A 72,089-nucleotide genomic window follows, 5' to 3' on the forward strand; every position below is an offset into this window, starting at 1 on the left:
ATTTTTCTAAGATTTAGCATAGCAGTGCACAACCCGAAATTCGAATTTTAGATCGACCGACTTTTAACCGACACAACCTAAATGAGAATCAAAGATATCATTAATAGGAGCTCAACGATAAAAAGACAGATAAAAACGGACGTCGGATGACAAAGTTATGAATTTTTAACAGACTTTACCTGTCCAAGCCTGTTAAAAATATAACTTTAAAAATAAAGTCAAAATTAGCCAATAGAGTGTAAACAAAAGTTGTAGAGTATGATCCCGCCTACTCGAGGATATAAAGAACGTCAACAACGGAGCTCGTATGCAAAATTTACAGATTCTAGAAGATAATTAGTTTTTAGAGTAACTAGCGAGTGACACATTGCACAATCTGAGTCGCACCTACTTCACGACGGATTTGCATGAGATCGCGACAAGTGGCACATTATGCCTAGCGTAATTCTGAGTATTCTTAGTGTAACCCTTAAAAACTCTTTACGCTCAGCGTAATTCTTTAGTACGCTCAGCAAACTCGGCGCTGGCAACCTATAAATAGAGGTTTTTTTCCTCATTTTTCTTCACACTTTTTCTTAACTTCTCTCCCAAATACCCCCAAAGCCTCAAGTATTTTCTCTAGCCTTTCTTAGGAGTTAGTAGCAAGTCCCAGAGTGCCACAAGGCCCCTGGAAGAAGAGCTTTCGACTTAGAAGTTCTGCCCGCACAGAGTCCGGTTCTTCGATCAACTCCAATATAAGTGAGTTATGCTTACCCTACTTTAAGTATAACTTATGTTTAAGTTCATTATCATTATTATGAACTTATAAACAAGATTTATTAGTGATTCCAAGTCATTATACTGATTGATCTACTTACGGGGATGATGTCTAGGTTGTGATTTAGTAAGGTGTTTAAAGTGGGATTTCCAAAAAGTGTACTTCGTATACCAAACGGACCGTACATCTGATATGATCCTACCTAGGTGTTCCTTAATTGATAGATTATGAAGTAGACTCTGAGTTAATGATGAATCTAGACTAATAATTAGTTGCAATAAATATTAGATTAAAATTTAGCGATAATAATGATAGGTTTCGTCGAAGGAAAATAGAATTGTTAGAAGCGAAGCGTTGCCCGAGTTTGGAATCATCACTTTAACAAGTGAGTGCAGTGTCCCTTCCATGAACATAATTTTAATATAAGTGTTGATTGAAGTATAATATATATATATATATATATATATATATATATATATATATATATATATATATACGTTTATGTGTAAAATATTTGATGGTGCCTGAAATACGTGTTAAAGAGCATACTTGATAATAAATGATGATTTAGGATAAAGAGTAAACCTAAATTAATTATGAGGAATATTGGGTAGTATCGTCTTATAAGTAAGGGTGAGATATACATGGAGAATAGAAATTTAACTTATGTTAATGATCTGAGAGCATGAATTAGACATACCGATTAGTCCTTAGTCCAAGAGTATGGATTGAGCAAAGTAAAATCTTCCTATTCTCGTCATTACACACCGAATCTCTGATTTGGTGTATAGATCGAAATGGCAAGAACCCAAAGAGGAAACGCCAATCGGAATGTTAATCAATGACCTGTAACTAAGCATGCACCAAAAGTAGCAACTGCACCTGAGCCAATCACTATGGCATGAGTGCAAGCGATGAATCAAATGATGTTGGATCGTCAGATGGATGAAACGAGGCATTTACTTCAACAGAATAGGGAAGCACCTACTATGCCTGTTGAACAACTCGAGCTGAACATGAGCAATTTGGTGAAGCGAACTATAGTCAGACTGTGAGCTAAATTGAACCCCAAATGGTTAGGAGGAATGACCCAGACAGAAGGATTGACAGGGATGGGTCATGTATAATAAATTCTTGCGTGCCAAGCCACCAAGTATTTCTGGAAGCCCGAAACCTGTAGAGATCATGGACTGGATCTCCGAGATGGAAATGCTATTTGAAAGCTGAAACTGCAACGATAAGAAAAAGACCGTCTTTGCAGTCAGAAAACTTATGACTAAAGTTTTAAGTTGGTGGAAGTTGTTGGCAGATACAATGCCACTGGGAGAAGCCTTGAGGATGTCTTGGGAAGCATTCATGGAGCAGTTGAAAATGAAATACTGCTCAAAAATAGATCTGATAGACCTAAACATCGAGTTTCAAAACCTGAATAATGGGAAGATGAGTGTTGATGAGTATGTCACCGTATTCACTAAGAAGATGAAGCTATTTCCCTACTTGGTGCCGACTTAACTCTCCAAGATAGATAATTTTGCTAACGGATTGCCAAAAGACTTTGGTACAACAGTGAAAATGGCAACTACCTTGAAGACAGTCGTTAGAACAGCCTACAATGTAGAGATCCAACTTAGGGAAAAAGGTTTGGAAAGAGATGAGGTAGGTGAGAAGAGTAAGTTTGAGGGATCCTCAAGATCTGAAAAGACAAATAGGTTCGTGAAGTCTGACCCCAACAACAAGAGGTATGGGTATAGTAATGAAGAAAGGTGGTCTGACAAATGCAGAAGGAAACACTTTGGGAGATGTCCTAAAGAGGTGACCTGCTTCAAATATGGGAGGAATGGTCACTATTCCCATGAATGCACAACCCAGAGAGAAGTCTGCTTTAAGTGTGGTGGAGAAGGACACTTCAAGCAAGACTACCCGAATAGCGAAGGGGCAATGAAGCCAAATATGCCGCAAACGCTAAAGCCAAGGGCATTCCAAATGATCCTCGATGAAGCAGGTGACGTTGCGAGGAATCAAGGATGAGGACTTCATATCCGAAGATCAAGATATGAAGTAGCCATAGTAACATGTGGTGTACCCTGTCAGAGGCATAGTATAGGTTAAACTTGAACGTGTATGTAATCGTTTCGAGAAATAATATAAAGCTTTGTGATGTTATCCGATGTGTAAAATGATTATGTGAAATTCTTGTACGGTGACTTGGAGGACTGCGCGACAAAACTAGGGACTAGTATGAGTAGGTGTGAATGGTAGTATAGGCATATACTACTGGAAGCACATGACTCACACTTGGATTAGAGAAAGTCACAAGGTTACCAAGGCGCCAGTAATTGATTCCGTTTTGTTCATGTATGTCGTTTCCATTGTTTCGGTAATGACTAAGAAGATGATTATTATTCCAACCCCTAGTGGTCATATCATATTGAGTTTGACTAAGGTCAGTATGTTACATGGTTCAGAGAACGAAGATCGACGTAGCATCTGACTTAAGACAAAAGATTGATGTGAAAGATAATCGAAGCGATCAATAGAAGTATCACGGATAGTCATTAAAGTAAGAAGCTTGTAGTTAAAAGTTCTACATGCTAGAATGTGATTATATCACATTAGCATATGAAGGAATGTATATTTCGTTATGGAATTTGACTCTAAAAGACCTAATTCTAAGGGTTGCATCATACGATGAGAGATCATTAGAACATGACCCATTGATCCATTGTGGTAATCAAAGAACTTATCTTAAGTTTTTTAAGAAGAAGAAGTAGACTCCAATAGGGATCACGATTGTGAATTGAAGGTCATCATTGAAAGTATAACATGAGGTAGAGACCAGGTTCGAGATCGAGCACTGCCTGCAGTTAAAGAATTCCAAGAGTTAGATATTAATTTGAAGGAACATAGAAGTTATGGTTATCACCAAGGATGAAGATATAATGTGTGTAGTCATTATACAAGCCTTATTTCATTGATGATTCCGGGACGTAATCATCGTAAGTGGGAGATAATTGTAACGCCCGTAGATTCGGGCTAGTTAATTTAGAGACAGTAAGCATCTAAAATAAAATTTTAATAGAATAGTATTTAGAATAAATAATCTTAACCAAGTTATAGTATATGTCACAAGGGTTCCGTACATATAAAGAATGCCGAAATCTGAGTTATAACGAAAAAGTTATGACCTATCGAAGTTTTACGGCAAAACCAACATGACACTAGGAATCGTAAAAAGTGGTTTTTTGATAAACTACTTTTTAGCCTTAGGAATCTAAACATAAGTAGTAATATATGTTAAACTGAGAATGTACATAAAATGAACGTCAAAATCTGACTTCATATGAGGAAGTTATGATTTTTCTAAGATTTAGCATAGGAGTACACAACCTAGAATTCGAATTTTAGATCGATCGATTTTTAGCCGAAACAAACTAAACGAGAATCGAAGATCCCGTTAATACGATCTCAACGATAAAAAGACAGACAAAAACGGACGTCAGATGACAAATTTATGAATTTTTAACAGACTTTACCTGTCCACGCCTATTAAAAAAATAAGTTTAAAAATAAAATCAAAACTAGCCAACCAAGTCTAAATGAAAGTTGTAGATTACGATCCCGGCTAGGCGTGGATATATAGAACGTAAAAAACGGAGCTCTTATGCAAAAGTTACGGATTCTAGAAGATAATTAGTTTTTAGAGTAAGCAGCGAGTGACACGTTGCGCAATCTGATCCGTGTCTTTTTATCCACGGCTTTGCATGAGATCGCGACACGTGGAACATTATGACTAGCATAATTTTAAGTACGCTTAGCGTAACCCTTAAAAACGCATTACACGCAGCGTAATTCTGGAGTATTCTTAGTTTACTCGGTGCTGGCAACCTATAAATAGAGGAATTTTTCCTCATTTTTCTTTACACATTTTCTCAACTTCTCTCCCAAATACCCCCAAAGCCTTAAAGCTTTTCTCTAGCCTTTCTTAAGAGTTAGTAGCGATTCCTAGAGCGCCACAAGGACCCTAGAAGAAGAGCTTTAGACTTAGAAGTTCTGCTCGCGCAGAGCCCGGTTCTTCGCTAAACTCCAATATAAGTGAGTTTTGCTAACCCTACTTTAAGTATAACTTATGTTTAGGTTCATTATCATTATTATGAAATTATAAACAAGATTTATTAGTTACTCCAAATCATTATACTAATTGATCTACTTACGGGGATGATGTCTAGGTTGTGATTTAGTGAGGTGTTTAAAGTGGGATATCCAAAAAGTATACTTCGTATACCAAACAGACCCTACCTCCGATATGATCCTACCTAATTGTTCCTTACTTAATAGATCATGAAGTAGACTCTGAGTTAATGATGAATCTAGACTAATAATTTGTCACAACAAATAATAGATTAAAATTTAGCTATAATAATGCTAGGTTTCGTTGAAGGAAAAATAAAATCGTTAGAAGCGAAGCGCTACCCGAGTTTGGAATCATCACTTTGACAAGTGAGTGCATAGTTACTTTCATCTTACACATAGATATGAAGTATTTTACATAAATTACGTGCTAAGTGTGCATATTATTTGTTTAGTTGAGATCTATGTTGGATGAACAATTTTATACATGTTTTAAGTAATTTAAATTGTATATGTATTTTATATATACGAATATGTTGGGTAAAACATGGGTAGATGAATGAGGAGGGAGGAAAGATGATATAAGTAAACATTGGTGACTATGGACTTAGTGGCAATTGTATAAACCATGACGACTATGGACTTAGTGCCTAAACCCTGGCGACTATGGACTTAGTGCCTATTGTATAAACCCTGGCGACTATGGACTTAGTTCCTGTTGTATAAACCTTGGTGACGATAGACTTCGTGCTTATTCCTTAGGAAAATCCTTAGGAATGAATGAATTAAGAATAGCTTATTCGTAGGGTAGATCATTATGAATAAAGAAGATAATGGGGATGGGTAATTGGATTGACTTTCTGATGTATAAACATAATAACTATATTATTGTGGGTTGAAAGCCCTATGTACTCACCAGGTTTCCCATATCGATATAAAGCTACTCTACACCGAGAAATTAAAGAGGTGTAGATCACTAGTGTAAAAGAATGTAAGGTCTGTTTATGCTTATGTTTCTGTATCAACGATGACATCCGAAAGTTTTAAAATGAATAAAATACATTTCTTAGGAAACGCTTTGATAACATACTTATCATGTTTTTCTGGGAACAAATTCCACAACATTGTTATTTTAAAAGGATAATCTGTTTTTAAAATAAGCAAAAATAAATTTTTTGAAATTACCGTGAATTTGGGGTTATCATAGGAGATTCTATATACCAAATTCTCTAAGTACGAGTTCTGGTTGTGTAAGGTGCAGTTTTTGGAGTACCTGTCAACAAGAAGGGTATATTGGTGGATCCCGCCAAGATCGAGGCCGTCATGCAGTGGGAGGTTCTGAGGTCTCACTCCAAGATTTGGATTTTCCTTGGTTTATCTGGGTATTTTCAGAGATTTATCGAGAATTTGTCCAGGATTGCAGTTCTATTCACTAGGTTGACGAATAAGTTTGCTAGTTTTCGTTGGGGACCTGAGCAATAGGAGGAATTTGAGACTTTGAAGTAGAAGTTATGCGAGGCTCCAATCTTGACCATGTAAGAGAGTATGGATGATTTCATGATGCACTGTGATGTTTCGATTTCGGGGTTGGTTGTATTTTTGATACATATGGGTCGTGTGATAGCTTATGCTTTAAGGCGGTTGAAGCCTGATGAGGAAAATTATCCCACTCATGATTTGGATTTAGGGGTGGTGGTTTTTTTCCCTCAAGATTTGGCATCATCACTTGTATGGAGTTCATTGTATCATTTCACAGACCGCAAGAGTTGGAGGTATTTGATAGATCAGACAAATCTGAACATAAGGAACCGTGGGTGGCTAGATGTGGTGAATGATTATGATTTCGAGATCCTTTATCACCTAGAGAGAAGGCCAACATGGTGGCCGATTCTCTTAGACGTAAGGCGGCCGATACTCCCATAAGGAATTTTTTTTTGAGGATGATGGTGATTACCCCACTCTTGGAGTAGATTTTCAAGGTTCGGGTTGTGGTTATGAAAGAGGAGCACTTGAAGAGTGAGCGCATAGTGGTTAGGTGTCCTCTTTTGATTAAAATAGCCAGGGGTTATTGAACCTTCATCAGAGAGTTTAGGTTCCATACTTTGGGGGTACACAAAAGATTTTAATGGAGGAGGCACATAATTTGAGGTTTTCTATTCATCAGTGAGTGATGAAGATGTATAGAGACCGCCGGCTAGATTATTGGTGGCCCTGTATGAAGTGAGATGTTTCTTGGTATGTGGAGAGGTGCTTGACTTGTAGGAAAGTCAAGGCCAAGCATCAGCGATCCCATGGAAAAATGGAGATGTTGGGTGTTTCAGTTTGGAAATACAAAGAGATTATAATGGATTTTATCATGAAGCTACCATAAATCGTGCGAGTGGTGGATTCACTTTAGGTCATCATGGATCGATTGACCAAGAGTGCACATTTCATTCCTATTTAGGAGAGCATTTATGCGTAGAAGTAATAAATGTATATATCAGGGAGGTAGTGGCACGTCAAGGGGTTCCGATCTCGGTGGTTTCAGGTCGGGATGTTTGGTTCATTTCCAGGTTTTGGAAGATGTTCCATTAGGAGTTGGGTACTCGACTACACTTCAGTGCAACTTTTCATCCAAAAATAGAGGGTTAGAGCGAGTTGATTATCTTGAATTTGGAGGATATGCTTCGAGCATGTGTATTTGATTTAGGCGGTAGTTAAGATACGTATCTCCTATTGGCTGAGTTTTCTTACAACAACATCTACATACCAGTATTGATAAACCTTCTTTTAAGATACCCTACGAGAAGTGGCAGACCTCGATTTGTTGGGGTGAGGTCGGTCAGCAAGTTATGGGTAGCATAGAGGTGGTGCTTCAAACTAAAAACTTGATCTTGTAGGTGCGTAGGAGATTGTAGACCGTATAGAGCCGACATAAGAATTATGTTGCTATGGTAGTCGTGAAGGTGTCACCATGGAAATGTGTCATTCGGTTCAGGAAGTAGGGTAAGAGAGGCCCCAGATTCATCGGTCCTTTCAGGGTTATTGCCCGGTAGGAAGGTTGCATATCGTTTGGAGCTACCGGATGAGCTCAGTCAGATCCATAACACTTTTTTTTATGTCTCTAAGTTGCAAAAGTACTTGGTTGATGATCATGTAGTGATTTTTTGGAGGATATCCAGGTTGATGAACGCCTGAATTACATAGAGAGACCGATTACGATTGTAGACAAGAAGGCGAGGACCATACGAAACAAGTATGTAGGTGTAGTGAAGGTGCAATGGAAGAAGAAGGGTTCAAAATGGACATGGGAGCCTAAGGAGGAGACGAGGGAGCATTACCTAAAGTTATTTATGTCGGCGGAGTTTGAGGACGAAGTCTGATTCAAGTGGAGGAGAATTGTAACACCCGGTTCCGAGGTAAATTCCTCTTGTTTTTGAATAATTATTTAGTGCGTGGAAAGCCATTACACTAAGCGTAATTGTGAAAGTGATTGTGGATTCCATCTAGTACATTGGGTGTACGTATGAGTACGCTTAGCGTACTCATGCAGAGTGAAAAACCCTAAATTTTTTGGTTTGGACCTTATTTAAATACCTTATGACCTCAAGACCTCTCTCATCACCAGCCTTCATTGTCCCATAGTAGTCCCCATGACACCCTATCCCTATTTGAGAGAGTATTGAGCCTTTTGAGAAATTTGGTGTGCTTTTTGTTACGTATTCAAGAAGGAGGAGCTCATTATAGAAGCATTGGTTGGTTTGAAGCTTGTAGATCCAGGCCTTGTTCATCTTGATCATCCTTCTGGAAGTATAAAGTCTCAACCTTGTGGATTCATCTCTTAGATCTAATTGTCTTAGTTTTTTTTTTTGTGTGCATATTTTAGTCCTTTGGGTAGATTTATGAGAGAAAAAGTTACTCTAGAAGATTAGGTTAGTATATGTTGATGTTTCTGAGGTCCCTAATGCATAAATATAGTATCTTGATGGCTTCAGCTCAACCATGCATGAGGTGTTGTTCATAATATGAAGTTGAAAGATGGAAATTGGTTTTGGGCTTCTATTAGCCATGAAAATGCATCAAGTTGATGACTTTATCGTTTGAGACATTCCCAAGAGCTACATCTGTGATTTGGAAACTTAGACTTTAAGTATTAAGTGCTTAATGTGGATTTTGGGCTTCAGGGGAGTACGTTGGACGTAAGCTCTGGGTATGCTCAACGTAACATGATTTCCTTCGCTGTTATGGCTTGTAAACCAGACGTAATGGGGTGGTATGCTTAGTGTACTCACCAAAAGTCATTTGGGCTATTTTTAGGCATTTGGTGTTTATAGGTTTGGTCCACGGTTAGATGGATCAATTAAGAGAAAGGTAAAATGGTCTTTTACCCTTAGCGTGTTAGATTATAATCTGGACCATTTATTATGGTTTATTACCTTGATTATTTATTAGGGTTAATTTGGATATATTTAGTGTGAGTAGCCATGGTAGAAGCAACCCAAGAGTTTTCCTCATTGTTCTTATGGGTCGACGGCACCAGTGCTGGCCCACTTGATCATGTTGTAGGATAATAATGGTATTTGTGACACTTATTGATATGCCTGTATGTGCTTGTTATCTTCCTTACTCTTCCTAGTATGACCATATGCTTAGTTGTAGGGGTGAAATAGACCCACACCGGTTAAAAGATACTGAAGCAATCAGAAGCGACTTAGAGAGCCAGAAGGGACTTACGGAGTCAGAAGAGACTCAGAGAGTCAGAAGAGGCTCATGGGTGAAATAGACACGTATATACTTTAATATGATATATGTGTATGGTGTATGGTATGTAGTATATGGGGAACTGACTAAGCTTTGTGCTTACGGTTTCAGTTTATGTTTTAGGTACTTCTGATTCGAAAGGGAAGGGCCCAGCCTGATCGCAATGTATCCACCCGCTTGCATTTTTATGATTTTGGGATTGTACTCTGATAAGTATTTTCACCTTTGCATACCTTTGGTGGATTTATATGAATATTTGATGGATTTTGGTGGACTTAAAAAATTATATTTTTACTTATGATTTTTGGGATGTTACAAGTTGGTATTAAAGTCTTGGTTTGTGGGATTCAGACACACTCTCGGGTGTGTCTGAACTCAAACTGAGGGTTTGGTAAGTGTTTCGTAAAAGAAATGATTTTCTAAAGAAATTACTACTAGAAAGAAGGGTATGATGCATGCAATCAACATAGCTCAAGTAAGTGTTCCCAAAATACTCATACATTTTTTTAATTTAGTATGTGAATATATGAATAACAAGCTAGATTAGGGCTAAGGATCTACTCAGAATTGTGTAATTGAAGAGAAGCTTTTGTATGCTTACTGTATGAGCCTCTTGAACTGCATGATAGTATGGATTTCAGATGATATGTTAGGATAGCCTGATAGGCAGTGCTCTGGTTAGAACTCGATGCTCGAATGATATTTGCGTTTTGCATTTTGGAACCACTGCTAATACTAGTTAAGTATTAAGGGAATATGTTAGGTTACATGTTGTAGAACTTAGATAATTTTAGAATGTTAAGTTTAACTTTATTGCACAACTCTTGTTTGAGTCCAACCATTGTAGTGTGAAACCTTACAATCAAGGAATTATATAGTGTCTGTTGCATGCAACTATATTCATAAGATAGTTAGCAGGTATCAGTGGGGGTTTCTTTTGCAGCTGATGGTGAAGAGTGGTGGGAAGGGAATCCTAGGAGAACCTAGGAAGCATGTTAGCATTAGCAGATGCATGGTTGAGTGGGATTATGGAATGTTGGAATTTAGGGTGTCACTTAGGGAATTGAGATGACTCTTAAGGAAAGTAAATATAAGTGTGGAAGGTAGTATTGGGCCTATACTATTGGAAGCACAAGATATGTACTTAATTCAAGGGAGTCACGAGGATACTAAGAGACCTGCATGGTGTGAGATTCTTTGAGTGTTTTCTGAATGTTTGCATGCTTTATTTTTAGTATGACAATCACTCGATGTAGTTTAGGTCCTGATGAGGGATCAGGTTCAGCCTTTGGAGTTGGACCGTTGGATGATCATATGCGAGAGTTCATTTCATATGAGATTACCTGAAACATTTTGGAGCAGACTCCTTTGATCTTTGGTTCGATCCAAGAGGGCATCTTGGAGATTTTGGATGAGCGTCTAGGCACGTTTCACACCAAGGTAGTGGTTATGGTGGAGAGACGATCTTTGAATTTCCAAGAGTTTCGTGCATGTAGGGATCCCGATTTCTTCAGAATAAAGGACTCCATTGTTAACAGACAGTGGTTGACGGACATCAGGAACGCCTTCCAGACTAGCTTCTGCCCCAAGGGGTCGAAGATCATATTTGCATCCTGTCTTCTGAAGGACAGGGCTAATGATTGGTGGGAGGAAGTGGACTATGCTTTGGGACGTGATGCATTTAAAATAATGTCTTGGGATGAATTTATTATGCGATTCAAGGCTAAGTTTTAGCCCGTGACAGAGGTTTAGCAGTCGGCGAGGGAGTTTTAGTACCTTCACCAGACTACTGAGACTGTGGCAGAGATCAATGCCAAGTTTTGTGAGAGGGCCTTGTTGGTTCCGTAGTACGTAGTAGACCAAGAATATGAAGAATGACCAATAGCATGTTATGATGAAGGATAAGATACGGGAGTTTCTGAGTATGTCTAGCTACAAGACATTGGATGACATGATAGCTTGGGCTCCCGAGTGGGAGATTGATCTGGAGACTATAAGGAAGAGGAAGTAGGTTTAGGCATAGGTATCAAAGGGATCAAGCAAGAATCCCAAGGTTGTTGATTCACGATCGAGAGGCCGGTAGAGTCGAGGCCGCTATGGCATGTGCAGCTAGGCGCATGACTAAGTTTGTAGGATGGATAGGTACGGCTGCTACAAGTGAGTCAAGACCTGCCACTTTAGTATGCGATGTCACACCATGTACGTATTTGATCAGATTTTCTTCCATTGTAATCAGAGGATCCACAAGCAAGCCAATTACCTATGTTTCGCTGGAGGAGCTGTGACATCCCCTAATTCACGATCATTTTCAAAATTTATTTATGCTTATTTGAAAATTAGAGTATTCATTTTTAAAGAAAAAATATTGCGGAATTTGTTCCCAGAAAAACATGATAAACATATTATCTAAGCATTTCTGAAGAAATGTATTTTATTTATATTAAAACTTTGGGATGTCATTGTCAATACAGAAACATAAGCATAAACAGACCTTATATTCATTTATACTAGTGATCTACATCTCTTTTAATATCTTAGTGTAATATAGCTTCGTATCGATACCTGTGATACAAATAGACTGAGTGGGTCAGGTTGGGAAACCTGGTGAGTACATAGGGATTTCAATCCCACAATGTTATATATATATATATACATATATATATATATATATGTATGTATGTATGTATATATATATATATATATATATATATATATATATATATATATATATATATATATATATATATATATTAGAACTCACAAAATATACAATTCCACCATATATAAGCAACTTTATCCCACCCTATCGATCCTCAGTTCCTCACAACAACACGATCTATACTCTCGGATCTAAAATCAACCTCTTTACTTAATTCGTACTCTCGGAACTAAAATTTACCTCTTTACCTAATCCATACTCTCAGATCGGGTATGTCTGATCCATACTCCCGGATCAATAACTATGCCCATTCCATACTCTTGGACTAGGGATATTTAACTATGTCTTAATCTATACTCCCGGATTAATAACAAATAACTATGTCCTATCCATACTCTCGGACTAAGGACAAATGAATAAGTCTAATCCATAATCTTGGATCAATGACAAATAACTATGCCCAATCCATACTCTCGAACTAGGGACAATTAACTATGTCTTAATCCATACTCCCCAATTAATAACAAATAACTATGTCCTATCATTACTCTCGAACTAAGGAGGAATGACTATGTCTTAATCCATACTCCCGGATAAATGACATATTTTAAAGTTCTACCCTCCATGTATATCTCACTCGTGCTCCTAAGAAGATACTACCCAATATTCCTATTAATTAATTTAGGTTTATTATGTATCCTAAATCATCACATATTATCTCATATGCTCTTAACACGTAATTCAGACAATAACAAATATTTCACACACATATATTTAACACTTGTATTAAAATCATGTTCATGAAAGGGATCATGTACTCACATTAGTAGCGTGATTTGATAGAATCTAACTAGAAACGGTCAGCGGTTCGTGATCGTCGGGCTCGGAACCATTCCATTAAACAACATATTATGAATGTTTTAAGGCATACATAATACACTTAACTCTAGAGTTTAATTGATTTCCAAATCATTCAACTTTTTATATAAGTTTATTATTTTTTTCTCCAATAATGACTTGAAATATACAAAAATGTAATGATATATATATTAAAATTTTGAATACCAATTAGTCATTCCATCTCATTTAACCATTTAACTAATATATATATATATATATATATATATATATATATATATATATATATATATATATATATATATATATATATATATATATGTTCAGGTTCATTTGAGACCATTCTAATTTTGTGAGACCGTAAGACCAAATCTAAAAATAATTTTAAAATGCAAAATAAATGGAAAAATCCAAAAAATCTTTTTTTAAATATTACTTTCGGAACTTGAATTAACTAAAAAAAAATTAAAAAAAATTAAAAAAAAATAAAAAAATATCCCGTTGTTTTTTTTTTTTTAAAAAATACGTGAAATATTCTAAGTAGAATATTACACTGACATATTCTAAAAAATAATTTTAAAATGCAAAATAAATGGAAAAATATAAAAATTCTTTTTTTAAATATTATTTTCGGAACTTGAATTAACTAAAAAAAATTAAAAAAATTAAAAAAATTAAAAAAAAATCTATTTTTTTTAATACGTGAAATATTCTAAATAGAATATTACACTGTACATATTCTAAAAATAATTTTAAAATGCAAAATAAATGAAAAAATCAAAAAATTCTTTTTTTAAATATTATTTTCGGAACTTGAATTAACTAAAAAAAAATTTTAAAAATAAAAAAAATAAAAAAATGCGTCTCACGGTTTCATAAAATTAGGTCGTCTCACATGAACCTAACCCTATATATATATATATATATATATATATATATATATATATATATATATATATATATATATATATATATATATATATATATATATATATATATATATAGAAGTAGGTTCATGCGAAAATATAAATATCTTGCGAAAACGCGAAAACAGATTTTATCTTGTGAAAATCAAGCACATGTACTATAAAAAAATAAATTTATTAGCAATAAATTAAATATAGTAAGTTTACATTGGACGATGTTATGGTAATATAGATTTAAAGACGGTTTTGATAATTATATTTTTTTACGTCCTTAATCATTTTTAAATTCATGTTTTCTTAATAAAAATGTTAAAAATCATACTTTGCTAATATGAAACAATTTATCATCTATCATCGATTATCATCATATATTTCAAAGTTTGGATGAATTATTTTTCAAAATATAATGTTGAGGTGACACAATATCATTGGTTTTTCTTGTTTTCACGTTTTCGCAAATTATTTGCATTTTCGCATGAACTCTCCCCTATATATGTATATGTATATATATATATATATATATATATATATATATATATATATATATATATATATATATATATATATATATATATATATATATATATATATATATTTTGTAGATACTCTTATATTCATCATGAGGTTTGGTATGAACCAATTTAAACCGTAATTAACAAGATTGGTACCGAACCCGTTAACGCTCATCTAATTTTGGTTTCTTGTTATTTTTGTATTTTTCAGTTTCACCGGTCAGGTTTTGACCCGATGCACGCCCTAAAAACTATAAAACCTTTGTGAACTAATTAAATTCAAGTAATAAATGTTAAACCAATACAACTTGATTAGTTGATTTTCAAAAGACAACCAAAGGTCCACCAAATTGGTCATGTACCTCATGACTTGTAGCTCCTTGTGCCTTAAGTGGTATCGTAAAGGTCCATATAACTCGTGAGACTCGTTTCGTTTTCGCTTCTTATGATCTTTCAATGCATTGGAGGGCAAAGCCAAAAGTCAACTTAATCGATTTGTTTCTGTAAAAACATGTCAACGAATGTCACATATCCAACTAAAATCCAAATAATCTGATCTCTTCAACATGCGTAAGAGCTATGTGATATCACCACATAAACAGGGTCAACTTCCAATGTGTACTCATGCAACTCTATTAAATACAATTATATTAAATTCCTAGAAAGTCAGGTGGCTTATATTTTACTTTCTTCCTCATTAATTAACTGTAAATTTTAAAGGATTTTATATTAATTTGTTTATACCTTGCATCACGGGATCGATTCTATATTTCTATATATAGATGCTCTAAGGCATATTCCTCTTCTCATCATCTGATCATAAGTAGATTGCAATCAAAGGATTTAAAAGTCTACCACATCATCATCAATGGAGATTCCTGCTCGTTTCCTGGTTGTTTCTCTCCTTCTCTCTTGCTTTGCAACTACCGGCTACGGTGTTACCTTCACTTCCCTTAAGAGAACTCTTGAAGTCACCGCTTCACCCAAAGAGGGGCAAGGTTTGACCACAAATCTGAGTCTAATCTTAAAGAACACATTACAGATTATGATTCCTTCATATTCCTTCCAAAACCATTTTTATGAATAAATTTATTTGTTGATTAAATATCATTGAATTCGGTTTTACAGTTCTCAAGGCTGGAGATGCAGATATTACAGTGACATGGGGATTAAACCGGACAATCCAAGCTGGGACAGACTCGGCCTACAAGACCGTAAAAGTGAAACTATGCTATGCACCCATCAGTCAAAAAGACCGTTCATGGAGGAAAACAGTCGACGAAATGAAAAAGGACAAGACTTGTCTCGTAAAGATTGTGGCTAAGCCATACACTGCATCAAACAACTCCTTTACATGGACTGTAGAGAGAGATATTCCTACTGGAACATATTTTGTGAGGGCCTATGCGTTCAATGCTCAAGATGAAGAGGTAGCCTTTGGCCAGACCACAAATGATAAAAAAGAGACGAATTTGTTCCAGATCCAAGCAATCACAGGTCGCCATGCATCGCTTGACATTGCATCTGTCTGCTTTTCTGCCTTTTCCATAGTCGCTTTGGCTGGTTTCTTCTACATGGAGAAGAGTAAGGGAAAGGCAGCCCAACAGAAATGAGATTGTCAATAGGGGTGCGGATTATCGTCCGTGTTATTACTCCTTGCATGTTTAAATACAGTAAAAAATTTGTAATTTTGTTTTTAATATGGTGGTGAACTACATGACTTATCCTAGGGAGTGCGGATAAATATATATAAGATGGTTGTAAGTCAATGGGTTAATGATGTTTTTTTGTTTAAAATGGAAACGAAGATGCTCTTTTCATTGTTTTGAAAATGAATGTCACTATGTCAAGTAACACATGTCTTCTTTCTTTACTACCTGATATCTTTTTCAATGGTTACGAGTGTCCTCTCTGCACCTATAGAGTGGGATTTAAGTATTTTATAAATCCAAATTATCTAAAAAGCTTGATATAAGTAAAATCACCAACAAATGTGTAACTCACGAGGCATTTTCAATTGTGCTTGCTGAATTGTGAAAATAATTGTCAAGAGTTTGCTTTGTATTTCGTTGCTTTAAATAATAAAGTAGAAATACAGTAATTTACATAAAAGACCCTAAGCTGTACATGATTATGTAAATTATTAAGAAACTTAGTGTATTTAACACTACCCCTCGGTTTAAGTGAAAGGTTCAGGAATGCTTAAATTGTTTCAAAAGTTTACAAATAAATAACTATGTTGAAAGTCCATTTGTAAATATATATGCAAACCGATGAGCATATCAAATATACAAGACAAGGACATGGTCAAAACCAACGTGTTTCTTATCAAAATGTAAACATGTTTTCATATGTTTGATTTTTTTGGAGCCTAAATGGGTTATAATATAGGGAAATTGAGTAAATAACCAAATTGATAAAACAATTTGAAGAAACTAACCTAATTATTATTATTATTATTATTATTATTTGCATAATGACCACTACTCCGGAATGGTGCAATTCAGAGTGGAGTTATTCGGTGCAACTCATTCCTTCTCGAGTTACAGATTGAGTGCCCACTTCATATGAGATTCCAAAATATATGTTGAGATATCTTCATATTTCGGACATAGTGTGCAAAAAAGAAATGACATATGATTCCAATGTGTTGGAGGTTTTATTGATTACTTTGTCATATATTTACTTGTACTTGTTGAATTTATTATTGTAACTTCTCAAAATACAGAACAAGTTTTTCATTTTTAAATATAATATTGAAACCATTCCAAGTTTATTCCAAGATAAAAGAAAAAAGATAACCAAAGTATTAGTTTGAAATTTCAAAACCAAATATCAACAGTATTAAACACAAAAGTCAACTAATGCGGAAAACTCCAATGGATGCGATAAAATCATGTCGCACTCTTCCCCTTGTTATCGAAACTACTTGAAATTGTAAACACAAAACTGAGTGAGTTCTCTAAAATACCATAGACCATACAAATAGTGGGCCTAGCCCAAAAAGCCATGTTTTAATCACGCGGGCCTAACCAAACAAGCATGTAAGCATACAACAAATAGCTAAGATACATTAAAGCATAAATCAACACCCTGTGTCCACATAGTATAATCAGAAAACTCACATGATCAAATAGCTAAAAAGACTATACTCAAAGTCATGCAAAATCAACTACGTACCCAAACCACTTACAACAATCAAAGGCCACACCTCACTCTACAACCTAAAACCATCAAGTTTAACCAAAAGTCAAACTGGTCAAAAGTCAACAGTCAACGACCAAATTCAACAGTCAACCACCAACAACCACCACTACTAGAAAAAAGGCTTTTTACAGCGCTCATTTCGTGTCGTAAAACGCTCAGACGATGCGCAAATGCGCATCAAGAAAGGTCATGTCATAACGAGAGACGACGCGCATTTACGACACGCATTTATGACACGCAATGCGTATCATTAAAACCCATGTCAAGAAAGGTCATGTCATAAATGAAGATGACACTCATTTTTCCGTATCGTAAATTTAATTGTTAAAAAAAATATTTATATATTTATTAATTTTTAAATTAAATTTGCATTTAATATCGCATAATATAAATAAAATACAATATACAAAAAAAAAATACAATCCATTGCATAAAATTTAAACTACCATATACCAAACATTCAATTTCATCAAAATGTTAAACAAGTTATCAAAAACATTGTATGTACATTACATGTCAAAAGAGGATGCTATGTAATATTTCACAAAGTTAACAAAAACATTGTACATCACACTTCAAAAGGCAAATGTTACCTAACATTTCACTGTTATATTATTTGTGGATACAAAATATCACAGGTAAATGAAGTCTGTAAAAAAATTCGATCATTCTTCACGGATTTTATCAATATCATCACCTGTGTGTTGAACTTTGTCACCCCAACCTGAGAAAAAAATTGCATATAATGTTTCAGTTATAAAAATGATCGTTTCTTTAACAGTGAGTAGTATGTTATATTCATCAAATAAACATAAAATGTAAATTCTCCTTTCTTATTATGCCTTTTATGGTTTCTTTATGTCTTCAATATCATCAACAGGAAGATTCAAATTTATAGTTTATCAATATTGAATAAGAAGAAATATTTGAACTTACTCATATGAAGTTGATTCCATCAAAACACTTATTTGTATGAATTTGAAGAATTTGGAGGTAGGAAATAATTCTCTTTCATCTTGTTTGTATGAATTTGAAGAATTTGGAGAAGACCATTTTCATCTGGAAGGCTGATTTCCACTTGGACTTCTAAACGACCAGGCCTAGCCAATTAGGAGATGACACGTCAACAAACATGGTAAAAGAGTAAAAGTTAGTTAACAAGATTTTTTAATGGACTCACCTCAAAAGAGCAACACATTGTTCAGCGCTTCCACACCATCTATCTAAAAAATGGATTTTTGAAATTCAGTGTTAATTTAATTCCTTTTTGTTGATTATACAGTTTGACTTTAAATGGTTGGTCAAACCTTTGTAAGGAGCTGATTCACAATGCTATCGTGCACCCCTGTGCCATCCGTAGCAGAACCTCTAGACTGCAAGTTTACAAAAATAAATTATGATGAATATTTGAAAATGAAAATTAAAAAATTAAAAAATGTCTGGTTATTAAAATATGGGATTGACATACCTTGTAAATTGCATCAACTTCATCGAAAATGATGACATGTAAGTCACTTTGATCCCCTGGGAAAATATGAACAAAAAGGTAAAAAAAAGTATAAAAGTCAAGATTTTTTAAACCTACCTCATGAAAACATCATGAGGACTTTCTTTAAGATTTTTTAATCTTACCTCATAGGGATTCCTAATAACTTCAACCCACCACTTGAAAATACCACAAGAGGTACCCATTATGGACTTGAGGCTTATAGATGGAACAGTATCTCCATATTCTTCATTCATTTTTGCTCCAAGATTATGTGTGCATAACACAACAGTAAATAAAGAGATAAAAAATAAATAATAAATAGACATAAATATAAATATATAGTTATATTCCCCCATATCCTAGTATACTAGTCTCTGAAGCAACATGTTCTGCTTCGAAAGCCATAGCAGCCATATTTATCTTTGCCTTCTCAAGCTTGGGCAACATTGCAGAAGCTCCAGATTTTCATTTTTCTATGAATTTATGCAGTTTCAAGTGAAGTGTGTATATTACAAACAGAAGGGTATATTTGTGATTTATATAATGTATAAGATAAAGCTACACCAGCATACCTTTAACAGCTCAAAAGCAGTGGATTAATACGAGGGTCTTTTGTAGGGCATTTTGCAATGAAATCATGGAACACAAGAGACCTGGACCATGAAAGATTATTAAAAATATATAAAAAAAAAACAAAAAATGCAAACACAAACACAAAATTAAAATCAGAACTGATGATATTAAAACAAGAGAAATGGACAAACCATTTCTCTTTATCTTCAAGCATAGGAGCTGGTTCAATGGAAATCATAAATAACACCTATTGCATGAAGGCCCTGAATGCCTTGAAAAAAAATATTATTAAAGGAGAAAAAAATAACACCTATTTGCAAATTTCACAAAAGTATTCCCCTATATTGACTCCACAGTTTGTGGAGACTCTAGCAACCAGATAGACATTATAACAATCATAAATCTAGTAAAAAGTGTGAAGAAAACTGGGCATTCTTTTGCACTTGAATCTACATATGACAACTGATAGAAGCAACTCCAACAAAATAAGTGACCACTGCAAGTGGCGGATCTAGACAAAAAGTAAAGGGGTAGCACAAATTTTTTTTACAATGTAATATTACTAATATTTAATATGATTTTTTTGTATGGAAAATTTAAGCCAACAAAGGCAACCTACTCTAAGATCCAGCTAGAGGTTGAACAAAAAAAAAGACAACTACAAACAAAAAGAAACATTAAAAAAGCAAAGCCTAAGAGAGAAACCATTAAAAACAATAAACAAATGAGGAAGAAACCAACAAAGACAACCTAATCTAAAGATCAGAGGACCAAAAACAAAAGATAGGGCAAAAAGGTCCAAATCAGAGAATGACCAAACAAAAGAAATAAAACAACACCAACTTAATAGTGAGGGGAAGAACCATCAGATAAGTTGATCCACAAATAACCAACAACTCAAAAACAGGATCCAAGGGACTTCAGTTCTCATCTATGAATAAAAAATGCAACTTAAAGTTCTTTCTAAACAGGGATTCACTAAGGCATTTCATCAAACACATAATTTGCATGAAATTATTCCATATAAATACTTGCTTAGTTCATACAGTTATACACAAGAAAAACTGAGTTGATTGTTGGGATATGATACATATATAGAGAGCGAGTAAGAAAGCAATCCATACCTAAAGTTTCATTTTGGATCATGATGTAAAGGTTTACAAAACGTTTAAAAATCACGAGCAAAGCATTGGCTGCAAGGAGAACTGATGGCGACAGGCTTCTTGTGATCATAAGCAATGTGTGATGGGCCTGTGAGAAGAGATGACGACCTAATAACAGATTGCTAATATAAGAGGACTAGAGGATGCGGTGCAGTCGAGATCAACAATGGCAGGGGACCTATTACGGAAAAAAAAAAGTCGCTAATGGAAGGAGGGAAGGATACGACATATGAAAGTTGTGGGTTGGGGGCACTACTCGAGACTTTTTTTAGGGGTAGCCCATGCTACCCCAGGCTACCATTAGGATCCCTCGCCATCTCCAAGCATATGTTACAATCGAAGAATCCCCCACTCTCATCATCTCCGCCTCCATTATTATCTGTCTTCTTGGAATCTAAATCCATCTCCAAAGCTTTTGCCAACTGGCTGATATCTCTTTTGTTGTTCCTCCCTCTTTCACCATTATCCCTCTCGTCAACACCACCAGGAGTGTTTATAATTCAATCCGCATCACAAACATTATTGTCGTCTTGATTCTGGTTTCCTGCACCAACATCTGGCTCGATTACTGTCATGTAACTCAATTCCTGATTGTTTCTTACATGTTGTCATCGCTGTTGTAAATCGCCAAGGAAACTTTCCTACAAATAATAGAATTATACGCGTATTAGTTGCGAATAATAGATCCAATTATTATTATTATATTTACAAAGTTTCGTCTAGAAACCATATCTATCCTTCTCGACTAGATCTGACTATAAGAAAGGTAGAACAAGATTGTTCTGTTATTGGGCGAATTAATCACAATATAGAAAAATTAAAACCGACCTGTTGATTGCTGATATTGACCTTGAAGAAACTGCACGGATCAGACTCTTATCCTTAAAGGTTTTTACTTCACTTCTATTGGTTGTAAGCAACAAAGTAAAACCCCAGGATTTAATGCAGCTTGATCGATATTCCAACAGCACTGGAAATCGACAAACACAAAGCCACTACATGGAAACCAGGAAAACGCAGAGAGAGGGAGAGAGCTTTCAGATTTTCGAGAGACGCAATGTGGCTCCTAGGGAGCTGTATTTATAGGTATTGTAACCCTAGAAGGCATCAAACGGGCCCCCATAGGCCGACCCCAGAAACCCTAGGGCGATAGCTTGCTCTCCAAGCAAGCCATTTCCTGATCCTTCTAGAATACCCTGACTTGTCCTCCATGAAGTCAATGTCGGTCAACCATTTGACCAGAGCTCGTCAAATATAGAAGCTCCTCAGCTCCCAGCGACCGATGTGTCATGCAAAGTGCGCCTAAATCGCGCACTCGTGGCGTGGGCTAGTCCTAGGCTAAACTAGGCGCGCGCGTGGGCTTGGCTCATTCCTTTGATCCACTAAAGCCTTTGAAGGCTTACCAAGGAAATAGACTTATAAACCCACAAAAGTTTCTTCCCCCCACCAATGTGGGATACAAAGGAAATTGCCAACTTGCAATTCCTTTATATATAAAGTTCCAACAATGCCCCACCAAGTTGGTAAGTTTCATTTCACTTAGACAGATGATGTCACTCGGGTGTCACGAAGATTAAACCCTAGTTTAATGAGAACAAACAAGAAGAGACCGATTCAATGGTATCCTTATAGGTTTAAACCATGAACCTAAATGACCTCTCCGGTTTACCCCCACACATCACAAGTCATATTTGTGTTCTCCCTGAGCGCTATTATGGCCATGCGCTATAAATCCTTTTCATAACCCTCTAGAAGATAAACCACTAGTCTTCACTTGAGGCGTCACTACCTCTAGATCATATAGGCAAAGTTTTACAACATCTTCGTTGCTTAGATGTCTCCAAAACTATGTTAAGATTCGTAAGTCAATCTCGTTCTCGGCAACGACGTACTATCCTACCTCACATGGATCTATCATGAATGATAGTACCTTCTATCGTTAGTGATTTTGTTGTTACCCGTTAAACTTGAAAATTAGGAGCACTAATGTCAAGTTGGGTTTCCATCACTAAACGATTCTATTGTGGTTTTAGACCCATGACTCTCATAGTAGATGTAACCAAATCTCTCGTCAGAGGTTTGGTAAACAGATCTGCCAAGTTCCTACTTGTCTTGACAAAGACAACCTTGATGGTACCACTTTCAGTTAGTTTTCTCACAAAATTGTGTCGCATACCCACATGTCTTGACTTCCCATTATATACCGCATTATATACTTTAGACAGTGTGGACTCACTGTCACAGTACATGGGTATTGAAGGCATCGGAATATCCCACAAACGGATATCCATAAGTAGATCTCGAATCCACTCTGCCTCTTTACCAGCTGCTGCTAAGGAAATTAGCTCTGCTTCCATCTTTGAATGAGCTATGCATGTCTGTTTCTTGCTCGCCCAATAAATAGCACCACCAGCTAGAGTATAAATCCAACCAATTGTTGATTTTGAATCACTAGTGTGATCAATCCAGCTGGCATCAGAATAACCTTCAAGTATTCCATTAGATTACGAATATGTCAATTCAAAAGTACTTGTCCTTTTCAGGTATCCTAGTACTCTACCCACTGCCTTCCAGTGCTCTGTCCCTGGATTAACAGTGTAGTGACTCAATTTGCTTACATCGAATGCGATGTCAGGTCGCGTGCAGTGAGTAGCATACATCATACTTCCTACTGCACTAGCATATTCTAGTTGAGCCACTGCTCGACAAAAATTCATCTTCAGTTTCACACTTGATTCAAAAGGAGTATTGAATTCCTTAATGTTCAAATGTTGAAACTTTGTCAGAATTTTCTCTCTGTAATGAGATTGACTCAGAGAAATCTGACCACCTGTCCTCTTCACCTTGATACCAAGAATAGTATCTACTTCTCCAAGATCTTTCATCTTAAAGTTTGAGGATAGGTATTTCTTCGTCTCAAGAATACCTTCTAGGTGAGTGCCAATGATCGGCATATCATCAACATAAAGACATATAACTACTATATATTCAGGTGTATATTTAGAATAAATGCACCTGTCAGCACTGTTGTGCTGAAAACCAAATGCAGTCACAGTGGTGTCAAATCTCTCATTCCACTGTTTAGGAGCTTGCTTCAACCCATACAAATACTTAACAAATCTACACACTTTGTTTTCTTGTCCAGGTATTACGAAACCTTCAGTTTGCTCTAGGTAAATCTCCTCTTTGAGATAACCATTCAGAAAGGCTGTCTTTACATCCATTTGATGAATGTACAATCCTTTCAAAGCTGATATTGCTATGAGAGTTCTAATTGAACTAATTCTAGCAACTGGGGCATAAGTATCAAAATAATCGATCCCTTCTCGTTGCCTATATCCCTTTGCAACCAACCTTGCTTTATAGGCAGATATGGATCCATTTGGATCCTATGGGTCTTCTCCCCTTGGGTAGATCTGCTAACTCCCAAGTTCCATTACCCATAATTGAATCCATTTTGTCATTGATTGCGTCCTTCCGCAGAGGAGCATCCCGAGACGTCATGGCTTCAGTGAAGGTCTTAGGATCATCATCCAAATTAATTGAAAGCATGATCTCTCTCGTCACTTTCTTTTGTGTTCCTTCGACCAAATAAGAATAGAAATCATCTCTAAAGGTTTTCTCAATTCTAGCCCTAGTACTTCTCCTTGGTTCCTCCATAATAGGAGGAGGTGGGAGTATTTCTCGAGAGGTACTTGTAGGTTTTGTATGACTAGAGTTTTCTTCATCCTTAGAAAACTTGTCCTCAAAGAATTCCACATCTCTGGATTCCACAAAAACACCTGAATCAATATCTATTAACCGGTAAGCCTTGCTATTTTGAGCATATCCGATAAATATACTCTTATTAGCTCGTTCTCCCAATTTGGCTTGCTTAGGATCGGGACTTCAATAATTAGCAACACACCCCCACACTTTCAAATAGTCTAGGTTAGGCTTTCTACCTTTCCACAACTCATAAGGGCTTGTAGGAATCACACGACTAGTGATCCTATTATGAACATTACAAACAATCAATAGTGCTTCCCCCCACAGATTGTTTGGTTGACCCGATTGGTTCAACATACAGTTGACCATCTCACAAAGGGTTCGGTTCTTTCTTTCAGCCAAACCATTCTATTGAGGACTGTATGGTGATGTTCTCTCATGTTTGATTCCATTCTCTTCACAAAATGTGTCAAACTCTTGGTTGAAATATTCTCTGCCTCTGTCCAAGAGAAGAATTTTGATGTGTCTTTCAAGTTGATTTTCGACCTCAACCTTATATCGTTTAAATACATCAAAAGCTTCATCTTTTGATCTCATCAAATAAACATGTAGATATCTACTGAAGTCATCACAAAATGTGATGAAATACCTTTTTCCTCCTCGAGTAAGGATTCCATTTAACTCACATATATCAGAATGAATCAACTCAAGTAATGAAGTGTTTCTCTTAACTGATGGAAATGGTTTCTTAGTGAACTTTGATTTTACACATGTTTCACATTTTTCAAAATCTTTTGTGTCATATTTTAACATACCTTTAGTTTGCCTTTTTTCAATGTTTTTAACATTAGTATGAGCTAAACGTTTATGCCATAAAGAAATTGAACAAACAATATAACAAGAAAAGTTCACTTCATTCACATTAGCAACCAATCCATCAATTACATCATTACCAACACTCGACACACTAGCAACACTAGAAACACCACTATCAACACTAGGACCACTCACATTACCCTCATCACTAAGACACAAGCGATACATTCCCGAAGTATTGTTCTCCCTCCCAACATATCTTCTGCCTTTAGTGATCATAATTTTTCCTCTCTCAAGCACCATCTTGAACCCACCCTTGTCAAACTTGTCCGCAGAAACCAAACCCTTCGAGATAGTAGGAACATGAAGAACATCTCGAAGAGTCACCCATGCACCACGTGTGAACTTCAACTGAACATCACCCCTTCCTAGAACTTCAGCTCTGTGGCCATCAGCACAGACGACAACCGTCCCATGAGGCATGGGGTGGTAGGTGCAAAAGCTCTCGTGTTGCCCACAAACATGCACAGTGGCTCTAGTGTCCACGAAACAATCTCGAGCACAAATTAATCGAGTAAGAGAGGAGATCATGAAAATCTCTCCAAGGTTCACACTAGCCACCATGTCAGTTACCTTCTTGACTGCATGTGCAACCGATACTGATTTGCGATCTTTGCATTCTCTCGCATAGTGCCCAATCTCTCCGCGGACGTGGCAAGGACCGGCCCTTTTTGGCTTTGAGTTAGGATTCTGATGACCCGTTTTCTTGAAGCTTTGTTTCTTGGGTCCAAAGTTCTTCTTGTTCTGTCCCCCAGATTTGCCTTTGTGGCTAGAACTCCCAGCTGACACATGATGCACACTTTGTCCAACTTTACCTCGCTTGTCCCTGATGCGCGTTTCCTCCTCAATGCGGAGGTGTTTCATCAGATCATCCAAGGAGTAGTCCTCAGATTTGTGCATCATTCTCTTAGAGAAATCTTTCCACGAGGCTGGCAGCTTTGCGATGATCGAAGGCATCGAATTTCATGAAACCTTTGCATAAGTTGCAAAACTTGTCATTGTTCAAAGTATGCTAGTTGTTGACGCCAAGAGGCAATGGGCTATACATCAGTTAGATGTTAACAATGCATTCCTGCACGGGGATCTTCAAGAAGAAGTTTACATGAAGATCCCATAAGGATTTTCAAAACAAGGCCACACATGAGTTTGTAGATTAAGAAATTCATTGTATGGCTTGATACAAGCCTCTCGCAACTGGTATCATAAGTTCACGAGGGCACTCTTGGATATTGATTTTAAACATTCTCGTGCTGATCACTCTCTTTTTACGTATAAGAAGACTGACGTATATGTCTCAGCACCTATATATGTCGATGATGTTATTCATGTTGGAAACTCATATCATAAAATCAATAAAGTAAAAAAGTGTCTAAATGTACAATTTAGCATCAAAGATTTGGGGCCCTTGCAATATTTATTGGGCATAAAGGTTGTGCGTGCATTAGAAGGTCTTGTACTAAGCCAAAGAAAGTACACCTTGGATCTTCTAGAAGAAAGTGGGCTTCAAGGATGTCGACCAAGTGACTTTCCAATGGATTAAAATATTCGGTTAGATAATACCAAGGATTCCCCTCTTGTTGATGCAAGTTGATATCGACGACTCATTAGAAAGCTATTACACTTGCAAGTCAGTAGACCTAATATCACATTTTCAGTGAACACTTTCAGTCAATTCGTTGCAATACCTCGGAAACAACATATGGATGTTGTCATTCAGATACTACGTTACTTAAAAACGACACATGTGCAAGGAATTCTTTTACCCTCAAATGGAGATTTAAAACTCACAACTTATTATGATGCAAAATTGGTTTGGGTGCCCGATGGATCGCAGAACAAAAACCGGATACATCATAATGTTAGGTGGAGCGCCTGTTTCTTGGAAGACAAAAAAGTAGTCAATTGTTTCTCGTTCTTCAGTTGAAGCGGAATACCGTGCCATGGCCACAGTTAGTGAACTCATATGGTTGCGATGGTTACATGAAGATCTTCAAGATCCACAAGATGACCCAACTCCTTTATACTGTGACAACAAAGTCGCTACACATATTGCCAACAATCCGATTTTTCACGAACGTATCAAACACACGGAAATGGATTTTTTTTTTTTAGAACAAGTGGAATCCAAAGATATTCAACCTATGCTTATCAATACCAAGAATCATGCAAATTGTTGGCATCTTCACAAAACCATTTGGGACTAAATCTTTCTATTTTCTTCTCGGCAAGTTAGACATTCGGAACCTTCATGCACTGAGGGGGAGTGAAGGAAACCATATCTACAATATCTTCTCACTTTATTTCCCATATCTTTTCATTATTGTATTTCATATCCCTTCTATATATTCAGGGATTTTGTTTTAAACATTTTGTATATATATCCTTGTTACGTGTTGAATAAAATTAAGCATTTTTAACCAAATTACGCTTGATTTTCTCATGGTCATAGAGTTGACGTGAAATCTTAAAAATTAGAGTAAAAAATATGAATACATTCTAAAAAATCTTACCCTAGGTAAAGAGATCGTGGATAGGGATGGCAACGGGTATGGGTATACCCGGTTTCATGTTCCCTATCCCCATAACTGAATCTACATCCTCATCCCCATACCCAACCCCATCCACATCGGGGATTAAAAATCCATCCCTATTACCATCCCCAATGGGGAATGGGGATCTCCAATGGGTAATCGGGTATTTTTCCCCATTACAAAGTTTTGAGCTTTTATAAAAAATAGCATATAGTTATATATTAACCAACAAAACAAAAACTAATAGAAATAATATATAGCACTATAATCACCGAATCTGTTCAAACATGAACAATAACATTCAAGTTTACAAATTAAATCATATTTTTGCAAATATATATATATATATATATATATATATATATATATATATATATATATATATATATATATATATATATATATTTCAAAAATTACACATTTGATTGTTGAAAAACCTTACTATGATTACCGACTTACTTACGCCTATGCATTATGATTTATGGATTGATTAAAAATAAAAACATAAATAATACTATATATATATATAAGTCTCGAGGTACACTACATAAAATTAACATGGTAACACATTCATCTACTTAACAGTCGTCCAAACATAAGAAAATCTACCAAAGTTATTATTTGGACACAGATCTTATTATGTGATATTTCATGAGTTAGGTGTTGTTTGTGTTTTCTGAAGCAAAATATATGCAGTCTGCGGACCACATCTTTAGACCTCTACAGTAGAAGAGGTGGACCAAACGTTTGCAGTCCGGAAAAAAAAAGATTGTTTATATTTTTAATATCTGTAGGCTACTAAAATAAATTGAAATCTAAATAAACTGATGTGTTTAAACTTCAAAGTGATCTTTTAATATTTTTATGATTTTGTTATAAATAATTAACGAATCTAGATTCACTTTTATATATTATTGTATAAAAAATAAAAATAAAAATAAAAATGGTACGAATTAATGTATATATTTGATAAAAACCAACAACTTTGGTTGCAAAGTTATAACTAAAAATTGTAATTAGCGATCAAAAAATTTGATACATAAATAGGAATGTTATTTGGGTCGGAACCGAACTGAACCGACCCGAACCCGAATAAACCGAAAACCGAATAAGGGTAATTGTATGAACCGAAAAATCGAACCAAATAAGCAATACGGATTCGGTTCGGTTCCAACCCAAATAACCCAAATAACATGTACAAGATGATTAAGGAGTCGAATAACCCGAATAACCCAAATAACCTAAATTACATTTACAAATAACACATTGAAAGATTGAGTAGTAGATTAAGATACAAATATTTACTTGAGTTTCTTGATTTGGAACCCAATTTTCCATGACTTGAATGGAGTTTGATCACAGTAGAAACTAGAAAACGAGGATGAGGAGACGATTTTTGTTCCAAACGCAAGGGCTGGTTTTTTTTCTTATCGTTAATGGACTTTGAACTTTGAACTAGTGATGATCAATCAAAGATTCCAAGTTATCGCAACTCGCAAGGGCAGCAGATGCAACTCGCATGGATGAGAAAAACCTCAATCGATCAAAGAGTAATGTCGTCGATTTGGTGTAATACGCTACTGTCGATTTGGTGTAATACGCTACCGGATGATCGAATATCGATTTCGTTGATTTTTTATGGTGTATTACGTGGGTATTTTGGGTAACGATCGATAGAACACAAGACCGAATAAGCAATCGTGCAAGGGAAAAAAATGTGAATTTTTATATTCGGTTCGGTCCTTTTGGACCGAATAAGCCCTTATTCAGGTAACCTGGACCGAATAACCCAAAAACCGAATAAGCCTTATATAGATACCCGAAAACCGAATCGAATTGTTTATTCGGGTCTAATTCAGTTCGGTTCGGTTCGATTTTCGGTTCGGTTCGGATTTTCGGGCCAAATTCTCATCCCTACATAAATGGATGGAAATAAACTTCGATTTTTTCAATTAAATCCATTAAAAACGTACCATAAATATTTTCTCGAAAACTTGACGATACTGTATTAAATAATGTTTTATAAAATTTGGCCAAAAATATAAAAATATATTATATTTTTTTCATATTTATATAAACAACTTGAACGACTATTATTGTTATTGTAATAAATCTTTATTTATAAATTTGTCAAAAATATCATGTTTGTATTGTCGAACTTAAGTTTTGTAATTTTTTTTCATATTGTTTATCATTAATAAAGTTAGAAGATGTCTGAAGATGTTAGAAGACGTTGGTCCACATGTGCGCCAAGAAGAGGACGCGCAGACATTTTTAGGTCTGCAGTCTTCACAAAAACAAACAGTCTGCGAAGACTAATGTTTGTGCATGGTCTTAATAAAGTTAGAAGATATCTGAAGATGTTAGAAGACGTTGGTCCACATCTGCGCCAAGAAGAGGACGCGCAGACATTTTTAGGTCTGCAGTCTTCACAAAAACAAACAGTCTGCGAAGGCTAATGTTTGTGCATGGTCTGCGCGGCGCAGACAGAAGAGACCGCGCAGATCTGCAGATAAAAAACAAACACTACCTTTTCGTATAGTTAGACTGCTAAATGAAAGATTGCATTCACGTCACTATCTACTTCCAAATTACCTTTAAGGATGAACCCTTACCATATTACACATAATATAATCAAACATTTGAAACTGTTGTAGGGTGTCTTGATTCAGTAGCAGGTTGGGTATATTTCTTTTGAGAATAATTAATTAACTGTAATATATATATATATATATATCTTAAGTTAGAGATAAATATGTAAAGACAAAAAAAGTCAACATGGGAAGTCCTGGATAAAAATGTACGGATATAGCTAAGTTTCGAAGAATACAAAAGGCTATTTATCAAGTTTAGGATAGGATCTCAAGTATATAAGTATACTGCATTGTATGATAAGTTAATCTTGGCTTCATCTGTCAATGAACAGCCACAATAAACCAAAAGAAATAGATCTCTTGCTCGTGGTCAGGAGTTATTCTAACTGAGAAATAGAGAAAATAATTAATACCTATTAACGCGGATGTCATATATTAAAATAAATCTAATTGTACAACTCCTATAAGGCAAGTGGTGGTTTGTATTTGACTTTTTTTGTTATTATATAAAGTGGGTATTTTTTATCATGATTTAAAATTGGTTATATCTAGACAACTTGCGCTCTATATATAGCACCTTAAACGCGAAGACTTGGCACATCTTCTTATCATCTGTTCGATCATCAGTACAAACATAAGTGATTTGCTTTCGATAAGATCGTCAAACATATCGAGTTTCAAAAGTCAAACCACATCATCATCATCAATGGAGGCTCCTGTTGGTTTCCTTGTTGTTTCTCTCCTTCTCTCTTGCTTTGCAACTACCGGCTACGGTGTTACCTTCACTTCCCTTAAGAGAACTCTTGAAGTCACCGCTTCACCCAAAGAGGGGCAAGGTTTGACCACAAATCTGAGTCTAATCTTAAAGAACACATTACAGATTATGATTCCTTCATATTCCTTCCAAAACCATTTTTATGAATAAATTTATTTGTTGATTAAATATCATTGAATTCGGTTTTACAGTTCTCAAGGCTGGAGATGCAGATATTACAGTGACATGGGGATTAAACCGGACAATCCAAGCTGGGACAGACTCGGCCTACAAGACCGTAAAAGTGAAACTATGCTATGCACCCATCAGTCAAAAAGACCGTTCATGGAGGAAAACAGTCGACGAAATGAAAAAGGACAAGACTTGTCTCGTAAAGATTGTGGCTAAGCCATACACTGCATCAAACAACTCCTTTACATGGACTGTAGAGAGAGATATTCCTACTGGAACATATTTTGTGAGGGCCTATGCGTTCAATGCTCAAGATGAAGAGGTAGCCTTTGGCCAGACCACAAATGATAAAAAAGAGACGAATTTGTTCCAGATCCAAGCAATCACAGGTCGCCATGCATCGCTTGACATTGCATCTGTCTGCTTTTCTGCCTTTTCCATAGTCGCTTTGGCTGGTTTCTTCTACATGGAGAAGAGTAAGGGAAAGGCAGCCCAACAGAAATGAGTTTCTCAACAAAACGGTATGGGGATTAATTTCTTGTTATAACGCGTCTCATGTTTCAATACTGTTAAAAAAATTGTATTTTTGTTTTTAATATGGTGATGAACTACATGACTTATCATGGGGAGTGAAGATAAATATAAGATGGTTGTAATAGATATTGACTAATCATGTCTTTTCTTGTTTAAAACGGGAAGGGATATTCTCTTTCCATTGTTTTAAAAATGGATGTCAAGTTACACTTATATCTTCTTTCATTACAACTTGATGACTTTTTTTTTTATGGTTACTAGTGTGCGCTGTGCACCTTCTGACCGGGATTTAAGCATTGTATTAATTTAAATTATCTAAAATGTTAAAATGTTTGATTTCAGTAAAATCGCCAACAAATTTGTAATTCACAAGGAATTTTAATTGTGCTTGTAAAATTATGAAATTGTTTGTTAGAGTTTGCATTGTATTCTATTGTTTTAATATATACAGTAATTTACATAAGAAACCCTAGATTATACATGAACCAATAAGAAACAAGTTATGATATTTGACACACCCCGGGGGGCAGATAGGTGTTGTCGAAATTTTTTGTTGTCTAAATTTTTTTTCCGATGAAACATAATATAAAACCGAAAAATAATTCATTATGTCTACTAAAAAAAACTATCTATTACATAAAAAGTTAAAAACATAATAATGATCTATTACAATTTAAATTTGTCCTCTTCGAACCGACATCTTTTGAAACTGTTCCATTACTTTTTCATTCTCAATTTTCACAAGTGTTTCGGTTTCAACATAGCAAAGCAACACGTCGTCAAAAAAGCCATCATTAATTTTGTTGCGCAAGTCGGTCTTCAAGAGTTTCATCTTCGAAAAACATGTTTCTATACTTGCGGTCACTACGGGTAATATCAAAGTCAACTTTAAAAGCTTATAAACCAATTGATAAGACCGATGTTTCCTCGTACTAACAATCAAATGAGAAATGTCGGAAATTCATTTCAAACTAGTGAAACGCTCATCTTTGATGCAAGAGTGATAAAATATATCAAGTTGTCCTTCAAGGTGTATCATATCTAAATCATCAAAGTCATACTTGTACAACTCACCCAACTTTAACAACTTTGATTTGTCAAATTGTGCAAATGAATCATAAGGGCTCAAAGAACCCATGTATTCTAGTAGTTGGGTGTTTGTTTCACTAAATGGATCCTAATATTCTGTACGTTTCATATCCACCACCGTGTTGAAGATTTCAACCTCAAAATGAATATATTAGTCTTTGTGGTCTTACGGTTTCTCGCACCAACATACAACTCTTCCATATTCAAAATATCAATATTATGTGTTAGACAAAAAGATGATACCTTTGGCAAAATGCTAGCAAACCTCGTGTTTCTTAAAAATTTCAATGCCTTCATTGTCCCTCTAACCATCGAAGTCGTTTCTAAAATGTCTAGATCTTTTCTTTGAAGTTGCTTTGACAATGTACCCGTGAGGCGTAAAATCTCATACATCATATATAAGTAAAACACGAACTCATATGATTTAAAATATGATAAGATTTCGGACGCTTGTTGATGGTTTTCTAGTGACCTTCCTTCTTCTTTCACAAAATCTAACACTACAAGAACATCCGCAAACAACTTCATCAAAACTTGTGAGTGTGTTGAAATGTGAACCTCATCTTGTATCTCCCGCTCAAACTAGTATAGTCTCTTGATTTAACCATTTCCCCATTTCAAGTTCACCACTACACAATCATTTTTGCGCTCTTTCTCTTGCTTGTTCCCGTAGTAAGTCTTTTTTCTTTTACACGAAGCACAAACAAGATTAACCACCAACGAAATTTGCTCAAAAAAATCACTAACACCATCATTTTTTTTTTTTTTGCAACAGCCACAACCACTAATTGAAGTTGGTGTGCAAAGAAATGTACATAAAAAGTTGTAGCATTCTCTTGTCCTCTTATCTATTAAAAATATATATAATATAACACATAAATCTAATTAAATTAAATTGAAAAAAAAAGTAAATAACAAATTATCTTACTAAAACTCCACTTATTACTTGTAAGGACTTCATTTATGACATTTTTAGTGTCAAAGAGGATGTGTCCTTCACTTGAACAAGTCCAATGAATCTTTCATTCACAAAGCCAAGACTATCGACATATTGCAAAACAATAGCAATTTGTTCCTTTTTTAAGATAACATCACTAAGTCAAATCATTAAGCTAAATAACTACTAATTTCACCAAATCATCCAATAGCTTCAATAAAAGCATCCCAAATTGGTCAATAACATCATTAAGTCAATAACATCAATAGAAACATAGCAATTTCAACAATTCCAATAAGATTGAGACTTGAGACATAGCATTATAGCAATTTTATTCACCAAATCAAGCAATAAGTCAATAACATCAATAAAAACATAACAATTTCAACAATTCAAGATAAAAACATAGTAATTTTGATTTCAAACTAAATAAATTAGTAAAATTTCAACTTACTTCCTTCATTCTTAGGCTAGGGTTTGGAGATTACTTGGAGTCCTGGAGTCATATTAAACAATGGGTAGGAATGAGTTAATGAGATTTGATTTTTGCTCATGGAAGGGAAGCACGATTGCACCTATTCGATTTTTTTTGTCGATGTCGAAGAGTCGAAGGCTTCACAGAAACTTCTACCTTCATCCTTCGCTTCTCAATGTCATTTGATTTTTTTTTCCGCATATAATTCCTTCCTTCTTTTCTTTCGTCCGATTAATTGAAGTGTCCAAATGGACCAAGTCCAAACTCCCTATTGGACTATATTACAAATGTCATTGGGCTTTTTCCTTAGGCTTATTTGTTTTTTAGGGCTATAATTAATAGGGTTTTTGGGCTACTAATTAAGAGTTTAAGTTGTAAACTAATTATAACTTTAGGTTGTAAATATATTTTTGGCATTCCTTGATCAAATAGAGTGACAATTTTTTTATGTAATTGCCAATTTTTTACGTGGTTGCTAGTTTTTTTTACGTAGTGGCACGATAGATAAAAAATTCGACAAAATTACCACTACGTACGCGGAAACTAGATGTTGTCAGTGCCACACCGGGCACTTAGTAAGAACCGTCCTTGCACACCCCACGGCTTTGAGTGAGGTTGATGAATGCAAAAATTGTTCCAAAAGTCTAGAAATAACTATGTATGATGTTCGCTTGTGTGTGTGCATGTGTGTATGTGTGTGTGCATGTGTGTGTGTGTGTGTGTGTGTGTGTGTATATATATATATATATATATACTATGAGCAAATGGAACATGCAAGACACACATATGGCCAAAACCAGCATTTTTCCTATCAAAATGTAAATCTATTTCTATATGTTTGTTTTTTTGGCACTAAACTAGGTTATATGTATATAACACTTACATTGTCACAAAACACAACAATAAATCGAGATAAATGATAAGATGATTTGAGTAGCTAAGAGGCTATAGGAACAATTTATGTTGCCCATGTACTTAGCTTTGACTAGACCGAGACATGGCATGATTACATTTAGAAGACCAAAAGACAAGATTATCACCACGATGAATGAGGAACTCAAATGTAGATCGTCATGTCTAAGGACAACCAACCCATTCAACATCAAATAAGAGACTGAACGATCAACATAAGATAAACAATATAAATTCCATGTAACAAAGGACTTTGAATGATGATTGAAATATGTTTTAAAAATAAGAGAACAAACAATCAAAATAAAGAGGAAGATATGGTTGGACCGTATCAGAAGGATGAGCGAAAGGCATATACTGCAAAGTTCCAACAATGCTTCTGTATAGAGTATAATTAGTTACATGCATACTATCATAGGAATTTTTGGGCTTGGAATCTTTTGGGGTATTGTATTTTAAGTGTACATGTTAGTATGAGAGAGAATTTCTTTGGAGAATATAGTATCGGATTGCAAAGTTCCTTAGCAATCTGAGTAACATGGATGCCAAAAATGGAGATAGGTCCTATGATTATCGTGGAGAACTCGAAGGAAAACAAGAAATGATCCTTGTAATCTGGGATATAGTCGAAGAATTGAGAGTGATATCGTGGGCATATAATTTAATATAAATAGTCTTGAAGTTGTGATGATATATAAAGAGGGAGGTAAAGTAAATGCTGACACCAGGAACTAGGGGCATGTTTAAGATCATAAAGGGCCTTATAAGGTCGAAACATGTAATTTGGATGGTTTGGATGAACGTGCCTAATGGTTATTTTATATAAAATACTTCAGTAAGATTAGTGTGTACGAAGGCACTTTTGACATCGAGTTGATGTATAGGTTAGTTTCATGATATGGCAATGTTGAGTACAATACAAATGATGGATGATTTAACGATAGGACTGAATGTGCCATAAAAGTCTAATCTACATTTTCCGGAGAATCTGGAGCAAGCAAGCGACTTTTGTTACTCTCATATTTGTTGTGACCATCATCATCCAAGACTAGATGAGGGTAAATGAGAATACGTTGAGTGAAGAGATTACATCTATAATTAGGAAAGTGTAAAATATATAAAAAAAACATATGAACAGGGAAAAATTGGTCTGCTACAATGGATTAATTGTTTGGATGTCATAAGCATCCAAATACTCTAATGGTTATCATAAGTCAGAAAGAAGTCAGATAGAACCTCAAAAGGGGTTTAATATGGTAGAGTGGTAGTAGGAAAAAGGTTAAGGATATGGAAGATTATAAGAAGCGCTTTGGTCAAAAATTTAGGGAGATTACATGCTTGAAAAAGTAGTATGAATATTCTTGTTTATCCTTCGTATTGAGCTTTTACCTTTTCTATTTTGTTAAGATGATATTGATGTTGTCAAAACAACGAGAAATGGCGAGAATCTAGAACTTGATGAATCAATCGTGGATGTTTATTCGCACATGAATACCAACCATAATACGTCTATACTTGTTGATTCACGATAATGTGAATACCAAATTAGGACATTAACACGAAATCATGTAGAGAATTGGGTATTAGAACACAATAGGTAATTAAATATTATTCCCCTTAAAAAAATATATCCTCCGACAAAAAAAAAGTTTAAGTAGGAAATAAAAAAAATTCAAATATAAAAGACAAAATTAAATTTGAGAAAAAGAATGGATTAATTAGCCCATTGATTTAGACACATAGCACATCAAACCGATCTAAGAAGGATAGGGATGCTCCTCTAAGTCTCGACCCATGTCATTCCCTCCAGAATGGAAACAACGTTGGAAAATTAGTTTTACTAATATCTAAATTTTGGTTTTTACCATTTTTGGCATGAATTTTGAACTCTAAATGTAATAAAATAGGATAAATGACTATATATCTGTATTATCCTCCATGCTACCTTTGTTTTAATATATTACATGTACAAAACGAATTAAAATTGAATGAGAAATTGATTGTCAAAGTATGGTAGTTGAAAGCGATTAAAAAGGAGTTAATTGGGTTTTGTTCCATACCAGATTGGTAGGAGTATGAAAATAAAATAGGTTTATAACTACAAAAACTAGATACCTTTGTAAGTCTAATAGAACCAAGGCTCTCTCTTGTGCGTGCGTGCAAGAGGGTGCAAATGCCGGCCAGTTTGGCTTTAGGCCACAGAACTTGTGTGTGAGCCCACACCCTAAGGGTATGAATGGACCACTAAATGACCAGAAAAGTTCAAGGACCTTCTTGAAGTTATTTTCATTTTAGTTTATACATAGAACCCCAAATTAAAGGCATTAATAAGATATTTCATTTTTGATCTACCAATTATTTATGTCATTTAACTGACTGTTACATTTTGATATATAATGACATCAATTATGATTTACAGTATAAATAGAGCATATCCTTGACTATTTAACTTACACCAAATGAATCAAAAACATTCACCTCTTTCTCTCTTGTTCTTCTGCTTCTTCCATCTTTTGTTGCAACAAAGGTAAAATCCGGGCCACGTGAGGGTTCAAGAAATCTTGAAGAATTGCTTTATATTGTTATATCATGGGAAACAAATATTTATATAGGGCAAACTTGTTTTAAGGAAACTATAAAAAAAACCAAACCTTAGTAACAATTTATTGTTTGTTTTTTCGTGCAATTCTTAGGGGTTACATTTTTCCTAACAAAGAATGCATCCCCCAAGTCTGGACTGGGTTATCATTAGACTAATCATCATGGAAAGTAATGATGTGCTTCACATTGAATACATCAGTGGTACGAATATGGCTAGGAAGCTTTACACGGTAAGCATTAGGATTGTTCTTTTTAATCAATTCGATGGGTTTGATATTTTTGGTTTTAATCTTCTTGTAATCTCCATTGGAAAACGATCTTTAGCAAGTATAGCCAGGCGAAATTTCCAACTTCGAACTCTACGTGACTATGTCTTTTGTTATTATGGATCTTGTACTTGGCGCAGCTGGTGGTTATGTTATCATATATAGCATCATAGGTTTCAAGCAGCCATTCAACAAAAGCAATAACCTTTTTATCATTCTTAGCAGTAGTTAGAATAGGAAGGAGATCTAACGATCCCTACGATTATGCAGAGTAAACAACTTAGAGCGGATGAAATTGGTGCTATGGTTTATAACGTGATTGTGAGAAAACTCGAATTAACTCAATTCATTATCCCTACTCTTCAAATGATCACCAATGTTGTAAAAAAGAAGGTTTCCTAGTGAATGATTCACGACTTTCATTTGAACATCCATTTGTAGGTGGTAGGCATTGCTGAAATTAAGTTTCATACTTAACATTTTCCACAAAGTAGGCTAAAAGTGACTAAGGAACTTCCTCATACGAATTCAGATTTGGACGTTCTTTTTATGCACGCTCTCGGTTTAACGTATACTACGACTTTTGTTTAGATCACTAAGGCTAAAAAGTCATTCATCATAAATTCACTATTTACGTCACACAGTGTCGTGCCGGTTTTGTCGCGAAACTTCGATAGGTCATAACTTTTTCATTAGAACTCGGATTTCGGCATTCTTTATATGTCCAGAATCCTTGTCACGACCACTAAAACTTCCATCATCGATATCGGGTTTATCTAACACTTTAATTTTGATGCTAATTTTTATCATTTATTTATTATACCTTTATAAATTAGTATAAAGCACATAAATTCACATAATACTCAAATAATTTATCTTTATTACTTCAAAATAGGTTACAATGGTTGACCTGCCTATTACATCACTGCACTAATGCTTAGCCAGGAACACGGACGTTACAGATCTAATTATGAGAGATGTGTCTAGAATGGTCACGTTAGTTTGGTTGTTGGATTTCAGAAAAGTTATATGTTGTAATGATCCTGCCTCCCAACTGTCCTTCTTGGCTAATCCTTACTTGATACAATGGTTAGTATTCATTGGGATTAGTGATAGGTCTAGCCAACGTTACCAAATTTCCATTAGATCTAATAAGTTATAGTATTATATGTTAATACTCGTTAGGTTTGTTGCTCGTCGGTGGGATCATCCGGATATCTATTATTCTTCGGAGCAATTGTCCATGTGAGTTCATCTCACTATATTATGTATTCTAGTATATATCTGTGTATGTTAGGATATAGGAACCAATAGTGTAGAGCCCATAGTATAGTTTTCTATGTGCCTGTAAAGCCGCATATGTAGTATCTATATGCATGATTATTGATTTGCTTATAAGTTATTGCAAATTAGTTAGGGAATAATGGCTGAATGACAAGGAAATCGGGGGCATATAGGCCTACGTGTTAACAAAATGGAATGCAGGTTGTAAGTACTCATTGACATGTGTTAAGGAAGTGACATCTAGGCCGTAAGTACACTTAGACTCGTGTTGAAGACAAAATGGCATGTAGGTCATAAGTCTAAGATATGCATATTATTTGTATGCATATATGTGTATTGTGGTATATGGTATATTGGAGAAACTCACTAAGTCTAACGTTTATGCAGTTGTTATAAATGTTTTTTCAGATAATTCGTGAATGACAAGTTTCAACTGTACATACGCACATTCACAATCATGTTTTTGCATAATGTAATAAATATTCTGATGTACATTAATATTTTGGAATAATAAAAATGAAAATTTTGGTTGAAAATCAAGATGTTACACCCGCTTATTCTTGTTCATTCATATTTAAAGATTTGCTAAAGAGTAAATGTGGTGGAACCTCGAGGAGGATCTCCCCCACCTTTGGAATCACGATTAGAATTGTAACAAACTTTATTTTACCTATTTTTTAATTAATCAATGTTAAAGGGAGTAGGATTAATGGGTATAACTCGAGTATAAGGTGGGGTTACGGCTAAGGTTTAATGTTATGACATCAACAATATTGTATCACAAGAAAGGTAGTTAGAGAAGAATTTTAAAAAAATTCAACTTCTTTTGTTGGTTAATCTACATCGGTTAAAGAATCGTCTAAGTTATTTTGAGATCAAAGAAAATTTTGCTGACTGAATTAGTGCCCTTTTGATGTTTATGAACTTATATTAGAATTGTAGCATCCTTAACATCTTGTTATTGAACAGGAATTCATTAAGTTTATCCCAAAGTTCTTTGGTATACAACTAGCACTCGAAATAATTTGAAGTAGATTAGGGTCACATGTATATTGTAGAACCAAGATTTGAGATGGACGCCAATGAATTACTAATCCCCGTCATTGTCCCCGATCGGTTTTGATTTCCCTTTAATATTATCGGATACCTTTTCATAGACCTAGAAATGGGGCGGGTTTGGAGTTAATCGACCTTGATCCAAACCCTTTTAACAAATTTCAAAATCCGATCCAAACCCGCTCCATAACCTGCAGGGTTTTGAATAATCAAATCTATACCCTTATCCACCGAATCAACAGATATTCAAACCTGCACCGTAACCCATAGGCTTTTGAATTATCAAACACATATTACTTAATTCATAAAATAATATTTCTTAAATAAAACAAATGTTGATTTACAAAACACATTATGTACTCGAGGACTTCCGATTGAAATTAAAAATCACTATTGTAGTAACTTCTGATTTATTTTTTACTGTCAATTGTAGTGATACAAATAGTAATGACAAACTATCTTTCCGTCAATGAATGAATTTATTGATTTATGAATGAAATATGATGATTGCTTGATGAAATATAAATGAAATGGCATCATAAAACTTTAGTAGAATATTGGTAGTCTAGAAGTTGATTGGTTGATTCTTATGTATAAACAGTTTGGACATTGACATTTTCCCTTTGGACTTTCGATTGGAATTAAAATTAAACTTTAAGCAATATAAAATATAAACCAATAATTCAAAAATTATATGGGGCGGGTTATAATCGGAGCGGATCAGTGCTGATCCATACCGGACCCTTTTAATAAAAGGGTTAGCGGGTATAGGTCGTTAATGGGTAAACGAATCAAAAACTATGCTCCAAAACCATATAATTCTTAAAGGTTTGGATTGGATCAGGGTCAAAACTCACTCAATTGTCAACCCTACCTTTTCACCTTTACACATGTCCAAAAGAATCGACTTTATAGCTGGTACTTTGAACCATCCATCATTATATGAAACTAAATTGAAAATAAACAATGGTTAAGTTATAGATAAGTTGATCTGAAGATGGAACAACATTGGAGGAGGTCACTCGTCATGGGGTTGATAGGAAATATGAAAATTACGAGTAACAAAACAAAAACTTGTTCTAAGAAATCATACCCTAGGTAGAGAACTCGTAGAAATCAAACCACTTTAACCTTACCAAAGAGGAGTCAATGACATTGATCTTCGATATGGAGACAGTATGATCGGAGCAGGAACAAAGGGTTGCGAGGCAGCAATGCAGTTGGCAACCAAAGAAACGACTAAGAGGTGAGTCGGATATACAATCGAACCCTACGAATGATGGCTTGATAACATGATGAACATTAAAAATACTTGTTGGGGTTTGCGTTGCATTTGCTAGTGTATCATATTTCATTGCAACATGATCTTATGTGTCTATATATGATGGAGTCTCCCTTCACTCCACAATGACACTTTTAGAGAGATAATATCGGACTCCACGTATATCTTACATGTATCAGAGTTGGCGTCCTGCACCCCATGGTTCAATATTTGAACCGTGCTAAGTACAACTTCTTATATGATCTTTGAGATATTGTATATATTGTATATACTATATAATGAGATAGCAATTGAGTAAATTAACTAATCAAGAATCGTTTATTTGATACTAAGGCAAGACAATGAGTATGCAGATAGGTGATGATTTTAGTATGAATTACCAGCATTTCAAGATTGTTCACTATGCAGGTTTCATAATACAATATTACAATGGATTATTGAAAACCCTTTTGCTAGCATGCATGTATAAGTTTATTGCTGTTGTCATAATCATTGCCGCAATCAGAGCTATTTTTCACATGTAAAATAAATTAACCGACTATAAAATAATCTTTCCAATATCTACAACCCAAAGTCAAATATAGCGACATGCCTTTTCTTCAGAGGTGTCGATCAATGTATTGTTTGATTTAATTAACATAGAGAGTGCACGCTGTGAGTCATTTACACTATATATAATTCACGAAGTAACGACATATACCTACTAATTGTGAAAATTCGCATGGAATCCATGTACTTAACAGTAATAAAAACATACGAAAAAATACCAAAGACTGCATACACGTCACTATCTACTTCCAAATTACCAACTCTTACCATATTACACATAATATAATCAAACATTTGAAAATGTTGTAGGGTACCTTGATTCAGTAACAGGTGAGGTATAATTCTTTTGAAAATAATTACTTAACTGTAAGGTATATATATTTCTTAAGTTAGAGATAAGTATGTAAAGACAAAGTTCCTGGATAAAAATGTACATTATGTACGGATATACCTATGTTTTGAAGATTAAAAAGTTCTGAATATCACGTTTAGGAGAGGGTCTTAAGGATAAAAGTACACTGCATTGCATGATAAGTTACTGTTGGCTACATCTGTCAATGAACAGCCAACATAAACCGAAAGAAACTGATCCCTTGAACATTGTTAGGAGTTATTCTAAATGAGAATTTGGGAACGAACTAATACCTAGTAATGCGGCTGTCATATTAAAATAAATGTAATACTATAAGGCAAGTGGTTTGTATTTGACTTTCTTTGTTATTATATTAAGAGGTATTTCATTTTACTTATCATGATTTAAAATTGGTTTATTTCTAGACAACTTTCCGTCTATATAAAGCACCTTAATTGAGAAGTCTTGGCACATCTTCTTATCATCTGATCATCAGTACAAACATAAGTGAATTGCATTAAGTAAGGTCGTCAAACATATCGAGGTTCAAAAGTCAAACAACATCATCATCAATGGAGGCTCCTGTTGGTTTCCTTGTTGTTTCTCTCCTTCTCTCTTGCTTTGCAACTACTGGCTATGGTGTTACCTTCACTTCTCTTCAGAGGACTCTTGAAGTCACCGCTTCACCCAAAGAGGGCCAAGGTTTGTCCACAAGTCTGAGTGTAATCTTAAAAAACACAACACAGATTATGATTCCTTCATATTCCTTCCAACCATTTTTACGAATAAATTTATTTGTTGATTAAATATCATTGAATTCGGTTTTACAGTTCTCAAGGCTGGAGATGCAGATATTACAGTGACATGGGGATTCAACCGGACATTCCAAGCTGGGACAGACTCGGCCTACAAAACCGTAAAAGTGAAACTATGCTATGCACCCATCAGTCAAAAGGACCGTTCATGGAGGAAAACAGTCGACGAAATGAAAAAGGACAAGACTTGTCTGGTAAAGATTGTGGCTAAGCCATACACTGCATCAAACAACTCCTTTACATGGACTGTAGAGAGAGATATTCCTACTGGAACATATTTTGTGAGGGCCTATGCGTTCAATGCTCAAGATGAAGAGGTAGGTTTTGGCCAGACCACAAATGATAAAAAAGAGACGAATTTGTTCCAGATACAAGCAATCACAGGTCGCCATGCGTCACTTGATATTGCATCTGTCTGCTTTTCTGCATTTTCCATAGTCGCTTTGGCCGGTTTCTTCTACATGGAGAAGAGTAAGGGAAAGGCAGCTCAATAGAATTGAGATCAACAAAAACGGTATGGGGATTAATGTCATGTTACTCGTGGCATATTTGAAGAAAGAAAAAGAATCCTAATTGTGTTTTAATATAGTGGTGAAGTACATGACTTATCCTGGGAGTGTGGATAAACGAAAGAATGTTGTAATAGAGATGATTTAATGATGTTTTTTTCCGCTTAAAATGAGGAGGATGCCCGTTTCGTTATTTTGAAAATATAAATTATCGAAGACCCTCTTTGCTAGCATATACAATTTTATTGTTGTCTTAAATAATGATCGAGGTCCCGTATGTACAAACCGTACACATCATCTTATGTGTGTGTCGCTTTATTTAGAAGTAAACAGGAATACACTTTTGTAAATTTCATAAATGAGACTTTGAACTAAAAATTGTACCATAGGAGGCAAGAGAGCACAATGATGAGAGCATAAGGTGAATGACCTATGTGCTCAACTTCATTGTTATTAGGCAACCCAGTATAGAAAGTTTTTTACGCATGAACATCTACATGGACAATCTTGTCTACACGTAAACACCACCCCATAAGAACGTAGGTGTCTTGTGGCTTGGTGCGCTTCACGGACGAAGATGATGGATTTTGATTGGTGGAACAAAAATGTGATTGTTTGATGTATCTGTTGGCAATAAAAAATTATTAATTTTTAAAATTTAAAACAAACTATCTTTACCTATAAATACTATCACTTTGATAAAATTTTCACACTATAAACACATCCATTTGTATACTCTAAAAGTTTGCATCAAATTTTTATTGATCAAAAATACTCCAAACACCCCAAATAATATGTATTTTAGATATATGCATATGTTAACATCATTAATTCAACAACTCTTATTCATCAATCATTTATGTGCCACAAACTAATTCTAACAACATATACCACAACAATTTCATCACTCCTAATTCCAATCTTTTTAACAACATTATTCTCAACATTAAAAATTTCATGTTAGTGTAAAGAGTTTGTTTTCCTCTTGAAAGTTTCCTAGAAATAAAGGTTAGTAGCAAAACGTGGTGGCTCAGGCTCGAGTTGGACTCGATTCCCTTAAATAGATTCATCGTCTGTTCCCAGGGTACAACAACCTTAACAGTGGTGTACTGCCGGATATTTCACTTGCCTAAAAGAGTCGCCGGAAGCAGGAGTACAGAGAAGGGGGAGAAAGAAAAGTATTTTCATTCGTGTGTTGAATGAGATGGTAAAGGTCTCCTTTTATACTTGAGTCGTGTAATTGAAACAAATCAATGATTGATTGAGGATTTAATGCCAATAAATGTCAATAATTACGTAATTAATTCACCTGTTACAGAATTCAAAAATATGGACCAAAACTGTCAGGTTTAGCAAAAACAAGGGTAGCACGAGCCCGAGTTTTCGGAGCTGCATTCGTGTCTGCGGGTCGCGCCTATGCACAAGTTCGGTGTTTTTGGTCTACGAAATCCAAGATTTGCACCCCAGCCCCCCCCCCCCTGCACGCGGGTAGGAATTGTAGTAAAACCATAGACACCAGCTTGTAAGCCTTACATGCATTCAAGCTTATAAACCTTGTTGAGTTTGGTCTTTCTACCAAATATGGGACTCATTCCCACATTCATCCCTTTTTGCTACATTTATTCTCTAATACCCTTCTTTGAGTATCGATATCTCATTCACATATACTCCATTTTGGACATATAATATATCGTTTCGAAGTCCTCGTGGAGGAGAACACAAACCCACTTAGAGTTAGTTATATATACAACATATGTATATAATTATACATATGTCCAAAGTTAGTAAAAATATAACTATTTATACTAAATTTTCCAACAATCCCCCTCATGAATGGAGATCGATCTCTGCAAATCCAATTTCCAAACGAAATTTTCAATAGTTGAATTTTGCATAGGATAGGTAGGTATTACCCTTTGAACCCTCTTTTAAGATGTTACACTTAATCTCCTAGTAGTTAGTAGATCTCGATGTCTTTGAAATAAGTTGCCATTTATGTAGAGGACAATGTAAATCTCAACAGACTCTTCCTGACAAGGCCATATCCTCATACACGTGTTCGTTTTGGTCATGAACCCTAACATGGTTCTGCAAGAGCTTTAGGAATTGTGCCCCTATAATTCCCTTTGAAACGAACCCACTTCTCTCTCACATGGGTGATTCCAAGAATCATTAAAAACCATTTGTTTAGCCTAATTTTGTCACTACGTATAGGAATGGACTAGAAAGTAGTGTTAACCCCCCTCCCTCCCCCTCCATAGTGACCTGCCTCACTCATACAATTAGGTTATCCTTTTGAACCTAGATCTTGGGATCTCTAGTCTTCTGGGTAAGGTTTCCTTCGTATGAATTTATTCATTCATGGGCTTTAGTCCTATTCCTCTTGATGACTTATAAACTACATCTCTACTCAAGCCTTTTGTAAGCGGATCCGCAAAGTTATCCTTTGACTTTACCCAGTTAATCGTGATAACCCCCGTAGAGATTAGTTGTCGTCTCATTTTATGTCTACGTCCAATGTGCCTTGATTTCCCATTGTACATTGTACTTTGAGGTCTACCAATTGTCGATTTGTTATCACAATATATACATATGGCCGTTACCGGCTTAGGCCATTCAGGAATGTGATGGGTTTTGGTCATAAGACATCCTATGTGCTCATACAAACCCTAATGCTTGGATCTAGGTTTCTCTATTGTACATGCTTTGAATCCAAGACTATAAACCCTAATTCTAGTATATGAAATCGATATTAACATATGAATGGGTTTAAGAACATACCTTGATTGTTATAGAGTAATAACAATCCTAATTCCTTGTATTGACTTTGGAATGCTTAGAGTCACAAGTGTCATTCCTCTAATGGCTTACAAATACCAAGAGCAAATGGAGAAGGTATAAATAGAGAGGAGAGAGGTTAGAATTTGTCCTTAGGACTTCTTGGGAAGGGATACACGAATTCATGAGCCTTGGGGTCTTTATATAAGTGTAGAGATAGGGTTTCAGTCATTATCCTTATCTAGTTGCTTATCCACAAAGCAACCCATAAGATAATCCTTGAATCCTTGTCATAGTCGAATTCTAAGGCCTTATCACCTTAAATTCGTTCACCCTAATAATAAGATAATCCTTACCTTATTTTGTAACTATCACATAATTACAAATCAGCCCCTCTAGTTTAATTAATTACACTTGATCACAAAATTAATTCCTAATTAATTATTGACCAATATTAATTAAAGAAATATGATTTCTCCTTTAATATATTATTCTTATAACATATTAATAAATCATAATAACCTTTCTCTCTTTATTTATTTCTCCAATCAAGTTGCTTTGGTGAAGGCAACCCAAAAGGACCATGCACCATCGGGTCAAGTACATACCAAAATAGTTATGGACTTAGACACTAATCCAACAGTCTCCCACTTGGATAAGTCTAATAACTATTATGCGTATGACTTCAGATCCTAATCTGCAATCGTAGCTTTCCAAAGCCGCTGTCAACTCTGATCCTATCAGATACGCGTGTCCTTAGAAAAGGGATCATATTTTCCTCCATTCTAGATATCATATGAGATATGATTTCAAACCATTCTCTTTGTACTATATCTCGATTTCCGATTTATGACGACTGACTAATTGAACAAATCAAATTAGCCCTAGTCCAGCCGAGCATTTATGTTTGTCATCACTAAACCATCGAGGGGCCCAAAGATATTGCTTTTATCCTACTTTGAATAAAAGGAACGGATAAACTTTGATACAATGCTTGCTTGCACTCACTAACCAAATCACACACAACAATATGTTTTATAACACCAAGTTACTAGTGCGTTTACATATTATCAATGTGCAACCGATTAGCAAGATACAACTCACACATCTCAGTTTCAAGAATATAAGATGTTATCGTCTCACCAATCACTCGTGATACAATTCATGGAGTGATCCAAGTGAGCGTGGGTTTATTCCAATGCTTAAATTCATATTCATAAGCACTCATGAATGTTGCAGCAAACATTTGCTTATGTCTAATACTCTTTTAGACAATCCACACACCAATTCACGACAGTCTTCATTCATATCTACTTCCAACATATGAACGACTGTGGCCCGTTTGAATAATTCGATTATTCTTAATAAACTCAATTATTCTGGAAGTCAAAACATGCAAAGTGAAACACAAGAATAATACTAATCCCATATGGCCTCAACCCCTTGAGCATAAATAAAACACCTTTTATTTATCACCATATCGATTACTCATTATTTGTCGTTTCGGGTAATCAACTTCTTACTTGAATTATTACACTTGTCCCATGCTCCTAGCATGCACACAATGTTTACCTATGGTTCTTACTTTGTGAAATAGATCACATTGGACACATTTCCAATCATTCTCATTTCACAACTCCAAATCCATTTTTCATAAGTTTAAGAATATCAAATTCTTGCCACTTATAGAATATGCTAGAGTCTAACATTTTATGCAATGATTCTTTCGTAATGTCACTGCACCAAAGTCACAAAGACTATTGCCAATGATATTACAAAGTCCTCTAACGGAGATTGTTACAAGACAAATCCTTAGATATGATGTTTCTCTCTCAAAGTACATTCCTTTGAACATCCTTTTGCACAATCTAGACATAGATTTTCAATATTCAATTCCCAATATGGACACGCTTCCATATTTTCCATATGACAACTTATTCTTAATAGAATCTTATCTATTCACAATAATATGGATATGGTCCATTCAATACCATGCTTCCAACTACTCACAAGCAACCAATCCTCGTCGAACTTTGGATTGTCCTTTGATAGTTGTTTAATTATTTTAGTCAAAACCAATTCTAGTCCCTTTTTCTTCTAAATGCGCTAGACATTTGGAAAATTTTAGAATGGTCAAATATTAAAGCACTTGCAATCGATCCTTTACCCGAAGCGTATGGGACACGATGCATAATGTTTTATTTGCTATGTTCTCAAAATTCGAATTGTGAAAAGGAATGCCGTAATCATAATCGAAATTTTAAGAACACACTATGTACCTTTGACTAAATTTATCAACATTTCTCAACCTAATCCTTTAGATTTGAAACGAAGCATAATATTCTCTCCCTTAATTGTAGCAAAACAACTTTACAACCCTTACAACTTTGCAAGGTATAACTCTTGTTTTTCTATAATTAATATTGCCAACTTGCAATACATGCCTTAATAATCATACAATCATAACATTTATGCTCCCACTATCATGATGATTATTATAAAACATAACACTTATGCTCCCACTAGCTTCGACATGTATTCACAAACATCTTAACTTTCAGAAAACAATACCTATTGAATTTCTTAAGTCCATGTTTCTAATACTTAATGCTTTGATAATCTTTTATCAAGGCCTCTTAAGCTTATACACCTTTTCTTTAGATAGTTCATATGTGTGTCTAAACTATTAAGAGTAATTGCCAAACCTCACAATTCAAATCATGGAAAGGGATACCGTAACCATAATTGAATTCGAGAATGCAACTTTACAATCACTATCTTCTTAAAATCTTTCTTAGTGAAAGCATTTCCTCACAATCATTTTCATGAAGGAGGAAATCTTATGACACTTATATTTTAATGGTGTATATGTTCCTATCCATGTGAATTTGTTAAAAACAAAGTTTATGACAAATTCAAACTCATATGGACCGAACGTTCTTAATCTTGATTTCTTGCCTTATGGTAGCACAACTGCCCACCACGTCTTCCAAGTAGTTAAGCATCTCACCTTTTTCCTATCAATGTACCTTTCATTGATCAAGGTGCCTTGCCCTTTATGTGTTCAAAATGAGAACTCAAAGAACTCACATGCATAATTATCTTAATTGGAATAGCACAGAAATAAAATAATGTCAACACGATAGGTTGTAAACCTCAACTTGTGTGCTAGTGATGATCGATAAGGTTTATTTGATTTGTTCTTGAAACCTTTCAAGACCATTAAGATTCCCACTGACTCCTTGACATATAAGATTCTCTTGTCATATAACCATTTCTTGACAAACAAATATTCAAGAGTTAGTGTAGCTTTTATCAAAACACTTCATAAATTGGTCCTAGTCGGTCTTTGTCTTATTCAAGACATCACAACTTTCCACATTTGATGAATGTTATAAACCTTTAACACTTTTCACTCATTGTCACAATCTTAACTTTAAGACTTGTTATTGGAACGAAGTATGATAGACTTCTTGATTTAACCATTTCTACAATCCTTGATTCCTCTTCTTGGACATACAATTGTACCAAGCTCACTTAGAGGATCAATTGAGATATGGTTCCTATCATAAAGCATAAAAGGTACTCTCCCTTCTTCTTAGAATGGAGAAACTTTTATCTCTCTGCCTTCTTGATTCTTCTTATTCGTTCTGCTATTGATTTAAACTTTTTCAATCAACTAAGAATTACACTTAATCTTGCAAGTATAATCATATTTACTAAACTTTTAGTAAATCATGACGAATATCTTTGTTACTCTTATGGTGAAGTTGATCAACACACAACTTTGTGTACTCGATCTCCTAGTCCTTCACTTGACACTTTGTCAACGAATTAGTTTAATTATCAAATATGAAATTTCTCATTCATCACGCAACCAAGTTGCGTGATTCCAAATTTCTGTCCAATTGAAACTTTGGGCGATGAGAAACTCTCCCTATTTGGTAAATTCTCGACATTTCCATAAATAGCATAACTAAGAATCAAATCCATTTGTTGTAGAATTATGCAAACATCAATTTTCATAACGATTTCATTGCAAGGAAGTAAACAAATAAGTCAAACAAAATTTATTTTATTTATAAAAGCAGCAGAAAAACATTTGTCCTTACAATGCAAAATCTATTGAAAACTACGTAAAAGGAAAATTTCTAACAACTCTATCATAACTATCTAAGCTCAAAATCCAATCTTCAAGTCCATGCGATCGAGATCCATCTCTTGTGATTAGATTCATCTTGCTCTCTTATCAAGCTTCCTTTCTTTTCACCGATCCTACAAAAACATTCAAATGCAATCTTATCACATCATGTATTAAGAATCAACGTATAGGAACTTAATTAAGTTAGATAATGGATTTTACCTGAAGCACAGCCATACTCTTTGACTCTCCCATCTTTGGAATTTTCAAGCTCTTGGGGCAGACTTCTATCCAATGCCCTTTCTCTTGGCAGCAAGCGCAGGTTGCTTCTCTTAGAACGTCCTCGGAAGCATGGTCGGTTAACTCTCCCAACAAATACGCTCCATTGCTTCGCCAAATCATTTCTGATTCAGCAGCAATGAGCATGTAGGTTAGGTCAATGAGGTTGTCGTCATGATCCATCATATAATACTTTCTTTTGAACTCATTATATGATTCAGGAAGTGACTGCAAAACCCAATTTACAGCCAACTCATTCGGGAATGACACACCCAACATAATCAACCTATCGATGTGTGATTTCATTCCTAGAATGTGGGCACACACAGATTTACCATCTTCATGTTTCATTTCCAATAAGGCCTTAGTGATATTGAACCTTTCAATTCTTTGATCTTGTGGGTTAGGGAGAACAATTGGAGGAGGAGGAGGAAGTGAAGCATGATTTCTTGTTCCTCGATCGAATCGTGGAATATCATCTTCATGTGGAATGCTTGTTCCACGGGATTTGGGAAGATCATGATTGTCGAACTTTGACATCTACAAAACGGGAGAAAACAAATTCAAGTTAGTTGATCGATTGAGTCCTTAGTAAATCACCCAAATGAGATACTAAGGCTAGGACCCAACACAATATTCTACAACTAGGGAGAGGGATGTCGTAACCCTAATTGCAGAATATTTGAAGGTAAGTGAATGACGATTCACTAATTTCCACCATGAAAAAAGAAATTTAAGTTTTAAATCTATGAAAACTCCTAGATCCTTTGAGATTCATTGAGCTTTCAATGGCATGTTTAAATCTCGATATGCCCCTCTAGTTTGTGACTGGGATGCCGAGGATCACAAAGCGGGTGTGAATAACCATGCAAACTACATGGTGCCCTCACATGTTACAGTCACCTATTCGATGTGCCGGTAAACCACACACGCTCCACCGAACTATGACAAACATTGAGTCACCCTTTGCTACCTTTTCTTAGAACCATTTAGTGTGTCAGTTAACCACACACGCTCCACTAACGTCTTCGCAAGGGCACAAAGTGTAATTTCATGGAATTGCATCAATTCACTTTTCCTAAGTAACTAAGATTGGGAATTTTGAAAAACATTTAGTTTCTTTAGTAATTCATTATACTTATAATGGAAGGCTTCGTCCTATCCTACCCGTTCGGCTAACGACCCTCCACTAATCAAGAGTGCGGTGGGTAAGAGTGGATACACATTCAATCGCCATTTTATAGGCAATTTCCTTAAACACCCCTTATAGACCAGCTTCGTGAATGAGGCCTACTAACGGTAAGACTGACTTTTACTCATACATATATATATATATATATATATATATATATATATATATATATATATATATATATATATATATATATAATGTTAGACTTTTAATGTTATATATAGTATAGGGTGCATTTTACACTTTTAAAATACTATGTGGTTAACTTTAACAATTACACTTTTAATTCAATTAAATGGTTAACCTAAAATTTTATGGATTTATTAAATCTCTTTTAATTATACTCCTTAATTAATTAATAAAACCATAAGGGTGTATTTGAACTTTTCAAAACATTACTAGGGTTTTAGAATTTAACATTCCTAATTAACTCTTAATCAACTTTTAAATTCCAAAACTTGAGGGCAAGTTTTGAAACATTTCAAAAACATTAGGGTTTCAATTATTTAAATTTCAAAACAACAAAACCTTTGGGTTCAAATTTAAACTATAAAACCTAAAGGGTAAAATATGAAACTTTTCCTAACAACAAGGATCAAATAACAAATAATCTAAACTAACATTTAATTATATAATTATCCATATTTGATTTGTTTAATGATTTCTTGCAAAACAATTTATCAATTTACTCAAAATAATTAATCAATTATCTTATAAGGAAACAATTATCTTATTAATTGATAAATATCTTCAATTAGATCAAAAATATAGTCAAATATATCATATAATCGGATTAATATTGATCTAACATGATAAGGTAACTATCCATATGCAAAAACAGCAAGAAATCCCGAGATAAGCACTATCTGACGAGTTGACTCGTCGAGTCAAGCTTGGACTCGTCGAGTCACCCTGGACTCGGCGAGTTCAGCTATGGACTCGGCGAGTCCAGCCTCTAGAACACCAAAAATCAAATTTTTTAGATATACACTGCATCAATACAATTGAAACTAATCTAGGCTCTGATACCACTGATGGATTTTGGTCATAAGACATCCTATGTGCTCATACAAACCCTAATGCTTGGATCTAGGTTTCTCTATTGTACATGCTTTGAATCCAAGACTATAAACCCTAATTCTAGTATATGAAATCGATATTAACATATGAATGAGTAATAACAATCCTAATTCCTTGTATTGACTTTAGAATGCTTAGAGTCACAATTGTCACTCCTCTAATGGCTTACAAACACCAAGAGCAAATGGAGAAGGTATAAATAGAGAGGAGAGAGGTTAGAATTCATCCTTAGGACTTCTTGGGAAGGGATACACGAATTCACGAGCCATGGGGTCTTTATATAGGTGTAGAGATAGGGTTTCAGTCATTATCCTTATCTAGTTGCTTATCCACAAAGCAACCCATAAGATAATCCTTGAATCCTTATCATAGTCGAATTATAAGGCCTTATCACCTTAAATTCGTTCACCCTAATAATAAGATAATCCTTACCTTATTTTGTAACTATCACATAATTACAAATCAGCCCCTCTAGTTTAATTAATTACACTTGATCACAAAATGAATTCCTAATTAATTATTGACCAATATTAATTAAACAAATATGATTTCTCCTTTAATATATTATTCTTATAACATATTAATAAATCATAATAACCTTTCTCTCTTTATTTATTTCTCCAATCAAGTTGTTTTGGTGAAGGCAACCCAAAAGGACCATGCACCATCGAGTCAAGTACATACCAAAATAGTTATGGACTTAGACACTAATCCAACAGAATGTCCTCTACAAATTGACATAGCCACTCCGTCTCTTCAGCATAAATATCTAAGGCTATTCATATTCCATCGTGGATCTAGATATAACTCTTTTCTTGGATGATTTCCATGTTACAGCAGCACTTCCAAGTGTAAACATATATCCACTTGTAGATCTGGAATCTTTTATGTCAAATATCCAATTTGCATTTGTGTATCCTTCGATAACCGCTGGATGTCTGCCATAATGCAGTCCATATTCTCTCGTGAATCTCACATACCTTAGCAACCTAGTAATACTCTTCCAGTGTTCATAAATGTGTTTACTAGTGTATCTACTTAGTCTGCTCACAGCATACGCTAAGTCAGGTCTGGTACAACTCATTAGATACATCAGACTACCAATAATTCTTGAATATTCCACTTGATTAACACTGTCACCTCTATTTTTACGTAGATGTTGACTAGTGTCAATTGGAGTTCTAGCTATGCTAGTATCTCCCTTAGCAAATTTGTCAAGAATCTTATCCACATAGTGTGTGTGACTTAAAATCAAACCACTTTGGGTTCTTGTGATCTTGACTCCAAGAATCATATCTACTAAATCCATGTCTTGTATGTCGAACCTGGATTTCAACATATCCTTCGTAGATCTTATTATCTTGTCATCACTACCAATGATAAGCATATCATTAACATATAAACACAAGATGGCATACCCATGAGTGGTGCTTTTCACATAGATACACTTATCACACTCATTGATTCTAAAGCCACTTTCCATCATGACTTGATCAAACTTCTGATGCCATTATTTTGGAGCTTGTTTTAATCCATATAGAGATTTAACAAGTTTACAAACCTTGTTCTCCTAACCCGAGGCAATGAAACCCTCAGGTTGCTCCATATAAATTTCTTCTTCCAACTCCCCATTTAGGAAAGCAGTTTTCACATCCATTTGATGAACTTGCAGGTTTCTAATAGCTGCAATGGCAAGAACTAATCTAATGGATGTTATTCGCGTTACTGGAGAATACGTATCAAAGTAATCTAGACCTTCTTTTTGTCTATAACTTTTGATTACTAGTCTTGCCTTGTATTTATCATATTGCCATCAGGTTTCATCTTTCTTTTAAGAATCCAGCGGTAACCCAGTGGCTTACTACCTGGAGGTAGATCCACTAGTTCCTACATATGATTTTGTAAGATAGATTCTACCTCATTTTTATGGCTTCTTTCCATTGAGGTCCCTCAGAAGAAGTAACCGCCTCTTGGTAGGTTTTAGGTTCACTTTCCACCACATGGGTGTAAAAATCATCACCAAATGATTTTTTTCAACTCTAGCCTCTTACTTATTCTGAGTTCTATCTCTTCTTCCTCGGATTGAGCTTGTTCTTCCTCACGAACAACTTCGTTGTTTTGTAAAGATGGGCTTTCAACTTCCTTGTTCAAACAAGGAAATACATCTTCAAAGAATGAAGCACTCCTTGATTCCATTATGGTATTCGTGTGTATTTCAGGATTCTTAGAATCATGCACAAGGAACCGATAAGTACTTTGTGCATACCCAATGAATACACAATCCACTGTTTTAGTACCTAACTTTTGTACCTTAGGCAGTGGTGCAACAACTTTAACTAGGCACCCCCACACTCGTAAGTACCTATATGATAGTTTTCTTCCCATCCAAAGTTCATACGGTGTTTCATTATTTTCTTTGTGAGGTATCTTATTTAGAAGATAGTTAGCCGAGAAAATAGCTTCCCCCCACATTGACTGGTTTACACCCGAACTAATTATCATCGCATTGACCATTTATTTCAAGGTGCGGTTCTTTCTTTCAGCAATTCCATTGGATTGAGGTGAATAGGGTGATGTGAATTCATGACGAATTCCATTATCTGCGCAAAATTCAGCATATGGAGAAACATATTCTCCACCTCTATCAATTCTAACCACTTTAATTATCTTGTTGAGTTGATTCTCAACCTCATTTTTATACAAGACAAACTTTTCTATTGTTTCATCTTTACTCTTAAGTAAATATATGTAGCAATATTTTATGCTATCATCGATGAATGTAATGAAGTATTTGTTCCCACCTTCAGTAGGAATTGACTTTAAATCACACACATCAGTGTGAATTAAATCAAAAGGTTCGGTGTTTCTATTGATTGTTTGGAAAGATAATCTAGTTTGTTTGGCTTCAACACAATTGTGATTTGAGTCAATATTAAGTTTTGGTATGTATTCTAGTTTAATTAATAATTAATAGAATTGTAATTTACATGCCCCTAAGCGACCATGCCAAACATTTGAACACTCAAGCAAATAAGAAGAACTAGAACTTGTATTATTCATTTAGTTTGTCACCATTACATTCAATTTGGACATGCCATTCAAGGCATATCCTTTTCCCACAAACATACCATTTTTGGACAAAACAAACTTGTCCGACTCAAACACTAGCTTAAAACCAAATTGGTTCAACAAACCACCCGAAACTAGATTCTTACGAATTTTAGGAACATACAAAACATCCCTAAGCTTCACTTTTTCCCTCGGAGTCATTTTTAGAATGACATCACCAACACCTTTGATATACGCGGTAGCTGCATTTCCCATGTAGAGCTTTTCACCATCTTCAACTTCTTTATAGGTGTTGAAAACACTCTTTTCATGACACACATAACGAGTAGCCCCCGTGTCAATCCACCACTCCTTTGAATTTGTATTCATGAGATTCACTTCAGAAACCATAGCCGTGAGATCAGTTATCATGGCCACCAACTCCATGTTTTCTTGATGGTTTTCCCTCTTAGGTTGTGGGCACTCCGAAGCCTTGTGACCTGGTTGGCCACAGTTGTAACACTTGAACTTCTTCTTGAAAGTTCCTGACGTGGGGGCAACGTTTTTGCCCTTAGCTTTCCCTTTGTGAGGTCCCTTGATTTTGCTCATGGAAGTTTGACCAGCTTCCACCATATGAACCTTAGAAGATCCAACTTCACTACCTTTCTTCAAATCCATTCGATTGTCTTCTTCAATGCGAAGATGCACCACCAGTTCATCCACAGACATCTCATTTCGCATATGCTTAAGGTAATTTTTGAAGTCTATCCAACCAGGAGGAAGCTTTTCAACCATTGATGCAACTTGGAATAACTCGTTAAGATCCATCCCTTCTGCATTGTTATCATCTATGATGACCTAAAGGTCTTGGACTTGACTCATAACAGATTTTGAGTCAACCATTTTGTATTCCAAGAACTTAGCAACAACATGCTTCTTAGTTCCAGCATCTTCTGTCTTATACTTCCTTTCCAAAGACTCCCATAGTTCCTTAGAAGTTGCAAATTTACAATAAACATTGTAAAGTGCATCAGTTAACCCATTCAGCACATAGTTGCAGCACAGAAATTCTGAATGCTTCTATGCATCCACTGCATTCATAGTTTGAGCATCAACCTGCCCCTCAACAATTACAGGAGCAGTTTTTGTTTGAAACTGAGCCATGTTCAAGGTGGTCAAGTAGAATAGCATTTTCTGCCGCCACCTCTTGAAGTTCAGACCAGAAAATTATTCAGGTCTCTCAGCATAATTAGCCATGATGTTTGGAACCGGTGCATTTAGGTTCACAGCAGGGGTAACACCAGCAGCAGGGATTCCAGTAGCAACAGGAGTTCCGAACATTATGAAAGAGTCGTAAGCACAGTTAAATATATTATAGAAAAGATCGATACAAAATCGATAAAAGAACAGAAAAACAAAAGTTTTAGAACAAATAATAGATCTATTTAAGACTGTTAGTGTATGGAGTTCGTTTTCCTCTTGAAAGTTTCCTGAAAAGAAAGGTTAGTAGCAAAATGTGGTGGTTGAGGCTCGAGTTGGACTCGATTCCCTTAAACAGATTCGCCGTCTGTTCACAGGGTATAACAACCTTAACAGTAGTGTACTGCCGGATCTTTCATTTGCCTAAAAGAGTCGTCGGAAGCAGGAGTACAGAGAAGAAGGAGAAAGACTAGTATTTTCATTCGTGTGTTGAATGAGATGGTAAAGGTCGCCTTTTATACTTGAATCGTGTAATGGAAACAAATCAATGATCAATTTAGCGTTTAATGCCAATAAATGTCATTAATCACATATTTAATGCATCCGTTATAGAATTCAAAAATAGAGACCAAAACTATCAAGTTTAGCAAATACAAGGGTAGCACGAGCCCGAGTTCGGTGTTTTTGGTCTACGGAATCCAATATTTGCACCCCCCCCCCTGCGTACGGGTAAGAATTGTAGTAAAACCACAGACATAAGCTTGTAAGCCTTACATGCATTCAAGCTTATAAACCTTGTTGAGTTTGGTCTTTCTACCAATGTGGGACTCATTCCCACATTCATCCCTTTTTGCTAAATTTATTCTCAAATAACCTTCTTTGAGTATCAATATCTCATTCACTTATACTCCATTTTGGACATATAATATATCATTTCGAAGTCCCCGTGGAGGAGAACACAAACCCACTTAGAGTTAGTTATATATACAACATATGTATCTAATTATATATGTCCAAAGTTAGTAAAAATATAAATATGTATGCTAAATTTTCCAACATTTTAAGCATAAATTTCTCAACCCCAAACTCAAGTCTTAATTTCTCAAACCCAACCTACATACATCGACAATGACAAAGGCAACAACGAAAGGGTCCAAGAAACTCAACCGCCACCTAGAAGAAGACAAAAGAAATGAAATGCTAAAAAAAAGTTAGTTGGGTGGACCGAAAAAGAAGAAGTGGCGTTAGCAAAAGCTTGGATATCTATATCAGAAGACAAACAAATAAGCAACTCACAATCTCATGAAAGCTTTTGGCATTGTGGTTTACATAACTTTCACGTGGAAAATAGGAAAGAGTCCCTACCGGATGTATGACGTAATCAACAACAAATTATGTGACCTTCGAACAGTTAGCACCAATATTAATGGCATTCTTGGGAATTTTAAAAATACGCAAAAAAAAAAAAAAGAAGAAGAAGAAGAAGAAGAAGAAGAAGTGGGAGCAACGATAACTGCCTCCCAACAATTCAAGCTTACCAGTGGTGGTAGACCGTTTGGCCACCAAAAAGTGTGGCTAGTTTGTTGTAAGGGGTCCAAAATGGATCCTTAATTTGAAATCGCTTTTGGAATTGACCACTAAGTCCAACAAAAGGCCGAGAACATCCTATTGGAAATAGGTATCCAATGTCATAAAAAAATTTGTATAACTTTGGGAATAATAACAAAGTCTTTTCGGGTTACCCTCAAGAGCTAAAATAGCTAAAATGGGTTTGGGAGATTGAGATAATTACTTAATTGTTTTATTATAGGTTAATAAATTAATTAGAAACTAATTAGAATTGACTAAGAATTAATTGAAACTATTTTGAATTAACTAAAATTAATCAAAGGGAACATTCTAGAACCCCTAAATGGGTATGAACGATTTTGGGGAGTCTTGGAGACTTCCAGAATCAATCCATATAACAGATAAGAAAAGGATATGAATTTTTTTCAAATCTGTTTTGTCTACAAGTTACCTCAGCTATAAATAGACGCTTAGAGCCTTGAGAGTTTTGTTCCTAAATTTTCTAAGAGTGAGATTCCGTTCTCATGATCCTCTCTCCTTCTCCTAAATATTATAGGGTTTTAGTCTTTTGGCCATGAGCCATTAGATGCATTCTACTTTGGGTGTTATTCCATCCAAGTGATTGTAAGGAGTTCAAGATCTAAAAATGGTCAAGGGCAAATACGGTTTTTTCCTAAAGGTTAGTAATCCTTTCCCTTTTGATAGTTCATATTCATGTTTTAAAAGTATGTTGTTATAATAGTAAGACTTAGATCCTAGGGTGCATGTACACTTAGGATGTTTTAGAAATTTTCAACTACCTTAATCTAATGTAGAGTTGCATAGAAAACCCAACAATGTTATCAAAGCCTTAAGTTTTTATTATATTCAAAAGATTTAAAACTGGAAAACTTTCGCAAGAGAAACCTGTTATCGCAGGACGTGGCGCGCCTTGTCGAGTTTTGTGCGGTTTTGGATTTAAGCAATATTTTCAAATTTAGGGTATATCTTTAGTTTTAATTATTGTATTAATTTGTTTAAAATTGATTAATAAAACTAGGAAGATAAATATGCATAATTGATTTGAATTTATTGATAATAATTTTAAAAAATAATTAATTAAATGTTAATTAAAGATATGCTATATAAATTATATGATTTTAATTTGTTTAAAATTCACCCCTCATATAATTATACAAGTTTATAAAAAAAAATATGAAATTTATATATGTAATTACCTTACCATATGTAAAAGAAAATTTAAATAGGCCTCATTCATAAATCCATATTATAAGAGATGTATAAGGAAACGATCTGTAATATAAACGTTGAATGAGTACCTTTTCACTCACCGCTTCTTAGTATGGTGGGTTGTCCTTAGCCGAAAGGGATCGATAGGATGATGTCTCAATAAAAGTATAAAAAGTATAAGTACTAAAAACAAAATTCTCGTTCTTAGTTATTTTAGGAAAATGTGAATAGTTGTTAATCCATGATTAACGCACATTGCTAGTTCATGTCAAGTGATCCTTAGACAATCTGAGGCAATCAAGATTCTGAGATGATTGAAGATCTAAAGCTATTACCTTCTGAAGTGATAGAAATTCTGAGATTGAAGAATATTGAATGATCTAAGATTAGTATTGATTTGTCAGTTTGTATTTTGTCTTATTTATTATTATGCATGTAGGAGACAAGGTCAACCACAACGATATGTCAGTAGGTTGATATGCAGTTTACTTTTAGTACAAGTGTCTCATTTTGTGATTAGTTCTAGGGAAATATATATAGGACCATCACCGCATGTAATTCCATACATTTTACACACCCTTTTGAATCATCAGTCAAAGTATCATTCAATCAACCATTCGTTTTGTTCTTGTTCCTGTTCATACTTTTAATATTATTATCTACTATCTTGTTTACTTTATTGTTCTATCTCTTCATAGCTTGACTAGTATATTCCAGACTTGGCTAGAAAAGACTATTTGCCTCCTCTGTTGTGTTTATCTCAAGGTTTAAATTATTGAACCTTGCCCTAGATATCTTTAGATATCTATTGTTCTTACAATTGGTATCATAGCCAAAAATGGTTGTTCTTTGAATCCACACGATCAGATTATACTTGGTTGAGATTACCTTGGTGTCTCAATCATTTCTGTTTAAGGATAAAAGTTCTTCTATGTACCACAATTCTCAAAATACACACGACAATGACTAATATTAATTAATCTCAATAATAAATGTATTCAATGCAAATCGCAAACAGTGTGGGTTACCCCTTTAGAGCCCCATTGTTGGTTGTGGAAGACTATGATCATTGGAAAGTTAGAATGGAGAGATTCTTGGTTGGAAAAGAAAAGAGAGAAGAAATATGGATATTTGTGACTGAAGGTCCTCATATCTCGATTAGGCAGATGGTTAGAGATACTGCAACTACGCTTATGGATCAAGAAGAACTCAGACTTGCACCTCCAACAGCCAATGACGTCGAGAAACTCCATGCTAATCAAATTGATTTTTCTGAAATGGTGTTTGGTGTTCCACCATCTCTCTTTGAGCATATCATGCTGTGGAAATCAACCGAATAGATATGGGACACTCTTTAAGATCTGTTTGAAGGATCAGAAAACATGAAATACAAGCGTATGACCTCAGTGATGCAAATCAGCCAAATAGATATGGGACACTCTTTAATATTTGTTTGAAGGATCAGAAAACATGAAATACAAGTGCATGACCTTAGTGGTGAATGGTTTTGACATATTCACCACAATTCCTTGAGAATATGTAGCTTATGCTTTAAATCAGTACATGATCATGGTGAACAACATGACATTGCAAGGTTTTTTCCAAACTCCACTTGAGTACAACATGAAGTTCATCAATAGCCTCGGAAAGGGATGGGGTAACGTCAAGTCTTGTCTTCAGAGTAATGGATCTCTAAAGAAATTAAAGTTGTATCAACTCTTTTATGAACTGAGTCCAATATGGCTCAAACCTTAAGAGAACTCTCTTGTGGTCCTCGTGCTGTTTCTAGTTTTGTAAACCCACCTAGTCCAAACTGTAACATCTCCCTTCTGGCACGTATCACAATATTGTCCGCTTTGGGCTCCCGACACAAAAACTTCCCAGGGGGTCACCCATCCCTGGATTGCTCTCGCCCGGGTACACTTAACTACAGAGTTCTTATAGGATCTGCTTCCCTCACGACTTCAAAGCATGTTGTAACAGAGAAGATATCCACACCCTTTTCAGGAATGCTTAGTTCTCATTCCTAGCCGATGTGGGATCAGATACAGCTAACATGCCTGCCTTCACCCCCCCCCCCCATTATAGGTTCTGACATCCCCGTCGAATACATCGACCCATGCCCCAACTTTGATATCATTTGTAACATCCCTCTCTGGAACGTATCACAATATTGTCCTCTTTAAGCTCCCGGCACGAAAACTTCCCAATGGTTCCCATCCTCACCAATTCATCATGTCAAGCTACCTATTCCAATGCACAGAAAAACCAAAAAACAAAGAACAAGTGTTAGTATAAGCTAAGTGAGTCAATATAGTACAGTGTTAAGAGAACACACATATCATAAATAGATTCACACAAACATCCACACATAGCCAAAGACTCACTAACAAGACATACAACATCACACCACATAACACACATAGATTTAGCTCAATTTATTTTAATTGTTCTATTATAGCTTGTTTTATTAGTTACTCTCATCAACGCTGTTGTAACTCATTTAATCTTATCGATTCACCACTTGAATATTATTATATAATTTTATGTTTCTCCGCTTTACATTAATAATTACTCACTGCTCACCGTTATAATTATTAAAGTATTACCTCTTATTTAAGTTCTATTTATTCACCGCAAAAATCCCAAAGCAAGACCCTGTTCGCTACTAACGTGACCAGCACAGCCCAATGCACTAAGTGAGGCGCGACTCTCACCCGTAATCATTTCTCCCAGTGTGTTGTGTCCGCTACTCCGACTATGCACATATATGTACATGTGTTGTCGTTAAGGACTGGTTCAAATCCCACGTGATGTTTGCGCTGGTCCCACCGCTTGACCAATATCACTCTAGTCCCAGTATACCAAGACCATGTCCCGAGTGGTTGTCTAGAAAAACCAATCGACGTCAAAGTTGGCTTAAGCTCTTTATCTCATAGGTATCTTTCAACCCACTAGGCCTTCATAATATCCGGATTGGGTATATAACTATAACTAGGTTACTACCCTTCGCCCCGCTAGTGTATTCCCCTTTTTAATTTAATAATGATTAATTAAATAAAGAGTTACGCTTTTACCCTTTCAAGTAATCATGTAATATTATGAATTTTCTTTTATTAACATATTACCTCTTTAAGGTTTATTTTCATGCAAACATGTAATTTTATGAAGTTATTACATTTTATACCTCACACCACTTTCATACACAACACATCTATTAATTTGATACAACGCTAGCATTCTTGTCCTAAAGCATTTTAAACAAATATTTTCAAACAATAATTAACATGCTCACATCACATAATGTTCATACACCTCACTCGATCTAGCATGACCCTAACTCACATCTCACACCAAACAAAGAAGTGTCTAGCATGCAACACCCTAGATATAATTACACATAAAACATTTCAATAATAATTAATGGCATAACAATCAATCATAAAAAGGGGCACATGCATCCTAGATAACTAAGTTCATCCTAATCCATCTAAGATATGGGATACTCCTAACAATGTACTTTTAAAACCATAAAGTTAACTCACATTTGCCTAAGATGTGACCAACTCACACTTCAAGTCTTGTATTGGTTGAAGTGTCACCCTTGCCCCTATTAAATTACAAATAACAAGGTTATTGGAGTTCTACAATACCAAAGATGACTAATTTATAACCCAAACACAAAAATTAACTAGTAAGTAAAATTCCTAGTTTTGGACCGAAAACAGCCACATGTTTAGACCTGTTTTAGCACACTTGAAAGGGGTATGGATAGCTTCCCTGACACAATTCATTTTAAAGTTGTGAGGGCAGTAGGTCCCATAAGAACTCTACAGTTAAGTGTGATTGAGCGGGAGTAGTATCGAGATAGGTGACCCCCTGGGAAGTCCTCATGTCGAGTGACCCAAAGCGGATAATATTATGATACGTGCCAGAGGGGGATGTTACACAAACCTTGTTATTTCAGACCTGTTTAAAGTTGTTCCACCTATTCCCCCTCCTTTTTTTGTGGAAAATGTTGACCTAGAAGTTGTAGATGCCGAACCTTGTTTCTAACAAGTGTTCGCTTTAATGTCCATGTATTAAATGTAATTCGATAATTGGAGCATTCTCATGGACCATCTGGATCATTCTCATGGAGCATTTGGAGTATTTAGATCTCAATGGAGCATGTGATGTTCTTGGAGAAAGTTACAAAGGAACGGATCATCTGAGATGGCTTTAGATCATCATAAAAAGAAATGGATCAAGTGACAAAGGAACGGATCTTCCAAAAGGAGGTTTGGAGCAACTTAGAATGATTTGGAGAAAATTAGAATGATTTAGATCAACTTAGAGTGGCTTGGAGAAACATGGAGCAACGTAGAACACTTGAAGCACTTAGAGCAACATGAAACATCATGTTGATCCATGTTGAAGGAAGTTGTGCCATCCTTTTAGATGTTGTGCCAAATAATAGCATGATCATGATGTGTCATCATGTCTAAAGTTGCACCAAGTTGATGTTGAGCCAAGGAGATGTTGAGTCGTGAAGATTATATTGCTCCATCAAGAAGGGAAGTTGCAACATATAGGAGATGTTGTGTCATCATGAACCATCTTGGTACATGATGTGTCATCTGGATTCCTTTGTTGTACCATATTGATCCATGTTTTCTTAAAAGATGATCATGATCAAGAAATATACAATGTTGTGCCACCATGATGGATGTTGGCCCATTAGTGATCATGATGCTCTACATGTGCATCATGTTGCTCCACTATGGTTAAGGTGGTCCATCATGTGTGTTGTTGATGCTCATGGGTTGTATGACATGGAAGAATGTTCTAGAAGATGCTACATGGTGGAATGTGACTGGTTGTCAACCTTCATGGGCATATAGGCCAATAGGCTTGGCCCATTAGGGGTTTTAGGTATGACCCCTCAACTATAAATAAGCATGCTTGCTTTGTCATTTGAGTTGTCTTGTCTCTTGTATCCTTAGTGAGTAGGATAAATCTCTGGTGAATTGTACTTGTAACCTCTATTTGAGAACTCTAAACAAAAGAATATTCCCCTCCTGCTGGTAGACGTAGATCACCTTGACCGAACCACATAAATATTATGTCTTTGTGTGCTTTTAGTTTTGCTTTTTATGCACATTATTTCCTAACAAGGTCATCAGAACTTGGCAAGTGGCATTAGATTTGTTCTAAGTCTTGACAAGTATCATATGTTGATCCTACCAAGTGGTATCAAAGATGTGATTGGTGTTTTGTTGATTGAAGATGGCATCTCATAAGTTCGATTTGGAGAAGCTTAATGTTTTGAATGATTTCACTTTGTGGAAGGTGATGATGAAGGCTCTTCTAGTTCAATTAGTATGTGTAGCAACACTAGAAGGAGAAGAAAAACTGCCAAAGGACATGGTGTCTGAAAGGAAGGTGGATATTCCTGAAACAGATCACATAGCGCTATTCTATTGGGTTTGACAGGCGAAGTATTGAGAGAGGTCGTGGGTCAAACGAGTGCTAATGGGATTTAGGAGAAACTGTGTGACATGTATCAGAATAATTCTCTGACGAACAAGTTATACCAGAAGCAACATTTTTATAGTCTTAGGATGTCGCAAAGCACCCAAGTTAAGGTTCATTTGTACAACTTCAATAGGATCATCTTGGACTTATAAGGTGTGAATGTAAATATTGAAAATGAAGATCAATCACTTATCATCTTATGTTCACTACTGAATTCTTATGAGAATTTCATTGATACCATGTTGTATGATAGGACAACGATCACTGTGAATGATGTGAAGGATTATTTGATGCCTAAGGAACTAAAAAGAAAAGTGTCAGTTGGAGAAGAAGTTTCCAGTTCTGGTTTGTTCGCAGGCAGAGGAAGAAGATCAGAGAGAGGTGGAGGTAAGAAAGGAAAGTCAAGTTCTGAATCTAAAGTCAACTTCAAATGTTATAACAGCAAGGAAAAGGGGCACTTCAGAATAGATTTTCCATGGCTGGAGAAAGGGAATAATGGTGTTGGAACAAGCAACAACAATGTTGTTATAGTTCAAGTAAATTATAATGACGGGGTGATGGTGAAGTTTTGATAGTATATACATCGAGTTCTGTTGATGCTTGGATCCTAGACTCTAGAGCATCTTATCACATAACATGAAATCGTGATTGGTTCGACTTCTTCAAAGAGTGGAATGGCACAGTCAAGATGGATGATGATTAGGTGATCAGTATCATAGGTAGTGGCACAGTTCATATCAATATGCGCAATGGTATGGTCAGGAATCTGGATTGCTGGTTCATCCCACGGCTTCGAAAGAATTTGATTTCTCTTGGCACTTTAGCGAATGATGGATTGAAGTATTCTGGAAAAGGTGATTGGTTATGTAACGCCCGTGTTTCTAGGCTTGCCATTTTTAGCAATGTAATAGTCTAGGTTAACCTTGTAACTCAATTTGAAATAATAAAAATGTATTATTTGTGAATTATGTGAATTATGTGATTTATGTGTTTATTTTCTTGATTTTTATAATTTAATGAATTAAGAATAAAATAAGCGTCAAAATTAAAGTGTGAGATAAGCCCGACATCTTTGCATAAAGTTGTAGTGGTCGAAACAAGGATTTCGGAGATATAAGGAATGCCAAAATCCGAGTTATAACGAAGAAGTTATGACCTGTCGAAGTTTCGAGACAGAACCGGCACGACGCCGAGTGACGTAAAATATGAATTTAAGATAGAACGATATTTAGCCTTAGCGATCTAAACGAAAGTCATAGATTTCGTTAAACCGAGAGCGTGCATAAAAGGAACGCCCAAATCTGACTTCGTATGAGGAAGTTATGATTTTCTGAAGTTTCAACGTGGCAGTATGCAGCCCGAATACTCGATTTGAGATCGAGCGGTTTTTAGCTGAAACAATCTAAATGAGAATCGAAGATCTTGTTGTTAGTAGTGAAGCAATGAAAAGTTAGGCGAGAACGGACGTCAGACGAAGAAGTTATGAATTTATAACGAAGTTTTTCTGTCCCGGCCTTCTAAAAATAAATAATAAAAATAAAAGTGAAAATTAGCCGACGGAGTCTAAATGAAAGTTGTAGAGTACGGTCTGGCCTTCGCGTGGATATAAAGAACGTCGAAAACGGAGCTCGTATGCGAAAGTTACGCAATTTAGAAGTTTGACAAGTCAATTACGCCCCGCGTAATTTGAGTACGCCCCGCGTACTCAGTCGGTTGCAACTTGTCTGACCAATACTCGAGTACCACCAGTCGACGCACGCAGTGACGTCAAAGTACGCCCCGCGTAACCCGAGTACGCCCCGCGTACTGAGTACGCCCCGCGTAATCCCAGACCCAGCAGCCTATAAATAGAACTCGAATTCAGCCATTTTCTCTTGTTTAAACTCTTCTTTCTCTCTAAGTTTTGCCTCGTTTTGCGTGCCGTTTATACCCCGAAGCCCCGGTAATATTCTCGAGCCCCGAAGCAAGATCCGAAGCCCCGAGAATCCCGAAGAGCGTTATTCCCGAGCCGAAACGCTGCCCGCGAGGAGCCCGGTTTTGTGAAGATCTTCCAGATCTACGGAGAAACACCTCTTCTGCAAGCCGTAGTGCTGCCCGATCATCTTCTGATCAGGTGAGTGTGTAGTTACTTTCATTCCAACACAATATTATGAAGTATTTCCTATAAAATACGTGTTATGTGTATATATTTGGTTGTTATACGTGTGAGTGTATATTCACTCTCTTCTATCTTATAGATCTGAAGTATTCTCTATGAAATACGTGTTATGTGTGTATGCCTCATCTGTTATGTGAAAAATGTTTTGATTGAGCATGCTATACAGGTTTTGAAACTACGTATAAAAATGTATATTTTATCTACTAATATGTTGGGTAGAATATGGGTAGATAGTTGGTGTGTAATAAACAGATGAGAGGCCTCGATGTTGTTTTGATCCAGTCATCTAGCGGAATTTAGATGACGACCACGGACTTTTCTAGACAGTCCAGTGGAACGCTAGCAGGCTCATAACCTGTAGGTGTTAATGAACTTGGGTGTTCATTCGCTGTATTCCATCCCCCCCATGGTTGCCTTATTTGACTTATATTGCTGAGGAACCCCCGAAGCATGTGTAGTCGCCCCGATGAAATATTCTTAGACTAGGTCCCTTGTCTTAGTTATTTTAGGGACATAAAGTGAGAATAACGGGAATGGGTAACTGGGTTATTGTTGGTTGATAATAATTAATTTAATTATTTATTGTGGGTTGAAAACCCTATATGCTCACCAGGCTCCCAAGCCTGACCCACTCAGTTGATTTATTTTACAGGAAGTGGCGCAAGAGCTTAAGATGGGCGAACATCAAGTTGTTTTGTTTACAAGTCTGTATATGTATATATTTGTTGAAAGACTTGTAATGCTATCGTTTATGCTTTATGATCTGTATCGGAACATGACATCCCGACTTTTGATGATGAAATGAAATCATATTTCTTTATGAAATGTTTTGATAAATATCTATTTTATCATGTTTTGTTTTTGGGAACAAATTCCGCATCTCTTTTAAAATTAAAAGGATTTACTCTGAAAATTATTTTAAAAAGCATAAATGAAATCGGTCTTTTCGGGCCGAGATTTTGGGGATGTCACAGGTTAAGAGTCTCCAAGGGTGCTCTTGTAGTTATGAAGGGAAGGATAAATCCTCATGGGATTGATATGTTGTATGGTTGTACGTTTGGGGGAACAGTGACTATATCCCAATCCTTGGATCAGTATGATTATGAAAGAAAGTTGTGGCATCATAATTTGGAACATGTGAACGAGAAGGTGTTGTTTGGTGGAGATGCAACTAGAAATGCTAAACCTGGTGAAGCTTGTGTTCAAGAGATACAAAGCAGGGTGAAGTTCAGTTCGGTTCAACACTCAAGAAAGGATATTCTTGAGTGTGTTCACTCAGATCTATGGGGTCCCTCTCATGAATTCTCATTGTGGATGTCAATACTTTGTGATTTTTATCGATGATTACTCAAGGAATACCTGGGTTTACTTTCTGAAGACAAAGGACCAAGATTAAGTGTTTGGGCAGTTCACAGAGTAGAAGATGATGGTTAAGAAACAAACCGGGAACCATGTCAAGTCACTTAGAACGGAAAATAGGTTGGAGTTCTGCAAGGCTTTGTTTGAAAACTTCTACAAAGCATAAGATAAAGTGAGGCATCACATTGTACGGCTAACACTACAGCAAAATGGACTGGCAGAACAAATGAACCAAACACCAATGGAGCATGCTCAGTGCATCCGATTATCTGTTGATTTGTCGGAGAAATTTTGGGCGGAATCATTCAACATTGATTGCTATCTGGCGAATAGATCTCCATCAACAACAATTGATTACAAGACTCTTCAAGAGGTGTGGTCTAGAAAACCCTCTAAGAATTCTAGTTTACGAATGTTTGTATCACAAATAGCATTATTATCTAGGAGATTCTATTTTCATGTAAACATCAGCTATTGTAAGACTTGTACTCTAAGTGAATATCATCTTATATGCTAAAATGAAATCATCCATTTAAATCAAAACCCCTGAGTAAAGTTCAAAATCTAATACCATACATCTCACATATTCAATTATGGGTTGAAAACCCTAAAAATCTCGGTTCAAGTTTATTATGGACTAGGATCCTCGTATTGGGCCTAATGGACCAGTAAACTTTCAATTTGGCTATTTTGGGCCAAGGAACCCAATTTGGGCTCTAATTGGACCCATATCCATGAAACTAAAGTATTTTGGGTCATGTGGGCCTAGAATGATTCATCTTATCTCTAAAGGGGCATGATGAGCCGTAAATGGTTTCATAAGCCCTAATGGGTTATAAACTATGTTCTTGGGCTTCATTGGGCCATAAACCCTCATAAGGGTCCATTAGGCCGAAAAATCTTCATCTTGGGCCTCATTAAATTCGAACTAAGTCAAGAAAGGGCCCAAACACTTTCATTTCCTTTTCCTCTTCCCCATTCTCGGCCCTACTATATAAAACAAAAAAACGGATTAGCTAACTAATGCATGCCACCTCAAAGTAATCCACCATGTAAACATGCAATACCCAACATATCTCGATAAGGTTCACATCACTGGGGTCAAACCCTACACACACTCCTCTTCTCCCCTCCCTCTCTCTACTTTGGCCATAAGAGCCAAACCACCACCATCTTTCTTCATCTTCAAACACATTGTCCTCTCAACTCTACAAAGAAAGTTCCTCCTTTTTCCTCCTAAAAATCATGAATTAGTGTGCTTCAATAGATTCACTTCAAGCTTCTCATCAACTTGGTAAGTTATTGTGAAGCCCTATAACTTTTAATCCAAGTTTACACTAGTAATCTCTCCTTAAACCACTCTCATTTCATGATCTATGCTCTTAGAACTCCATAGATCTCGAAAATCTCCTCAAGAACACATCAAGGGCCGAGATCTCCTCATTTCCTCACAAAAAACCAAAAACTTTAAAGCAAATTGAGTTCATACCCCCCCTATTTTCGATTTTTACTTTGTTTTGGAGGAGAATACAAGTTATTTTGTGTAGATCTATGTGTGTATGCATGATTGTGTGTGTTTTCTTTAGTTACATATGCGTTTATGTGTAGTAAACTTCATGAACTTAAAGATCTACTAAAAGATGATGATATTGGTATAACATAACACTTATTTCAACTTATCTTACTAGAAAAAGGTTTAAAATACATTTAGGTTACTTGAATCTAATAAAAACTTCATGAAAGGGGTTAAAATCAACAAAATAACAAAGTATGGGTTATTTATGTAACTCACGGCTAGTAAGGGTCAAAAGGAAATTTTTGCTAAACATAGCTAATCTCGACATTTGAGACCTTATACAGACCAAAAATGTAAATATTTTCATAAATGGGCCTTATTTGGGCTTCTCGCGGTTTTTGTGCCCAAAAATTGTAAATTTTGATCTTTTATGGGCTTAATTGTCATTTTCAAGAAATTTGTGTCAAAAATGTAAATTTTTTATAAAAAGGGGTTGAAGTTGTGAAATTATGAAAATTTGGGCCAAAAGATGAAATTTTCTATAATGGGCCGAATATGTATATTTTTACAAAAAAAAAATCAAGCCAAAAATGATATTTTTGTCAAAAGTGAGTTAAAAATGTTATTTTTACAAAAACTGGCCTTAAATACAAGTTTTGTCCAAAAAAGGGCCTAAAATGTTATTTTTACT

General features: G+C 35.5%; 3 protein-coding genes and 1 pseudogene across 3 annotated transcripts; 3 read left to right on the forward strand and 1 right to left on the reverse strand.

Annotated features, from left to right (window-relative positions):
- Positions 1-15,382: 15,382 nt before the first annotated feature.
- Positions 15,383-16,415, forward strand: LOC145042518 (high-affinity nitrate transporter 3.1-like). Its single transcript, XM_078990960.1, has 2 exons — positions 15,383-15,581; positions 15,712-16,415. The coding sequence occupies exons 1-2, from the start codon at positions 15,452-15,454 to the stop codon at positions 16,194-16,196; spliced, it is 615 nt and encodes a 204-aa protein (XP_078847086.1). The 5' UTR covers positions 15,383-15,451; the 3' UTR covers positions 16,197-16,415.
- Positions 16,416-31,315: 14,900 nt separating this feature from the next.
- LOC145042519 (high-affinity nitrate transporter 3.1-like) lies at positions 31,316-32,417 on the forward strand. The gene is made up of 2 exons (XM_078990961.1): positions 31,316-31,560; positions 31,691-32,417. The coding sequence occupies exons 1-2, from the start codon at positions 31,431-31,433 to the stop codon at positions 32,173-32,175; spliced, it is 615 nt and encodes a 204-aa protein (XP_078847087.1). The 5' UTR covers positions 31,316-31,430; the 3' UTR covers positions 32,176-32,417.
- An 11,058-nt stretch (positions 32,418-43,475) lies between these two features.
- LOC145038732 (high-affinity nitrate transporter 3.1-like) lies at positions 43,476-44,551 on the forward strand. Its single transcript, XM_078986995.1, has 2 exons — positions 43,476-43,709; positions 43,838-44,551. The coding sequence occupies exons 1-2, from the start codon at positions 43,580-43,582 to the stop codon at positions 44,314-44,316; spliced, it is 609 nt and encodes a 202-aa protein (XP_078843121.1). The 5' UTR covers positions 43,476-43,579; the 3' UTR covers positions 44,317-44,551.
- Positions 44,552-54,576: 10,025 nt separating this feature from the next.
- LOC145039989 (secreted RxLR effector protein 161 pseudogene) lies at positions 54,577-55,284 on the reverse strand (annotated as a pseudogene).
- Between the last annotated feature and the right edge of the window lie 16,805 nt (positions 55,285-72,089).

Source organism: Lactuca saligna, chromosome 4 (assembly GCF_052625555.1).
Source record: "Lactuca saligna cultivar CGN05327 chromosome 4, ASM5262555v1, whole genome shotgun sequence".
Lineage (NCBI taxonomy): Eukaryota > Viridiplantae > Streptophyta > Magnoliopsida > Asterales > Asteraceae > Lactuca > Lactuca saligna.

What these genes read in the sequence shown, in the direction of transcription:
- LOC145042519 (XM_078990961.1), top strand. Translation starts at nt 31,431, where the DNA reads ATGGAGGCTCCTGTTGGTTTCCTTGTTGTTTCTCTCCTTCTCTCTTGC. An exon ending in TTCACCCAAAGAGGGGCAAG is followed by an intron (nt 31,561 to 31,690) that starts GTTTGACCACAA and finishes TCGGTTTTACAG; the next exon opens with TTCTCAAGGCTGGAGATGCA.
- LOC145042518 (XM_078990960.1), top strand. Translation starts at nt 15,452, where the DNA reads ATGGAGATTCCTGCTCGTTTCCTGGTTGTTTCTCTCCTTCTCTCTTGC. An exon ending in TTCACCCAAAGAGGGGCAAG is followed by an intron (nt 15,582 to 15,711) that starts GTTTGACCACAA and finishes TCGGTTTTACAG; the next exon opens with TTCTCAAGGCTGGAGATGCA.
- LOC145038732 (XM_078986995.1), top strand. Translation starts at nt 43,580, where the DNA reads ATGGAGGCTCCTGTTGGTTTCCTTGTTGTTTCTCTCCTTCTCTCTTGC. An exon ending in TTCACCCAAAGAGGGCCAAG is followed by an intron (nt 43,710 to 43,837) that starts GTTTGTCCACAA and finishes TCGGTTTTACAG; the next exon opens with TTCTCAAGGCTGGAGATGCA.